The sequence below is a fragment of the Egretta garzetta genome, unplaced genomic scaffold (assembly GCF_000687185.1).
Source record: "Egretta garzetta isolate BGI_Z169 unplaced genomic scaffold, ASM68718v1 scaffold453, whole genome shotgun sequence".
Taxonomy (NCBI): domain Eukaryota; kingdom Metazoa; phylum Chordata; class Aves; order Pelecaniformes; family Ardeidae; genus Egretta; species Egretta garzetta.
Genome location: NW_009259175.1, coordinates 412 through 72,500, shown reverse-complemented (window position 1 = coordinate 72,500; position 72,089 = coordinate 412).

The following is a 72,089-nucleotide window of genomic DNA, read 5'->3' as shown; positions in this document are numbered from 1 at the left end:
GCTTGTGCTACTTCCATTAACTTCTCCACTACCTAATGAGGAGTAGGAACAGGAAGACAATGAAACAGGCAAGTTAATCTAGTTCAGTACTTAGAAATAAAGGAAACAGAGTGTGATATGGCTGCTTTACCACTGACCTGGAGGTTGGAGTGGATTTCCTTACTCCAGGGTTCAGATGCATGCACTGGATATGTCCTAACTCTGCTGGTGTTAAGATCTTGCTGGGTATGTTTCCCTTTGCTCATATTACTCTTATCCATTCGTGTGATTTGGTTTCCAAGAGTGGAAGTCTTGAGCCCATAGGCAGAAGGAAGCTGCAGCATGCTCTAACCAGCCTAGGTGTTTTGGGTTGGAAGGAACCCCCAGAGGTCATCTAGTCCAACCTGCCTGCAGTGAGCAGGGACACCACTAACTAGATCAGGCGGCTCAGAGCCCCATCCAACCTGGTCTTGAACGTTTCCAGGGATGGGGCCTCCACTACCTCTCTGGGCAACCTGTTCCAGTGTTTCACCACCCTCATTGTAATTTCTTCCTTATATCCAGTCTAAACCTACCCTGTTTTAGTTTAAAACCATTACCCCTTGTCCTGTCACAGCTGGCCCTACTAAAAAGATTTTTCCTTGTCTTTCTTATAAGCGCCCCTTAAGTACTGAAAGGCCGCAATCAGGTCTCCCTGCATGAGTGGAAGAGCCATGCTGTGAATGTGCCTTTGCAGTCTTGACATAACCAGCCCAACAGCCCATATATAACCTGTGAGCTCTCCTGAATTAAGACTTTAAACTAAACCTCTGCCAGTTATACAGACAACTAGAGAGACATTTTAGTCATAGTTTGGTGCCAGGCTAAGATTTTGATTGATCAAGACTTTCTCTGTAATTAATCAATAGGTAACCAGACAATGGTACCAATCCATCATGTATGGAAGGAAAATACTTATGATCTGATCCCTTGGCTGCAGAAATAGAACCTCATCCACTATCTTTTTTCTCTCTCACAGATTATATATTCAAGTCTTTCTCTGATACCAGGGCCCTGAGTGCACTAATAGGCTCCATAGCCTCTTCCCTCCCTTCTTGGGCTTTAACTGATCTGATGTGGTGAACCTGTGTAACCCTGGATCGGGCAACTGCAGAAAGACCTCTTTAAGAAAGCTGTGAGAAGTATCCTCAGGCATTTCCCCTCGACCACTCTCAAGAGTCTCATCAAAATTTAGAAATGTAACTTAATTTTCTCTACCAGAATGTGTACCTTCCTCCATAGTCTAGTGACTAGTTTTCTTAAGGAAAGACAGCGTTAGTGTCTGGCTGTTTTCTATTCAAGATGTTTTAAAGCTTTATCCAGACCTTTTCATACTAGATTTATACATTCAGACAATCTATTTCCATTATAATATATTCAAATTGTTTTATGACTATAATCTCTACATAAAACAGGTTACTAAAGAATTCTGCCAATCTGCGGTATTGATCCATCATCAAGTGACAGCTTAAGAGTTCTGAGTCACATGAAAAATCTTGTTCAGCATTTCTTTCCCTGATCAAACATCACATGCAGGAACTTCAAGTGAAGACAGAAATCTTTTTTTTTTTTTTTTCTGAAAAGGAACTAGACTATTTTGTTCAACATTTTTTTATGAGAATGTGATGATTTCACTGTACATAAAAGTGAAAACAGTATTTGAATGATTACAGCTGGACCTTTTAAAGGCTCTATCATGGAAAGTAAAGTGTTTAACTGCCTTTTGCTACATTTAAAATTGCCCACATTATTTAGGTCAAAAATATTTCCAAATATCAAGGAGTTCTCTCACTTCTCAGCTGTCTACCTGAGCATTCTTTCACTATGCTGGTTTTTATCTAGCAAATGTAAGAAAATCTCAAAGATAAGAAAAAAACCACAAACCCATAAAGAACATTCTCATGATGTTGGAAAATATATTTGATGTCATTATGAACCAAATGTGATGCTCTTCCTTAACTGTAATTTGTCTAAGTTACAAAGGAGTAACAGCAAGAACAAAGACATACAAGAGAACACATGGACTTAAAGATCCAGCTCTTCCACAGCTTCAGACATTGATATAGGTGGATTATGTCAAGGCCAGGTTGGATGGGGCTCTGAGCAACCTGATCTAGTTAGCAGTGTCCTTGCTCACTGCAGGGGGGTTGGACTAGATGACCACTAGTGGTCCCTTCCAACCCTAAACATTCTATGATTCTATGATTCTATGTTATATAACAGAGAAAAAGCAACTACATATTGAAAAAAAAAAGTCCTATTCACAACTGAACCTTCTCATATCTCAGGAACAGAGAAGAATTTAAATTCATTTAACTGTAAAGGATGCTTCATAGTATGTCTATTGAAAAGATGAGGATTACATTTAGGATAAACCACAAAAATTTGTATCTGGACAACAATTTTAGCTGTAGTATAAGAAATTACTAACCTGAATGTTCAGTGCCATGATTTCATGGGTAATATCTTAAAATAGGAACATGTTAACAGACTAGGAAAATCATGAAGAGAACTCGGGAGGCAATCCTGAAGGGCAAAGGAGCCCAAGAAGACTGGACACTCTTCAAGAAGGAAATCCTGGAGACACAAGAGCAGGCCATCCCCACATGCTGAAAGATGAGCTAGCGGGGAAGAAAACTGGCCTGGCTGAACTGACAGCTTTGGCTGGGTCTCAGAAAAAAGAGGAAAGTCTATGAGCTTTGGAAGAAAGCGCAGGCATCTCAGGAGGACTACCAGGATGTTGTGAGGTTATGCAGAAAGAAAATTAGAAGGGCTAAAGCCCAACTAGAACTCAAATTGGCCAATTCTGTGGAAGATAATAAAAAATGTTTCTGTAAATATATTAACAACAAAAGGAGAGCCAAAGAGAATCTCCATCCTTTACTGGGTGCAGGGGGAACCACAGTGACAAAGGATGACGATAAGGCTGAGGTACTTAACACCTTCTTTGCCTCCATCTTCAATACTAAGGTCAGGTATTCTCCAGGTACCCAGCCTCCTATGCCAACAGGCAGGGACAGGGAGCAGAACAAAGCTCCCATCATCCAAGAGGAAATGGTTAGTGACCTGCCCGGCCAGTTACACATACACCATTCCATGGGGCTGGACCAGGTCCACCCAAGGGTACTGAGAGAGCTGTCAGAGGTGCTCACCAAGCCACTTTCCATCATTTGTAAGGAGTCCTGGCTAACCAGGGAGGTCCCAGTTGACTGGAGGTTGGCAAATGTGATGCCCATTTACAAGAAAGGATGGAGGGAGGATCTGGGGAACTACAAGCCTGTCAGTCTGAACTTGGTGCTGGGGAACGTTCTGGAGCAGATCATCCTGAGTGCTATCACACAGCATGTCCAGGACAACCAGGTGATCAGACCCGGTGACATGGGCTTATGAAAGGCAGGTCCTGCTTGACTAACCTGATCTCTTTCTATGACAAGATGACCTGCTTAGTGGCCAAGGGAAAGGCTGTCGATGTAGTGGATGTGGTGTACCTGGACTTTAGTAAAGCCTTTGACACCATTTCCCAAGCCATTCTGCTTGAGAAACTGGCTGCCCATGGCCTGGACAGGTGTACTCTTTGCTGGGTAAAAAAAATGGGCTAGATGGCCGGACTGAAAGGTTGGTGGTAAATGGCGTTAAATCCAGTTGGAGGTCGGTTACAAGTGCTGTATCCCAGGGCTCAGTGGTGGGGCCAGTTCTGTTTAACATCAAGGACCTGGACAAGGGGTTTGAGTTCATCTTCAGTAAGTTTGGAGATGACACTAAGCTGGATGGAAGTGTTGATCTGCTTGAGGGTAGGAAGGCTCTACAGAGGGACCTGGACAGGCTGGATCGATGGGCTGAGGTCAAATGTACAAAGTTCAGCAAGGCCAAGTGCCGGGTCCTGTACTTAGATCACAACAACCCCATGCAATGCTACAGGCTTGGGGAAGAGTGGCTGGAAAGCTGCTTGGCAGAGAGGGATGTGGGGGTACTGGTCAACAGCTGACTGAATATGAGCCAGCAGCATGCCCGAGTGTCCAACAAGGCCTACAGCATCCTGGCTTGTATCAGAACGAGTGTGGCCAGCAGGGCCAGGGAAATCATCCTTCCTCTGTACTTGGCGTTGGTGAGGATGCTCCTCAAATACTGTGTTCAGTATTGGACCCCTCACTACAAGAAAGACATTGAGTCACTGGAGCGTGTCCAGAGAAGGGCAACGAAGCTGGTGAGGGGTCTGGAGCACAAATCTGTTGAGGAATGACTGAGAGAAATGGGTTGTTTGGCCTGGAAAAAAGGAGGCTGAGGGGAAACCTTATCAACCTCTACAACTACCTGAAAGGAGGGCATAGCGAGGCGGGGGTTGGTCTCTTCTGCTATTTAAAAGATGGGTGGATGAGGTGCTTAGAGACATGGTTTAGTAGTGAACAGGTACAGTTGACTTGATGATCTTAAAGGTCTTTTCCAACCAAATGATTCTATGATCATAAAGAGAAGATACAACCTTTATTAACTTTTTTTGTCCTAAAAAAAGTAGGGGGGTTTGGAGGTCTTCTCTTACTGAAATGTCACTGTAAGTCTAAAATACAGTCTTAGTCTCTAGTGCAACCTCTTACTTCAAAGCCAGGTCAGCTCTTAGGTCAGACAAGGTTGCTCAGGGCTTTAGTCAGTTGGGGCCTGAAAACCTCGAGATAAAGACAGGAAGATCACTTACCAATTATCACCACATGAAAACTGATTTGACTCGAGGAAAATTAATTTATTGCTAATTAAAGATTTGGATGGTGAGAAATAATGACAGAATTTGAAACAACACTTTCCCCTCACCCCCCCTTTTCTCCTAGGTCAACATCGCTATTTATCTTCCTATTCCCCTACCTTGTCAGCCTTGAACAACAAAGGGGTGATGGGGAATTGGTTATTATGGTCAGAACATAACAGTACCTCCTCTCACTTTCCCCCTGCTCCAGCATGGGTCCTCTCCATGGGCTGCAGTCCTTCAGGGTGAACCTGCTCCAGTATGGGCTGCTGTATGGGCTGCAGGGAAATAGCTGATCTGGTCTCTCCAAGAGACTCAGCAAGAGTGCTGTGGCACCTGAAGCACCTCCTTCCCCTCCTTATTCTCTGACCCTGGTTCTAGCAGAACTATTTCTCACTTTTTTCCACATTTCTCACTGTCTGTGCAATGGTTTTGATCTTTCTTAAATATGTTTTCCCAGAGGTGCCACCACTTTGGACACAGGTAGACGTGGGCACCCAGTACAGTGTCCTTCCATTGAACTCACTCCAGTTTCTTGGTGTTGTTGCTGTACCTTTTTGCTCCCTCCTTTCCAATAAACTTTTATTTTGCTTTTCTCTGATTTTTCTATGTGTGGTTTTGTTTTGTTTTGTTTTTTTTTTCTGTGGTAATGACCAGGTTTAATGAATATGTTGAAGACGAGGCACAGGCACATTTTGGGTAGGAAGTGGGACTTTAGCCATCTTCTTTAGCACCAGACAGCTCATATCCCTGCACCACAGGACATGGTGGCTATCAGGCTGCTCTGGAGACCTCAGTTGGGTTGACAACTGAGCAAATATTGACGAATACTTGAAATACAAGGAATCTTTTATACCTGCTGCTGAATACAAATTAACTAGCCTCTCAGATACCACGTCTCTGATGTAGTAGATATGTGAAAACCTGTTCAAAAAGTTTTGTGCCAGAGATAGAAGTATTGCCTAAGCCATTCTTCCCTTTCCATGTTTTGGTCCCCATTTTGACCAAAAAGGAATATTAATGAAATGATCTGGACTATGACTGAAAATCATTCACTTTAACACATCAGCCATGGGAAACATGCAGGAAGAAATTATCTTAAGCCTTGATTAAATACCCTGTTATGTTTACAAGAGAGGATCAGGACTGCATGAAAACAGTTCTACTAATATGAAGAACAATTCTACAGCACTTTAGCAGTATTTATTTACCTAGTAAAGTAAACTCCTTTTGACTTCAGTGGAAGTCTTTCCAGAGCGGCGATTAAGGAATGTGAAACTTCATACTACCATGGAAATATGCATACAGTGCCTTTACTGAGTCTAATGACACATCAGGGAAGCCCTCAAACATATTAATAAACTATTTCTTAAAAGGCCACATTCTCACAGTGACCAAGAACACCATTCTGAGCTGTTTTACTGCGATTGAACCTTATTTCAAAACCACAAGACAAAAGCTATCATCTTCTTTCATTTTCTAGAACTGACAAAAATGTAACATTTCAGCTGTGAGGTTGTTTTTTGCCTCACATCATTCCACTTTACAGCTCTGACAAGCAAGATGTTTATAATGCTATTAATAACAAACCTGCATATGTGAAGTGACTTGGGGGTTGTTTTGACTCAAATTCTGTGGAAACAAATATGCTGAGAGCAGGAAAAAATAAATTGGAAACAAGATGCAACTTTTTAATGTTGAGGATAACTAAGTCTTAGAATAGTATCAAAGCATGCAGTGCATCCTGCAACACTAGGAATTCTTGATTTAAGAATGGATTTCCTTTAAAAAGTAGTTTAAAGCTCAGTCATGTGTTATTTGGCTTGATAATGTTCATCTACAAACAAGGGAAGAACAGTTCTTTCCACCTCGAAAATTGCTAGGTGAAAACACACAGCTTAACTTATAGTGGCTGATAGAAATAAGAATGTTTAGTTCTTACCTTAAGGAGACAAAGCATATAAGCATATCTGAATAAAACGTCACAGATAGCTGCAATTGAAACAGCTGCAAGTGATGAACTGTAAATAACTACCAACTTTTTGGTAATCTTAACAAGGACAGCAGGAAGGATAAACTCTTTATCATATCATTAATTATTGTGCTTATTGTTATTGCTGTGCTTCACACTGCACTAGACATAGAAAAACAAATAAAGACATACTCCTCGTCCTTGGGAGTTAATGATCCAAAAATAGCCCGCTCATGGAAGTGTTTCTACCAGGTGAGAGCATTGGTAGGTGGTGGTGGAGAACTCTTCTCTGCCAGTTCTAACTGGATCAATGGATAATAAAGAGACTTCACTCTGCCAAACTCTGATGGTCTGGCACATTTCACGAGCGTTAAAATCACATGTGGATGCTGCTAATATTTAGAAAGCAGGAGATCAACCTGGTTTAAAAAAATCAGTAATGGTGTTTTCTGAAATGTTGTTCTGGAAAACTTGCAATGGGAAAAAAAAGTGAGGAATTTGAAGACCACTGTTGTGAATTTTGTTTTGTGTCGGGAACATAAAAATAGTAATTTTCCTAGTGTTCAACTTCTGCTTTGCTCTTTTGTGTGCTACATTATTAAAGAATGAAAGATTTGCTGTCTTTTGGCATTGTCTTCATTCTTCGGCTTAATTTTTCATTCAGCTTTTTTGTGAATATTCTGTGAAGCTCATTTGTGGAAATTTGTTCTGAATAGGTATAGGTATAGGGGAGATCCAGCAATACAAATGCAATGAAAAGGCTTCTATAAAAAAACCTGAAGTGTCACAAAAAACTATTGTCTCTAACTTGGCTGTGAGTCTGCATTTCTATCTCCTTTGACTTTCTAGTTCTAACTACTACTAAACTTCTGCTAGTAGTAAACAAAGCAAATATAGATTGCAATTGTTATAGGTCAGGGAGGACTTCATAAGTGTACACATTTAAATATTGAAAATACATTATATAATATGGCTCAAATGATTTGTTCTTATTCAACAATCACTTGCTAGGCACAAATTTTGGTGCCACCTTCATAGTAATAAAGAAGATGGGAAAAAACTCCAATTATAATATATCTTGATACTTTTATTTAACAAATGAACATGTACTATCAGAATTAGTCCGTCTTTGCTTTTATCCCTGTCAAACACAATTTCATAATTGTGTCATACAACAAAGACATAAAAATGTTGTTGGTTTCACATAGTAGGATTTTATATCCATCTCTTACAAGCATAAGACAAAAAAAAAAGTAACCATTCTTTTCGTTATTAATACCCAAATGACCCAAACATAGGTATTAATGATGGTGCTGAGTGAATTAATGAATTATTAGAATGCATTTTTCCTTCTTTATCTTTGATACCAGTGCCAGAATAAGTCAACAAGTTTTCAATATTCAAAAAGCAGGGGAAAAAATGAAAACTGAACAGCTTTTGTAAGTTCAATTATTCATCTTTTCACTGTAAAGAGTGGAACAGTATTTAAACAAGTATTTTTTTCCTTAGATTAATTTTATATGGAATGAAAGTGGGTTTCTTAAAGACTCATTATAGAAGAATAATGCCTTAGAAACAAGGCTATGTTGGTTTGTAATGTATCAGGTATGACATATTTAGTTTATAGCAAAAGACTGCATTCCTAGTGGTCCTATTTGATATGGTTGTCCCTTCAGTATGAATTTATCAAGGTCTTTGAGGTTAAGTTCAGGGAGATCACACAGTGAATTATGTGGTCATTTAAAGAGGTTTTCTGTTGATTTTGCCAGAAGCTGAGAAACAAAGCACAGCATCCACTGGCAGGAGAGAGGCAGTATGAATCTGAATGATGCAAGACCCAAAAATACATGACAGGAACTTTTTCAGAAGAACCTGAAATTTTATATAAAGGTGTATGAGGGAGTCAAGGAAACACTACAATGACCCACAAACATAAGCAAGGAAGAACACATCATTATTACCTGCCTCTCTGCCTTCATTAGTGAAATTAGTTCAGACAGTACTGCAGTTTGCTCATAAAAGCCTCCATCCTGAGCTTACAGCACCCTTTGCAGAAAGTGAGTACGGTCAAATCAGACTGAAATGCAATAGTATCTCTGCATGCCCAAGCCAAAGAAAATGATCAGCTGTAAAGAAATCGAATCTAAGAACTATCTCTCTCCTCCACAGATACAAGCATATTTTTATCTGTACCAAAATGTGGGCATTTCAGCATGTCCTGCGGAACAGGAAATACTAGGAAGCAATTTGCTCTTAATGGAAGTGAATACGAATCAATCCGCACAAGTAAAAGGATATTGTAGAGCTGGGGTGGGAGAGAATTTGCCTTCAACGAGAAGGCAAAAAAATGAAATGCGGAGCCTTAATTCTGTGCTTCTTTTCCTCAGACTGCTCGACTTTGCAGTTCAAAAGGGGTGGCGCTGCATCACACACTGCCTCTCCTACAATCTGTTCATGCAAGGACCATCCATCTGCTAGGTTTAAACAGACCTCCAGTTGCTTATGTGTTTGTTCGCAGATGTAGGTAGGAGGTTTGACTGCAGGTTTCTGAAACGCGAATCCAAGATTATGAGACACATTTGCAAACATACTTGCACATAGCAGAGTCTTATCTATTTGCTGGGAAATGCTTTATTGTTTGACTTGTAAATCAGTTCCATTTAAATTGAAACGTGGTAGTGATATGCACATAAAATTGAATTTGCACAAAATTGTTTCAATTTAGTCAAGAACTGTACAATGACAGAAAACATTAAAGACAGCATCCATGAAATTATTGTTTATGAAATAGAATTTATTTGAGAGGAGAAAGATCTGCATGGGGAGTTTGTTTCAAATAAAACTGTTTCTTAAACTGTTGAAAGTGCAGCACTTGAAAATAATATTATAATTTCAGTTAATTCCCAAGGGTCCTCTACAAGCAAATCAACTGCTATATTTTTAACAATGGACTGAACTTGCCTCTTTATAAGAAAATTACAGATTACTGCAACAGTTGGAATGCAACTGGAAGTCCTTTCTAATTGTTTCAGTCTTTCCTCAGGATTTTCCCTTTCTCCTGAAAACAAGTTCTTGGTATTGGAAAGTAAGTGTAGAAAACAACATAGATGGTACGGAACAAAATGCACCAACACTTCACTATCCTGTTTTGGCAGGAAGATACTTTGTAGGAAGATGTTACTATGATATTTAACAAAATATAAAGTGGGACTTTCTTCCTACTCTACCAGCTGCAACAGATCATTAGATTATATCCACAGTCAAGATTTGAGTTTACTTGCAGGTGAAACTTTGTGGCACAAGGCTAATATTTTTATTATTGCTAGATTTCATGGTTCACTATTTTGACACCCTCTATGAACACAATTTGGTTTGGAAAAAAATACTTGATCAGTGGATCACAAGTGATGTATATACATATGGATGATTTCACTTTTATCCTAAACATATGTTTTGATATGTCTCAGGAAAAATTCCTCATTATATACTGAAAGAGCAGGTTCTCAGTTCTCTGTGTAGTTTTTTATCACATCCAAAATGATTCAGCTGCTGAGCTGCAGAACAAGCCCAACCTGCCCAACATCCCTAGAGCACAGTTATGTTCTCAGACACTGTTTTGCAGGATAATGGAAAAACAACTGAGAAAGACTTCCATCATCTCCCAAGGAAACCTGGACTACTTTTGTCAATCCATTTTAAGTATATGGGTTACAGGACAAATGTTAGCTTTTGTTATCAGTTTTATATGATTTCATGTAGCATTGATTCTACTTTATCTCTTCAATTTTTTACTGATGTAATTTTCTTGATGTGAGTGAAGTTCAACCAGGATTTAGAACCCGACCTTTCTAGGTATTGAGCATACCCAAGAAGCTATTAATTTCAGATCTTACAAACATAGTAGCATCTGGCCCATATGCAGGCGGAAGGAGGAGCAGGATACATGAAAGATTTCTTTATAGCTAAATAATGTTGTCCATTGATAGCTATCTCTGGGAAAATCCTGTAAGTTTGGCTACTGACATTTCATGGAATCATGGAATGGTTTGGGTTGGAAGGGGCTTTTAAAGGTCATCTAGTTCCAACGCCATTTCCATGGTGAGGGACATCTTCAACTAGATTGGGTTGCTCAGAGCCCCATCCAACCTGGCCTTGAATGTTTCCAGGGATGGGGCATCTACCACTTCTCTGGGCAACCTCTTCCAGTGTGTCAGCATCCTCACCATAAAAAATTCCTTCCTTATATGTAGTCTAAATCTACCTTCTTTTGGTTTAAAACCGTTACCCCTTGTCCTATTGCAACAGGCTCTGTTAAAAAGTCTTTTTATAAGCCCCCTTTAAGTATTGAAAGGCTACAATAAGGTCACCCTGGAGCCTTCTCTTCTCCAGGCTGAACAACTTCAACTTTCTCATCTTTTCCTCGTACGACAGATGTTCCATCCCCCTGATCACTTTTGTGGCACTCCTCTGGACCTGCTCCAACAGGTCCATCCCTTTCCTATACTGAGGGCTCCAGAGCTTGATGCAGTACTCCAGGTGAGGCCTCACCAGAGCAGAGTAGAGGAGCAGAATCACCTCCCTCGACCTGCTGGCCACACTTCTGATGCAGCCCAGAGTACGGTTGGCCTTCTGGGCTGCAAGCGCACATTATCAGCTCATGTCCAGCTTTTCATCCAGAAGTACCCCCAAGTGCTTCTCTGTAGGGCTGCTCTCAATCCCTCCATCCCTCAGCCTGTATTGATACTGGGAGTTGCCCTGATCTAGGTGCATGACCTTGCACTTGGCCTTGTTGAACCTCATGAAGTTCACACAGGGCCATCTCTTGAGCTTGTCCAGGTCTCTCTGAAAGGCATCCTGTCCCTCAGGCATGTCAATCGCACCACTCAGCTTAGTGTCATCTGCAAACTTGCTGAGGGTGCACTCAATCCCACTGTCTATGTAACTGGTGAATACATTAAACAGCACTGGTCCCAGTACAGACCCCTGAGGGACACCACTCACCATAGATGTCCATCCAGACATTGAGCCATTGACCACTACCCTCTTGGTGTGACCATCCAGCCAAATTCTTATCCACTGAACCATCCATCAAATCTATCTCTCTCTGATTTAGAGAGAAGGATGTTGGGGGGGACCATGTCAAAAGTCCAGATAGATGACATCCATTGCTCTTCCATTTTCCACTGATGTAGTCACTCCATCATAGAACGCCACTAGGCTGTGTAAGCAAGACTTGCCCTTGGAGAAGCTTTGCTGGCTGTATCAAATCACCTTCCTGTCCTCCATGTGCCTTAACAGAGCTTCTAGGAGGATCTGTTCCATGATGTTGCCAGGCACAGAGGTGAGGCCGACAGGTCAGTAGTTCCCAGGGCCCTCCTTTCTACCCTTTTTAAAAATGGTGCAATGCTTCACTTTTTCCAGTCTCCAGAGACTTCACCTGACTGCTATGACTTTTAAAATATCATGGAGTGTGGCAGCTACATCAGCCAATTCCCTCAGGACTCTGGGATGCATCTTGACAGCTCCCATAGGCTCATATAAGTTCAGGTTCCTCAGGTGGCCTTGAATCTGTTCTTCTCTTACAGTGGGAGTGACTTGACTCCCTTAGTCACTGCTTTGAAGTTCATCCACTTGAGAGGTGTGGAAAGAGACGTTGCCAGTAAAGACTGGGGAAAAAAATTTGTTGAGTATCTCAGCCTTCTCCTTGTCTGTTGTTACCAGTTTGCCAGTCATGTTCATCAGGGGTACACTTTCTTTGACCTTCCTTTTCTGACTGACATACCTATAGAAGCCCTTATTATTCTTTGCACACCTTGCCAAGTTCAGCTCCAGCTGCACCTTGACCTTCCTGACCCCATCCCTAACCAAGCTGACAATGTCCCTATACTCTTCCCAGGATATCTGTTCTTGCTTCCACTACCTGTGCATTTCCTTTTTGCACTTTAGACTGGCCACCAGGTCTCAACTCAGTCGTGCCGGTCTCTTGCCTTCCTTGCCTCACCTCTGACATCTGGGCATCGAGAGCTCTTGCATTCTACGGAAAGTGTCCTTAAAGATCTGCCAGCTGTTCTGCTTTTTTGTCCCTGAGGGCAGTTTCGCAGGGGAGTGTATTGATTAACTCCTTGAACAACTGGAAGTTTGCTTTCCTAAAATTCAGGGTCCTGACTTTATTCTTTGACTGTCTCATATTCCTCAGGACTGCAAACTCCACCAGTGCATGACCGCTGCAGCCCAGGCTGCCTCTAATCTTAACACCTCTGATTAAGGTTGTGTGGGTGACCAACATGTCCAGTAACACATCCCCTCAGGTAGGATGGTCTACCATCTGGCCAAAGAAGTTATTCTCAATGTGCTCTAGGAGTCTCCTGGATTGCCTTACAGCTTTTGTGCTACTTTTCCAGCAGATATCAGGGTGGTTGAAGTCCCCCAGCAAGATGAAAGCCTGCGAGTGTGATGCCTCCTGTAGCTGGAGTAAGGAGGTTTCATCAATAGGCTCTCCTTGATTGGGTGGCCTCTAGTAAACACCAACCACAATGTTCCCTTTGTTGCCTTGGTCTCTCTTACCTGTAAGCTTTCAACCTGCTTGTGGTTATTCTTCAGAGACAGCTTTTCACAATCTATCCATTTCTTGTTGTAGAGGGTGACCCCTCCTCCCCCTCTTCCTCGCCTGTCTCTTCGGAACAGCTTGTAGCCATAGATAGGCACAGATCTGACTTTAGCTACAAAAGGCTGCTGAGTATCACTTCTAGGTGGCTGAGTACCTGTGTTAGAAACAGACAGGTGTTGTAATCAAGTTTTTATATTTTTCTTAAGTTCACAAAACTTACCTATTCTCCTAAACCATTACTTATGTTTCAATGTGTGTACAGAACAATGAGAAGAAAAAAAAAAAGCCCAAGCAAATTATGGATTTCAGCAAAAGGGAAGCTTGTACTTTATGTGCCACCAATGAAATACTATGCCCTAAAGTAGTCTGATGGATGGATGCTAATGACTGCCTATATTTTTGAATATAGACTTAGAAATGGAAAGGTACACCCTTCAAGTGATATGTAGCTTCCCAGGCTAATTAATCTTCACCTTCCACTATTGTGGTCAGCATAAAATTAGCAGTGGTGGTGGCATAAATCATAAATCATAAAATGCCCAGAATCACCCAGATATATTTCTATAGATTGTTGGAATTGGGTTAGGGATGAATGCACATTAAAGACTTCTGTACCTCCTCATAAGGAGCAGGATGAGCTTCCTGGATTTGTGTCACGTGCCTGGCTGCTGTCATTAAGGATGATGATCTGAATTTTAGTAGTAGGCTGTAGACTTCCAGTTAACTGTGTATGCCATTGAATTACCAAACTGAAACTTCTGCTCTTTTTAGGTGACATGAAGTACTGGATATTGCAGATCCTACTGAAAAGTCATCCAAATAAAATGAATTGCTTTTTTATTTTTTTTGTTCCAAACACTAGCTGAACAAGTCTGAATGATGGGTACGACAAACTTGAGCAATGATGGCTTTAATAAATAGCTCAGCCTTCCATATGCTATCTTTTAGGCAGTTTAGAGTCTAGTGAGCAAACACTCCATGGTGGTGCCTTATCCTAAGGAGTGGTGTGAAACAGTAATGTTATTTTACGGTTGGAGGAAAAGAAGTAGCAAAAGACTGTATCAGTCACTGTGGTTGAAGTGGGAGAGTGACAGAAAGATAGATGGTTAAAATAGGTGAGAATCTGTTCCTAGGAGGACTTCAGCGTAAATTTGACTGCAATCTATCTCCTAATCCTGTCTCTGTTTGGCAATGAAAGAATCTACCCAGTATGCACATTTTCAACTCCTCAATTGTCCTGTAGAGACATACAAATATGATTTTAGAGAAGCTGTGCTACATTCAAATCAGGTCGCCACCACTTATTAATCAACAATCAAACATCACCTATTTTTGGGACATTCAGGACATACTTTAAGTAGGATTCTTCCCTTTTCTCCTCTTCTGTTCTCCTCCTTCTCCAACTCCCCATTCCTGTCTACAGCATGTTGTCATGTATTTTGGGATATATTTGTTTTTACCATATTTTAAACATCTGGATGATGAAGACAACATATCTGTGGAACAGGTTGCTATGTGTTCACAAGTGCTGATGAATGAAGCTGTGTTACTTCAGTTGTTCTGTGCTTTCTATGTCAAAATGCACAGGGATGTTCTTTCTTATCATTCTAACTGACTTAATTTCACAAGTACAAAACACAAGAATATTGTCCTTAACAAACTGGTAGAAGATGAATCCGAACACATTCATGACTTAAATTGTTGTATGTTACCAATTTAATTTTACTTGTACATGGTTTCAAAGACCTTGGTTTGCTTTTACAAGAAAAACTGACTCAATCAGAACAAAGCAGCTACAGAAATAAAAATTACATTCTTCAAAAAATAAAATCCTTCAGTAAAACCAACATGCCTGAGTTAAAGTCAACAGAATTATGTGTTTACCTTCAGTAGTCAGAGTCCCTTCACAGAAATGCTTGCAAGTGCGGAACTGATCTGTAGTGATGAAGTCAAAACATGAGTATGTTTGAAGCATTTTTGACTCTGAAGTTGGCTGGATGCAAGAACATCCCTTGAGGCACTGACTGTGCATGAGCACTGGGCAATTTCTGCACCCTCTAAAGATACCCTTTGTAAAAATGCTGATGAATATTTTCCTAACTTCCATCTAGCTACCACATAATGTAGAGTATTTTGTATTGCTGTAAGTAAAAAAATTGAAACTGGGGGAGGGGAATAATTTCCACTATTTTAATGATTTAATAAGTAGTTTTGTTGTTGACCAACTTGAAGAACAATTAGCATTTTTCAGGCAGCATTGAATTGAGTTGGATAGCTCTGGATCACTAGAGGAAAAAAACACAACACAGAAAATCCTGCTTAAGATGCAGCTAGGATGTTTGCTTCAGAGAAGAACAGCTGTGTCGAGCAGCAACTGTGCAGTAAATTCCCAGCCTGGCACTCTAACTTCGCTGCGTAGATAACCCCCAAACCATTCAGGCAGGTCAGTGAAGTGCCTGCTTTTATTGCCATTAACGTGAGTTACAGCTGTTTACAATTTCTACAAGACAGTCTAAATGGAGAAAGCAAACATTAACATTAAAGGATGTTCCCACTATGAAATGTGTCTCTGAAAAAATGATACTTGAAGTTCAATGTATGTCATGTTTTCTAAGTTCCCAGTTCAAATATGTTTAGCTTAAAGATTAAAAAGTTTATTCCATCTGCTAGCCCCACATACTCAATTTTAAATTTGTTAGTGAGGCTGAAACTTCACTCATGGTAAAGATTCCACAAAAGAAATTCTCCTCACATTCCTGTTCATGACATGTCAATCAGAATACTACCTCTGTGTGTGTGTTCTCCTATGTGACAAGGAGTAAAAAAGTTGCTTATGTAAACAGACATAGATTTTGCCTCTCACAAAAGCTAAGTATTTGTCAGTGATAGCCACTATTTAAGAACAAAGCTTCTTAGATTCTTAGCTTGTTATAAATTGCTGTGATGAATCCTATTTCAACTCATCTGTGTCAACATCAAACTCTGGATCCTACCCATACACAATCTGTTGAAACAAAAAACTCGGCTTATTTGAGTTCATTGAGAGACATTTCCTCAAAGTGCAACAATCCAACTTTTCAGTTTAGAACTCAGTCAGTCAATATTAGGGCTAAGTGTTGCAGCTTCTCTTGCAGAAGAGATAGGACCATTTATAGTTGTTTTTGAAAGTCAGAAAAATTAGACTCTTTGATAAAATTCTGGGTTTTTTTAAGAAAAAAAATGCTGTTTCTCACAGTAGAGAAAGAGATAAAACACTGATGAAGAATACTGATTTTTTTTAAATTACGTTGTTAGTCAGCATGAATCTTAATGGCATGAACAACAGAGATCATCCTGCCACGAGGAAGGTTCGGAGAAGATGAATGTTGACTTAGTAAGATAACGGAAAAAGAAGCAGAACATAGACATCAAATTCCTGAGTGTAGCCCTACTATCTTCTTTGTTTTCCTTTTGGTTTCAGAGCAATGAAATAGGGCAACACTTCATAGGGTTTCATTTCCCCCCCCTCTAATTGACAACAACAGAAGAGTCTGAAGAAGTGACTGGCAAACAGTATATGATTCTGATGAAAAGAAATGAGAAGACAAAATTGACAAAAAGAAAGTACCTTTCACCAGATAAGTCTTCAAGAAGACATATTTTCAATTTCATGGCCACAGAGTGAAAGTCAAGCTATAGTAGTGTCTAGATGTAATAAGCACAAGTAAGTAAAAGCAGCATTTACAGTGGTGACACCAGCTTTACTTTTTAACTGAACAATATATGCTGACATAGGCATTGCCTTTCTCCTGTACATACTCAGGAATAAGTGCTGATAACATCAGAGAGAGACAGTGTGAGCAGATTATAAAGAGAAGCAATGGTAAAAGGTGCTGCAGGCTCATATTAGGTGTAAAGGGTAGTGCCCTCTGCTGACTGACAAGCAGAGACGCTATCAGGCCTGCTAAATTACCAGAGCTGTTTGTGGATTTTTTGTATAAATTTGCATGTCTGGTTGACAAGAATGTGTTACACTTGACTCAGCAGTAGAAGGAATGGGAAACTGTTTGTCTGCATATTGGAGATGTAAAACAGAGGTCATTTCCCCCTTTAATTTTTTTTTTAATCTTGCCATGAATCCTTTTGGAGGGATTCATGTGGAAGTTGAAGAGAACAGGACAACAAATCACACTTCTGCTAGCATGCCTAGAAAAATGTATCAGGACATTCAGTGTGAATATTTGTTGAAATGAAAAAGAACAATTCAAACCTGATCTTTCTGTCTCTTGCTACACAGACTTTTTGCAAATATTGTGATGACTTTGTTAGCTAGGAAGCTTGAAAAAAAATAATTTTAATTGTTTGGGTTTTTTTTTTTTTTTATAGCATTTGCTGGAAGTGAATTTGAAACTTTTGAGACTGAGTAAACAAACCAAACATCTGAGGGTTATAGTCCTGCATCCTAAAAACCAGATAACATATGAGCTGCATGAATGTGTCTTAGTTAGAGTTGCCAATCTCTGTTTGCATTTGAGTATTAAATATTTTAAGTGCTACAATCTGCAGCCCAGGAACTCTTTGTTGGCACCATTTTCAGGGTAACTTAAAATAAATAGTATTTGAGAAAAGACATTTTAGGAAAAGATAATGCATATAATTGTAATAAGGATGACATGATTCAATATGAATTATTAAATCAGAAGTGCTAGTCGTTGATAATATAAAGGCTCCATTATTTGCAGCTAAGAAAAGTTTGAAACTAGGATTTCAGTGACTGGAGAGGTTTCTTGCTTCTTGACCCACAGTTTGTTAGCTCTTGTCTGAAACACACTATTATCATCTAATAGACATGCAGAATTTGGGAATGGGAGGGGACATGGCATGGGCTTTGACAGTTTCTAATTGCTTTACTGCAGTTTACTGGAAGTTTGTTAGGGAACATTGCTAGTAGTATTACTGAGGTAAAGTTTTCCCCCAAAAGATGATTATATATTTATGAGGCTGCATTTAGAAAGGGACAGTAAGAAAAATATTCATATTTCTGTACCAACTTTTGAATTTTTTTCTTCCTTTGATGTTTCTGTAGGAATTGAGTTACTTCACAGGGTGAGAAGGGACAGATGATAAGTTCCTCATTTTCATATTTGTTTTGTTACAGTTAATCAGATCTGTAATGACTTCAGGCAACAGTTCAGTTACTAAATTTACTACTACTTTAATTTTAAAATGAATATTTATTATTCTTTCATTTTTAAGTGATTACTTATCTGGGGATATGTATGATTTATACATATTTATACATCGTAATTTGTTATATATGTCTCTGGTGTGATAAAGCACATCAAACAAACAATAGAAATTCTGAGATAATAAATAGATGAGAGAATTAGTTATTAAATGCTGGTATCATAAATGGGTAAGTTTATTAGCATTTGAAGTGTGGTAGTAGACTATGCAGGTAATGTTTGGTAGACAGCTATTCTTGTCTGGAAGCCCTCAAGGGAAAATAAAGTTCTTTTCTATAAATTGTACATTTATAAAATACTTCAATTTCAAAATGTTAAAGGAGAAATAAAAAACCACAGAGGAGGGTCTAAAGAAAATTTTTGAAATATTTTGGTAGCTGATTGAAAACTACTTAATTGTGACAAAGGAAGCAGTGGATCTAGTGGTTATTAATTTTATTTTAAAATTTTTAGTAAAGACTGTTTTCAAATGTCTTTGCCTACTAAAATCCCTCCTGTATTCAGTAGAATTGGTGAGATTTCATAGATAGCAATAAGAAATCTGAATTTGCCCTTTTAACTGTGATGGGTTCTTAAATTACGGAGGTTAAATGCAGACTAAGAGGAGGAATTACAAGTGAACTATTCAGGCTGCTGACACCTCCCTCTCTTACACTTCACTCTTACAAGGAGCCTGCAACAAATACTGGAGCACAAAGCTGATGGTAGACCAGCTGTTGTTAAACAAAATTAAAACAAAACAAAACAAAAAAACTTTTGTTCTTTATTTCTTGTCTCTAATAGTCTCATAGATATTTTACATAAGTAGAGAGCACAAATAATAATTTTAAAGATGTGTGACATTAGTTCTGGGTTGACCAGTCTTTGATACTTAAAACTTCTTGGGTTACTTTGAAAAAGAGAGTCTCTCCTTTTTCTTTGGTTGAGCCCAATGTACACTGACTCCAAGAGATGCACAGCCTGGAGGCAGGAGTACACCTAAGATACCCAGCTTGCTCAGAATCCAGATGATAGAGAAAAGGTCATCTGCATGGGTTTAGTTTCTATCTTCCAGTGTTCATGAAGATGTCAATTTGGAGATTTAAAAAATGTGACATCATAGTTTATTCCACAGGCCTTGGTGATAGACAAGCTCTAAAATTCAGAGGATGTCTCACTACTGTTCAGTGGAAAAAACTGAAAGCAAACATGTCACCATTTATTCCCGTGTTAGTCTTCCTGCCACAATTACTCCATCATTACTAGCAAATGCCTTGTGAAGGTGGCAGAAATCTGCCCTGGAAAAGGGCCAGACATAAGCAGGCATAGAAATTGTAAGAATTAAGTGAGTTCCAAAAGTGGTTTTGAAAGTCCTCCTCGATGGGGATCTCAGGATCACAATAACCTTCATTGCAAAATTGGATTAAAGACAGTTGGCTTCACAGCTTGCGATCAGATTAAGCCTTTCCTCAGAGAGGTACAAACATAACTGTTGCAGAAGTACTTGCTGCAAATTGTCTTTCCTGATAGAAGCCTTCTCACTGCATCAGGCTCTCCCCAGTGGCTGAGGTGATGGAGGCAGGAGAGCCCACCTACAGCCCCAGCAAGGACGTCTGACCTGTGCTCACTGTGTCAGCACGCGAGGGGAGGAAGGGATTCACAGCGGCAGATGGGCATCACGCTGTGTATGGTGAAAGGAAAGAAAATCAGGCCTGGGAATGATTTAAAGGTGTAGATGGGCATTGACCACCACAGTATGTGGAACTGAGGCCATGAAGTAGCAACCAGGGACACGGCAGCTTCATGCTTTTTTTTTGTTTCTGGTCAGAATCTTTGCCTGAAAACTTGGCAAAGTACTTGGCGAAGTTCTTCCTGTGAATAACGGCAAGTGAGAAAGAAATCCATTATGCTGAGTTGTTTCTAACTCTTGAGCTAGACAGCTGACTCATTCTGTTCTCATATGTACTGTACATACGCCCACCATATATTGGCTGAGCACAGCCGTAACCTCGCAGTCATGACAGTCTTGTCTTTAACCCATTTTTACTATGCTTGCTGCCTTGATATTGAAATGTCAAAAGAACTTAATATGGACTATTAAACAACAACTTCAGTATAAATTAGACACAGTCTACTCTATAATCACATATACCAGATCAGACTATAGCTATTTATGTATGTAGTATGTAGACTGACTCTGCACCTCCCAGTGTTTTTTTCAATTCATCTTTGGGGACTGGTTATGATTACAGTTTCAAGTAATATCTTCCAGGATAAAATATAACTTTAGACCTGTGGAAATGTGACTGGTCATGTTCAACATTATTGGTTAATGATAAATCTCATTTTCATGGCATCTTTTAGCGCCGTGTAAACTTAGGAATAACTTCATATTTAAATTGTATAGTAAAAATTGTGTAATTTTAGAATGCTCTATTACTAAGACCGCAGAGCTATATATATGCATTTATACACAGGTTATATCTATATAACAATTTTTTATTTTATCTATGTGCTGTATATGTGTCTTATAAATGCATATGCATATGTGTGGGGTGTGTAAAATTATATAAATATTTATATACATATTTAATTTTATGTATGTATAAATATGCATGGTTGGTTTGTTCCCCATTATAAAAAGGACACTTTATGGGTCCTCAGATATTTAACTTAACAGAATGGAAGTCAACAATATATTCATCAGAAGAATTAAAGTACATGTGATAAAAATGATTTGTTGGATTTTAAAAGACATTATTTGTCAGTCTTAAGAGTTTAAACGGTCTGTTTATAATTTACTTTTAAGTTGGGAAATTCTGTTAAAACATCTGGTAAGGGTATAATTGAACTTTCCTCCCTAAAATCATTCCATCTGTGAAGTACTTGGAAGGACTATATTAGGTGACCTCAGACCATACAATAATTACAGTTACTAGGTTCAGTGTTTCAGCCTTCATTGTAAGATTTCACTAATAGTACTGTTTTGGTGCTATCGCTAGTGAGTAAAAATTATGTGAAATTCAAAAGGGATTTATTTTGTTTCAGATGGCATTTTGGACTTGTATGGTATAAACTAAATGGTATTTTATTTATAAATAAATACTTATGATCCAAATATTCTCTTGTTACAAGCCAGATGCTACTAACTGCTCAAGCCAAATAATCCTTTACTCTACAAGTAACTCAGGTGACCTGAGCAAGATATTCATGAAGTTGGACACTATTTCATTGGTACAGAGATCACAGGGTTTTGTGTAACTTGTAGAAGGATGACTGATGATGAAAGGTCCCTGTATCTTCCTAATCTTCCTTGCAATCCAATTTCTCCGTCAGTGTGGAAAGCATTATCTGGCTTTCTGTAGGCCTGTTATCTACTTCTCATGTCCAGGTTATGTCCAAGTCTTGCAGACTTTTTCTGCATAATTTGTCTGACAGTCCCATCCTCTCTTCCACCTAAAACTTTCCCAAAGAGTCCACTTATCTTGTATTTAAACGACTGAAAGATCTTTTTTATTCATTGCCCCTCATAGCATATTTTTTACTGATTTTTCCAGAATGATGTGCAGATATTTTTGCTGACCTATTATTGTGAGCACATGACCCCTCCCCTCAAAGTTCCCACTTCTTTATTACATCAGAAGTTATTTTCCTTTGTTTTCAAGGTTTTTACAGTCTTTCTTCACCTTGAGCCTTACATCTTCTTCCAGCCTGAGCACCTGAGAGGCTGATTCCTCTGCCTGTGTGACCCAGAGTAACATCTGCTGTCACTCATTTCTTTGATTTTCAAACCATGCCTTTATGCTTTCTCCCACAGTGCCCTTCGTGTTTTAAAAGCTCATGCAGGAACCATGTAACCTTCTTCTTATCCTCGTGTAGAACTTACAACAGCTGAGAGGTTTCCAGAAACTCTTGACAACAAAGACATTTCAGAGTGCTCTACCCTACTGCTTATCCTGTTTAATACTATTGTTTAATGGCTTCTTTGTCTTCCCATGTCAGTCTCCTTGAGTTTCTTCTCATAAACCAGAAGTATGCACTGTCTTTCTGTTCCGTGTACAGCATCTGGCACAGAGATCCCTCATCTTTAACTAGAATTCCTGGGGTCTGTGGTGGTAGAAATAATAAATGACTAAAAAAACAAAATGGTTTCTTCAAAGTGACAGGAAAATTAAGTCTTGACGTATGCATACCAAACAACAGTTTGCTGAGATGCATTATGAATCACACAGCTACTGAGTTTGCCTGTGCATCCTGAGCTGCTTTATTCTTTTTAAATTTGTTCCTGAAGCTAATTGGGCAGATGCTGGTTTTTGAGCTACAAATAAAAAAATGTCTTTTATGTGCCTGATTTTCCCAATTCATTGTAAGAGCCTTACAATGGTCTATTTGTCAAATTTACAATTCACAAACTAATTTGTTTGTTAGTTAAAAGAGAATCTTACAAATTTACCGCATATAGTAGTTTGTCAGTTTATTCTAAACATTCTGGAGCACCACATGCACCCCTGCAACTCTAAAAGCTAATGGTTAGAAATCACAGTCTCAAATTATATAGTATTGTCATATTTATGTCATTTTTTATTTTATGCAAATTTGTATCAGCCTAAAAGCTATAAACCTTTCATTTTACATTGTACTACTGAGTAAACAAACTAAAGTGTTTCTCATTTAATTGCATTTTTTCCTTACTTTGTTTTGGGTTTTCTTTGCTTATTAGAGCAGCCTTTGAATGGTGTGTGGTCATGTATATTGCAGCTACAGAATATGCTACAAAAAAGTTAAGCCAGGCACCTCAGTCTTTGCTCTTCTCAGCCCTTCCTTCAGCTTTAACACTTCTGAAATTATGATTCCTCTTTTTTATTAACAGTGTTTAGCTCTGGACCTTAGTGTGTGCTCACTGCTCTTCTGCATACCTGAAAGAGACCCTCGTGGGGTCTCTGTTGCCCCCCACACCATTACAGTAAATGTGTTTTACCCAGAGATGAAGTGTACTTGCACTTCCAAGAAGTGAGACTGGATAAACTGCACCTAAATGAGAGCTACTACACCACTAGATTGGTCCACTGGTCCTTCAGTGCACTGGTTTGTAGTTAATAATTTCAAAATCTGTTTTTCTTCTGAGGTCCAACAGTTACAGTGATTGTATAACTTTCAACTAACTGTACTGTGACAGTCTGAAATAGCAAAACAAAAAAGGCATGAGATAAGGACAGAGGCAAGGTTTGTAGAGAGAAGCAAAATTACTGTGGTTGTAGCTGGGAATATAAACAAGCTTTCAAGCATCATCTGAAAGAGAAGCAGCAAACTGCAAGCTAGTAATGAAAGGATGGGTTCCAAAGTACTTTGGCTTTATCAGTGGGTTCAGCACACATTATGTATTTAAAATAAATCTTTATCCTTTGTTTCTGTCATTAGGCTGTTTCAGAGACCTGCTTGAAATCTGGTGTGGAAAGAGATCTGTTAGGCAGGAAGCAATGTTTTTCACTGCAGTTTCTTCACCCATCTACAATGGTGTTCAGTGGCTGCTGTGCTGAACAGGATTCATCTTCCTCTCATTACTCCTCATCAGATCTGGTTTGTATTCTCAGTGCCTCTCACTCCATCACAGCTAGGGACAGATAAGGAAAGTCAAGACAACATGAAAGAAATGGTGACGGCAGTTGCCTGATCCGACAATTTCTCAGACCACAATGGTAAGACTAGTATAGATAACAGAGGCTTTTTTAGGTACAGGGAGAAATGAGGAGACAAAGGATAAGACCTGAATCAGGAAGGGGCATTCTTCAAGGAAATTTGAAACAAAAGAGAATGAGCAAAAAGGAGCTGGAAGAAAAAATAATTTCACTGGAGAGAAGAGGGGAGAAGAAAATCACAACAGTAAAGGATTTTGAGATGACTCAGACTGAAGAGGAGATAATTTAAGTGAAGGAAAAAAATCTGGAAAGAAAAGAAGTTGAATCAATGAGTGAAAGGAAATAAAAGTGTCTTCCTTTCCATCTTTTTTTTTTTTCTCTAACATTTTAAAACAAAAATATCTTGTTTCTGTTCGATATTTATACCCTATATCTCTTTTGAATGAAAGCAAAAATAAGATCACTGGTCTGGACAGGCTTTCAGCATTTATTGATGTTTCAAACCAAATATCGACATTGTAAACCTGATGAGAGTAATTATTAATTTTAGTGGTACACATTTGGGAAGTTCAGTAGATTTTGTTTATTTTAAGGTACATGATAAATTAACATTTTCTCAAGTCTCCCAAAATATTGACAATATCCAAGTAGAACCCCTTTATAATCAAAACTTTTCTGTCTTTTCTCAGCCAGATGTGGGGTAGTTGATAAATATGGGATCCTATAAGATGCAATACCAGCAAGGATTACTCTGATAGAAACATATCTGCATTCCCACATATGCAGGGGATCTGATATACCAGAACAAATGGAACAGATGTACCTTGAGTAGGTAGCCTGGAAACGGTCAGTATAGCACACATGTCCCAGGTTGCTGAACACACAGTATGCATGCTTTAGAACTAATCTGTGCATAAACTGAGGTCATTTGTTAGGGAAATACGGACATCAAGCAGCCTTCACAGAGATAAAGCCCAGGCTGCCATATGTTTGGAAATCCAAACAAAGTCCCAGTGACTTTTTTTTTTTTTTTTCCTGGACAGAATTGGCAGACTGAACATATGTAAGGAAACCTGTAGGTATATGCCCATGTAGAAATGTATTTAGTCCTACCTGTGGGGACCTGGAATTACAAAGCAACTTATAACTGAATGATAGAACTTAGTTTATAGCATTCATCCACATAATAGCATTTACATACATTTGTAAGAGGCTCTTTGATCCTGCATTTAACATGGAAACTGTTGATACAAGAAGAAAAGAGAACTGTGACTTAAAAATATTCTGACCTAACACATCTCCCTTTCCTGCTTCCTGCTTTGTTTCTGTCCTGCCTCCTATAAAACGCCCCCTGTATCCAGCTTAAATCCAGAAAGTGGAAAATGGTTATCAAGGTAACTGGATTGTTGTGCTGAAGTGGAGCTGTGATTTTACACTACACATCTGAGAACTGTCTGAGGGTTTTTTAATGTTTGTTCTGTATGTGGTTTTGGGTTTCTTTAAAGGCATTTAAATAGAAAGATAACTTTCCATGCCACCATGCTGTACTTGGCATGTACAACAATATATTCTCAGCTCAAGACCAGACACTTTTCTATGGCTGAAAAAAGACCAGCATTTAACATTTTACTTCAACTAGTAGCAATTCTGTGATTCTTCTGCTGTTAAATTCCTCAGATAAGTTTATCACTGTGTAGACTATAGGTTCAGAAGATGTGGCCTAATTTTCATCTTTCTGTTTGACTAAGCATTATGGCAAGAAATCATGTCAAGGAGTTGAACATCTTGACACACGAACAGTTTGGTGTAAATGATCTTCTTGATAAAACATCTGCAAAGCACAGGATTTGCAGATCAAGAGCTCTCCCTGTTTTGTGCACTTAAAGATTTTGCGTGTCTTCATCCATTCACTGTTGCAGATGTGGATGCCAGTTTTTTCACTTGCATGGATGTAAAGGCAATTTTTTCCTTCCTATTCCTTTTTGGTATGAACTAAGCTGACATTTATTTCCATATAACCTTGTGCACCCTGCTCTTTGTGTTGTAGCAACTGAAAACTGTGGTAAGGAAAAACAGCCATCAGAAAACACAGCTTTTTTTCTTTCTGTCTTTAATCTGCTTTGTACCTACAAAGTCTGTGAATTCTTTTGCTGTAAAGCAAAGCAGTATGCTGCTGACAGCTCAGTCCCCCAACAATGTCAATCAATAAGGCTTCAGGCTAAAAAAAAATCTGTGTACTAAAGATTTTGGGGTTCAATTTCATTTCTACTCCCACCCATCAGTTTTGAAATAACCCATCTTTTTACCTGGTTAATATTTCTTTCTCTGATGCATAGACTATTTCTCTTATACTTCAAAGTCCTACCATGCTCTGTAACAAGGCCTTCTTAGCAAGACCCTCAGGAAAAATACCAGGCAGATAAAATTGCAGAGTTTTAGTTGTTCTTTTTGCTGTTCATAAGTCTTCTGATAGAATTGATTGTCATGGGGAAAATGCTGATTTAACAGAATGAAATTATTAATATTAACTGTATGGAAATCTACTTCCTTAGGAGAAAACTTACCTCTCTGAACTCCTAGGTTGCAGTTTTGTGCAGAAACAGTAAGTTCTAAGGGTTTGTCTACATTTATATGCAGAACATTGAGAAGATAGTGATATAGGTATAGTGATGCTCATAATCTTTATAAAACTTGACTTAGTTAAGCTTCTGCCTTATCTCCTTTACATATGATTTTGGTTTATAAAATAACCACTAGATTTGCCATCTGAGCACATGACTATTTCAGATTCAGCAGTCTGACATGATTTCTCTATATTTGCTTTAGCTTAAAGATTGTTATGCTACTTTACCAAAACTCTTAAGAATACTGTAACACATACATACTCAGCTAATGTGAGACCCAAGCAATGTGGTAACTCTCCAGCATGTCTTTGAGAATCAGTTACATGTTATTTCTTTACTATTCACTGAAACTCTTGTCTTCTTTGTCTTACCTCAGTTCTATCTATATCTCTGTGCTTCATACTGAATTCTTCACCCCTTAGTGTTCAGTTCTTAAATTCTTAGATTGCTCTGTCCTTGGTGAGTACTTAACCTAGCTATATGTACTTAATTATTTTCATATTCTTTCTTCCAACTTTTCCCACACAAAGGTCAGGGTGCTGCTCAGGGGACCCTCAGGGAAGCAGAACAGAACCTCTCAGCAGGGCACATCCCACCACCCCAGCAAGGGAGCAGGGCAGCCAGGTGGCAGCTGCCCCAGTCCTGGTCATCAGGCACCTCCTTGAGGATCGGGCTGGGTTAAGGCTGGGCAGAGTTGTTGGCCCACAGGTTGGGGTCAGGATAAGGCCTGGTGAGGGGAACCATAGTCATACACAGTCCCAGAATGGCCAGGCAGGGCCATGGTGATGTTAGTGCCCTCAGGGCCCTGACAATTAATTTGTTATTGAGACCAGCCCTTTCATTTGCCCATATCTTTATGATAATGCAGGTGATCCTAAATCCTTCACAAAAATGTGGCAGGTCTATGTTTCATGCGAGTGGAAAATAGTGATATTTAATGCTGAATTTGAAACTAATTAGGATCTTTTGGTCTTTTTGGGTGTTACATTTTCAGAGTGTTCTTTTAAGTACATTTGGGGTTACTCTTCTCCAGAGATTAGGTTTTGACAAAGCTCATTTTTGCCTCCCTTCACCCTTTCTCTCAAATTGAGTTTCTTAAGGAAATTTACTCAGGAGAGCTTGAGGATATGCAGAAAGAAAAACATAAAAATTATACTTAGTTTGAGATATGTTTTGCTTGTTAGCTGATGACACTGAAACATTAGTCTGGAAAAAGTTGCTGGAGAAAGATATTTAAATAAAGAGCAATTCAACTGAAAGTTGGCTAGTATAGACAGGTATCACATCCAGCTCAGCTGAGAGCAAATGCAGAAATACACAGACTATGCCTTGTGGTACTACATTTCTTAGGCTTGAATCTCTGAGGACAGTAGAAAAGCCTTGATGGCTGTAGCAGAGAACTATGCCTGTCCTCAGAGTCTGACCACAGAGAACTGGCCAGTGCATTTCCATCACCCTATTTGTAAACTTTTTTCTCATCTTTGTAAAACATGGTGAAGCATTTGTAAAGGATGTAAAGCATTCCTAGATCCCCAAATGAAAGATGAAAAAAATGCAAGGCGTTAGTGGTATCTTATCCAAGTACAAGCCAAATATTCACAAATGTGCAGCAAGAAAGTTTTGAAGAGTGGGCATATTTAAGAATGTGCAGGAAGGAAGCTGCTTAACAAGACATTGAGAGGCTAAGGTGATAAATGAAACATAAAGCTGTAGATAACTGAAAGTGATATACGTACAAAATCTGTTTTGCATAAGGGAGAGGAGTTACATGTGAGAAGAAGAAACGTTGCATTGTTTTACAATTAAAGGATTTAGAAAATAATTTATAAAATGCAAATTCTGTGCAGGCTCAAGTCACATTGCTTCTGTGCAAGGTCATCTCCTCTCTGGTAATCCAAACCTTCCTTATTATGCAGTCATGAATCCTAATTGGTTAATACCCCATAAGAAGCAATAAAATGTCTCTTGACAACTATATGATGAAAATTATTTCTCTGTCTGTCTGGCTTTCAGTGAGATTCCATTGGGTTTGTGTATCAGCTCCTCACTGAATTTTCAGAAGGCTTATATTAAATCTGTCACCATCACTTAAGAAAACTTGTATGTTTAAAACCCATGGTCTGAAGTCCTAAAAATTTAAGGAATACGCTTTTCACACCTGTTTGTTAAAAGTGAGAAGAGTTGCCGGAGACCCAGGTGGAAACAAGTCCAAAGGGGCAGGAGGTTCTGCCAACATCTCCTGGCAACTAAAGGCAAATGAAGAGAGCCGGTCTTTGCATGCACTTCAGTTAATGAGGTAGTATGCAGCTTTCCTTAAAATTCAGTCTAAGTCGGGGTTATTAAATGCTGCAATATCTAACTGAATTCTCCTGGATAGCTGGGTGACGATGCCTGAAGAAGCAAAAGGAAAGGCACAGGTTAATAGAAGCAGTCTCTTCATGGCTGATTTAGGAACAAAAATTTTTGGGGATGCTGCAGGCCAATAATTTCTCCATTAATGTTGTGTATGTCGTTTGGATAGGGATAAACAGCAATGAACTTTCATAGATAAAGTAATAAGACTGTGAGCTGAAACTAGACAAGCTGGAACAGTAGAAAGTGGTAGTCTCCCCAAGGAGGTGTTCTCATCTAGGCTCATGTTGATCAGACATAGTCTGAAGTCAGAGTTTAAATCCATAACTTGCATGCCATTCAGATGATCAGATCTTCTTGTGGTTATTTTGGTCTCGCCTCAAGATGAGAACGAGATGTGCAACCTCTTCTAGTCTAGAAAACAGGGTGCAAAGAACACTCAGAAACACCTGAGATGTAATGCTAGTAACAGGCACTGCTCAGTCAAATCCATTTGTTGGCTACGTCAACATGCATCCTCTGATCTAGGGAAAAAGAAAGCATGTTGCCTCAAATCACTTGTGATTTAAATACACCATTTGCTGGTTTGTAAACAGTGCTTCACACCTACTTCAATGTAAATCAAAATATATCACTTCCCTCACCTATTTCCCCCACTTCATAGACTGAAACACTCTGAGCAGAGATTCAACAATTCATAGACCGCTACTGATCTAGTCTAGGGTCCATGGTTTGAGAAGTATTTCATGTCCCCACTTGTGGTTTGTTGGGAGACCTGTCTAGGCAAATGTAACCTGAGATACTCCAGAGGAAACTGAGACCCTAGAAACAGGAGCTCAGTTAAATAACGGTGTTGAACAGACATCCATATGTTTCAGGGATAGATGGAAACTCTGAAAATAGGCCTAGTTAAAGGAAACAATAGATCATGACCTGGTAGCTGAACATAGCCATTTTTAAAGTTAAAACTGCTTGAGGAAAATCAAAATTTCAGGGAACTGGTTTTTTTTCTTTGAATGCTCAAGTTTGAAAAGCTAGTCAGGGTTTGTCAACAAAATGAGACCACAATGCCATAGAAATAGTCCCTTGACTTCAAAGATCACTTTCTCAAGCATATCACTGACTTTCTATAGGATGTTTAGCCCCATATTTCTACTTGCAAGGCCCAGTTAGAATCTCGAATCCATTTTTTCCCTGCTAGAATGAATATTTATTGATAACTTTATTTCTAGCTTTACTGCTGAAACAACAAAATATTTTAATGGGATTTTTAAATAACTGCCTCTCATGACACAAATTTTAAATTTGTATATATCAAAATTACCTAAGTATGAAAACAATGTGCTAAGCAAAAGCAAGCAACTTATTCAATGATTGTAAAGCAGCTCTGCAATGCAATGCAGATCCCCCGAACTACTTCCAAGACTTTTACACTAAGGTGCCTTTGCTGTGCAGGAAGGATGCAGCTCCTATGTATTTTAGATCATTTAAGGAACTTCAGATTTTCTATGTGAAATTAAACCTAGTCTTTAGAAGTATTAATAGCAAGGTGTTAATTTTGCAGTTTCAAGAGTAACTTGGAATATGTATATTACTATGGGGTTCTGAATGGAAAAAGAACTAAGACACATGCCTGTGGGACTCAAACAACATGATTTCAGGAACTGTCAGTATGAGCAACCAAGATATTGGCTTAGTTAATGACAAGAAAAGGTCTAATTGCAAAATTTCAGAAATAAATTATCTGCTTAAGGTTAGATTTGCAGTGACCTGGGTAAATCCTGAATTTTCCACAGAAATACTGAAAAAACACTCTTCCACTAAATATAAAAACAGTTTAATCACAGTAGCATGCTGCTGCCTTTGGATTTTCAATATTCTCAGCTTTGTCACAGTTTTCCAAACTCAGATCTGGTTATATAAGAATAATCTTTTTCTGAAATGTTTTTGCTCTTCTGTGATGTCATTAAGGATTTGATTCGGATCTTGAAACCACACCACTTTAATGGAGGAATAATGAATTTTCTATTTTACCTTCTTAGAATTTAGCAAGCTTCAGGTATTTCAAAGTGACCTGCTTTCCTAAAATTTTTTAAACTTTTGTTTAGTAATTTCCCTCTTAAAATCAGACATTTCAGCACTAAGCCACTGAATTTTTAATTACATTCCAATAATTTGGAATACTCCTCTCTGTTTTCTGGGTCTCCTGTCTTCAGGAATGAAAAGACAGCAACTGCATTTGATCTCTCTTCTATTTTGTCTTTCACTTTACTAGTGGCCTATTATCCACCCCCCCCCCATTAGTTTATTAAATTTTAAAACTATTTAATGTATTTTGTACTTCCATTTTCCACTGTTATATAGGATTTACTTACATCTCTTTTTATTCTCTCTCAAAATTATAACAACTGTGAAACCAACAGCATCTCCCCCTAAAAAAGCAAATGACTTGAGTTTTATTAATGAAAAACAGGCTTTTTGGTTAGAAAGACCCATTGATCAACAGTATGAGATTATTTTTATTTTTCTTGTTGCATTCTTTGTAGACTTAATTATGAGACTGATTTCTTAAAGTTAGTTCAGAGAAAGGATCTTTCTTTAAAAAAAATGTAGATGGAACCTGAGCTTTGAGAGAAGTGGTAAAAGAAGAAATAACACGATTACACTGAGGACATGAGGAAGCATGAGGAGGAAAATAATGATAAGGTTAAGAGGTAGATGGCAGCCAGAGGGTATAAGGTTCTTTGGCTGGGTTTTTTTCCAAATTTTAGCTAAATCTGGAAATCACTAGTGATACCTAAAGTAGTAAGGAAAGGGGAGAGAGAGTTCTTCTGTATTATATTCTCCTGTATGAAGAGTTGAACCCAGTTCAAAAAGCACAGCATCCGTTAAATCCACATTTATTGCTGTGGTTGTCCCCAGATTCTTAGGGCTAGTATGCTTGCAATAGTAGGCTAATTCATTCTACCTGAACAAGTACTTTTTTCTCACCAGAAGGATGCCCTTTTTGAACACAGGCATGTCAAAACAGCTTCCTTTTTCTACATGATAAACTCATTTCTACATCTATCCTGCTGTTTTCAGACATCCGTAGGGCATTTGAACTGCATACTGATGAAACAAATCTAGGCAGTTGAGGAATCACTCACAGACAATTTCAGTGAAGGTACTGAACATGTGGATGGATGCCTTCTCTTAACTGTACCAGTACACACAAACTAAGACATTTCTCAATGGCCAAAGACAATGTTTCTGTAAATTATTCATATGATGCACTCTTACTGGGTTGTGAATACCCCACAAAAAAACCACTAATGCCCATCAGTGGCTCCCATTTCATAAGGTTTTATCTCTCAGCTTTTGTGTAAAGGCATTAATATGTTTTTCTCTCTTCATCAATAGAAAATATCAGAATTTTCTGACTGAACTCTGAAACACAATTGAAAACTAGAACTAAGGATTACCTAATTGAGGCATTGTATCATGGCTTTCAAATCTGAATTTTTCATACATTCATTTGTTCCATCAGAAAAAAAAATCTCTGTGAAAACCATTTACTTCATGAAAAAAACAGTTTAGCCAAAAAAACAATTATACACAGAGAATCGGCTGTGATAGAAAATATCGATCACTCCCATTTATCCATCATTCATACTGAATGTTAATTGGACATGTCTGGGAAAAATATTATATCTGAGTTTGGTACCTTTATTAATAACATGTAACATTTTTTTACAACCCTCTGCATATGCATTGTAGTTCTTTATCACATAATCACATAGTAATCTCTCACAGGAGTCATGCCTCATTCAGGAAGAATGGAGACTGCAGTATGGAATGAATCACAGATTTATAATAGCTGAGGTTATTAGATGAAGGACTGTTGCTTTGTTTGTTAGAAAATGGGAACGTATAATCCATAAAACAGGAAGTTTTGTGGTTACAGTAGTATTGTGGGATCTGAATGCTAAAATCCAGCATTTTCTTGAGTAACCAATGGGTGTTCCTTATTTTCCTGCAAGTCAGCCTCTGAAATACATGTAATCCATTGATAGGGTCTTATAAAAAATGAATTGATTGATCTTTGTGGAATATTCCTTTGTATTAATATACAATGGAGAAGCCCAGGTGGAAGTGAATTGTTCTGTATTTAGTGCAGAAACTTGAACGGTAAGCTGTAAATAATACATGGAAACACACCCTGACTGAGGATAAAAACCATTTTTTAATTCTGTAATTGCTCATTCAGTGCCACTATTCATTGTGTGCCCTGAATGTAACAGGAGTTCTGTGGAAAGAGCAATATGCAGTCAGAAACTTGAAATCTGTGTTAGTAAACACAGGGGGAATTAAAGTTGACCAGATCATCTGACTGAAGTTGATTCACATCCACCCACTGTGCTTTACAGGGAAAGAAAACATATGCTTATTTGAACTCATGCATATATAAATATCTTTAGTGTTCTGTTATATAATTGGCTCCACAATCTGCCAACCAGTGTAGCAAAATTTTTTGCCCCTTTAGCAGGTTTAATGAATGAAGCAGCAAAGATTATTTTCATGGAAGTCTAAGGTTTATATTCAGAATCTTGTATTATCTCAGTATCCTCTCAAATGGTATCACTCTATCTACTACAAATACCTTACATGTAAGTTTCTAGAATCAGGCTTGGGGGTTTTTTGCAGACATATGATTTTGAAAAATATGATAGGGTTTCCTCTTTTGCCCCTTCCAATGGATGGATTCCACTTTTAACAAAAATTCTTAATTCCCAAATGCATGCTTTTGCAAATTTAATTATCATGTTTCTTTCTATCTCTATTACTTCAGTCTTGAATCCTCTTTCCTTCTTCTATGACATCCTTATTCTCTCTCATATTATGTTACTCCTGTAGCACTTCCTACTCCTTTGCGTACAGGTAATTCCTGAAGACCAGTAAATAGGTTATTTCATACTATTCAGTTCTTAAGCAAAACCTCATCTTATCTTTAGGAACCAATAATTTCTCTTATGGAGAAGCATCTTCATAAAATCCAAATATATCATATCTATTTAAATTCCTGATCTAGAAAAAAATCGAATAATTTTATAAAAAAAAAAATACTGGATAAGTCTTGCAAAATCTATCTTCCATAAATTCAGATTTTATCTTATTGTTTAGCTTTCTTATGCAGGAAAAAAAAAAACAAACCCAACATGAAAACCACGAAAACAACATCCTCACTGTTTTAAACACCTGCTAACAATCTTGTATGAGTCATAATGCAATTTTGTCACTTTCTCCTACTACTTTATTAAATGAAGTCAAGAATTGTTTTCAGAAATCCTTTTTATTTAGCCTTCCATTTACACTGATTCTCTTCCTAAAATTAAAATCCATCCTTTGCCTATATATACTGTATGTAGCATATATAGTTTTATTTCCTTGAAAGTAACCTTGACAAAAAGAAAACAACAGAAAAAAAACAATCATAGGCATGGTTCTGGTGGGTTCTATGATGGGCTTCTTTGCTGGGTCTAATGTTGGCTTGATTTTATCAACTGTAATACTTTAGTTGCAGTTGTCTAAGGGTCAATTTGCTGTAGGGCTGTCCTGTCCTTTTAGATGGCATTTAATTTTCAGTTGTATAAAAATGTTCTGCCTCTTATATGGTGTTCTACAAATGTCTTTTGACATCCATCCTCAACATCTTTTAAGGTGAAGCAACGCTTGGCTCCCCTATGTCTTTATTTATTATACTGTGAAATATATGCAGTGCATTCTATCCTCTACATGTGTTTTGCATGTTAATAAATATAGATCAGTTCATTTCATATTTCTGTGCAAGTCAAAATTTAAATCTCATTCTGTCCTTGATATTCTGATAAACTTACTTGTAGATACAGTCGTGGCACCTTCCCTCACGCTCTTTTCACTTATTACAAGAATTCACAGTACTTGATTTCTTGTTTAAAAATATATTTGTTAGGATATATTCATTATACTACCTTGACTTATTTAATCTCTCTCTAATGTTTTTTTTTATATCATCTATAAGCTGTGGTGGCAAATTGTGAAAATTCTGTATGGATAGGCCCATAGGCTGGAGAGGCTACAATATAAAAATGCATTTTGATGAAAATTCCGTAAAGCAAAATGTCACTCTCTTTTTTTCATGTAACAAATCACTATGTATACAGATGACCAAACTCGTATCTTTGTTGTCATTTCCAGAAATAAACCTGTACCAGCCTTTTAAAATAACTTTACAGTAGCTGTGTAAATTATAAAATAATTTCATGGGGAGGATTTATTTCCCTCTCCACAGGAAAAATTGGTATAGAAGAAAGCTCAGTTATACTTATTGAAGTGTTTACTCATTTACTGGAAGACACTAGAAACTGTGCACTTTGTCTCTTTATAAAGTCCTGAATCATATTGAATAAACTTGAAGATGTATTTGCAATGAAATATTAAATTCAAACTGTTTAGAACTGATTCTGTCTTTAGTAATAATTAATTTTATGGTATTGGGAAAAGCTGGATCACTTGGTGTCACTAGAAGTCAAGGCTCAAATTGCTGCAGTGTCTTAAGACACTACAAACCTACAGAATTTTGCTGGCATCTCTCTTCAGTGCTTACTTGCAGCAAAATTGACAGGAAGTATGCAGGTATTCAGAAGTTTCAGTGCAAAGTCCAGCAGTTTAGGTTAGGCTTTTCCCAGCAGTGAGTTGAGCCAAATGGGTGGATACTGCCGTTGCTGAAAACTGTTTACATACTTCATTCTGCGAATAATCACGTATGGGATGACATAATGATAGCTGAATCCCTGCAATTGCATGCAGGTACTGTACTTTTAGCTTATGCCATATCTAAAGTAACAGTGCCTTGATTTAGATCTTTTTTACTGAGTTTTAAATAATTATAAGAGGGGTTCAATGGGGTTCACATTATTACCAGAGATCAGCCTATGGGCAATAATTTACTGAGCCACTGCAGCTTGACTGGTGTGTGCATGAAAGCCCTGGTTCCCTATCTGAAAAACAGAGATAACATTTCTCTCAGTTCTCATGAGGACACTGGGAGGATTAAAGTTTGCACACTGCTTCAAAATGTAAACTGCTACATAAAATGAATCAAGCATTAAAATGATGCCACCCTTTGGAAAAGATAAGTGAACACGTTCAGCCTGCCAGAGAAAGCAAAGCAGTCATGCACAACATGAATATTTCCTCTCTGAGATGTGAAAATGTGGTGTGGATCTCTGAATGCTGGAAAGTTGACAAAAGGGTCAAGTCTCTAAAGCATGAGAAAATAAACAAGTGACACATTGCAGTAATAGCTTTTGTCTAATTAGGTGTATGTGTCTCTGATGCACTGGTGTGTGCGTATGTATGCAGTTGTATAAAATTTCTTATGAATTTGTTGTTGATAAATTATCTGACAGTTTGATATTGCTGTGGAAGTGAACTTAACTCTACAATCATTCTGTGAACAGCAAGATTTATTTGTCATTGATCAAAGTTTAATATATGTAGTCTGTCTCGCAAAGAGCAATGGTGAGGAAAAAAAAGGGAATAGTGTAGCAGACCACAGTTTGTGCTTTTGAAAGTGTCCCAGCTTTACTCTTCTTGCTCTGTTTAAAAAAAAAAATGATCAAAAGAGTGGAAGTGCGACATCCTTTGAGAGTTGCCTGGCAAGTGCTACGTGATGACTTGCTTTTGTGCTGCTCGAGCAGCAGTCTGTTCTCTGCACTATCTGGACTCTCATTATCGCTCATCTGTCAAACCTGCTGCTGTGAAAAGAGCTGGGGTGGAGGTCAACTTGTAAAGTAGCAGCGCAGAAGCAAAGACATGTGCTCTCCTCTTTGGTGAGGTAGTTGTCAGTTCTCCCTCTCTAATGCCATTAATCCACCCTCCAGGACTAAATAAGTGCTGAATGTTGTTTCCTTCCTTTGCACTCTGACCTGTCCACAAGAGGTGCTAACGGAAACCTTTTATTTTGGCCGTGTTCCCAAGGACTCCAGGAACTTGTTGGGATCCTGTGACTGAGGGATGACAGATGGATGTTGTTGGTCGTTTTGGGAAATTCAGAAGAGTCAGGTTGCACAGCAACTTTCTTTTTTCAAGGTTCAAGGAAAAACAAAGATCCGACAAAGATGTATCTGGTACTTATCACAGTCTGCCAAGGTAGCTTCATATATTGGCATTACAATCATATTGTCAAATTACATAAAGAAAGGGCTCAGTATATCAACTAATCAGTTCCCATGTGCAAGATTAAAATACTTTCTTTTCCACAGAGCTTATGACACTATCTGCTGATCAAAATGCTGCTCTGTCCCAGTGGAGGACACCTAGGAGTAAATCTGCTTTAAGATGACAAGTGTCACCTAAATTTTGTCATTAAAGCCCTATTCTTGCCCTCCCAGTGAAATCCACAAGGGTTAATACATATCTATTTGAAGCCTCCTGCAAATTCTGAGCCAAAGACTGAAATATCACCAGTAGTCTGGGGCTTGTTTTTTTCAGAATCAATATTTATAGGTTTGGAGGTTTTTGTATTTGGGCTTTTTTTGCATGTAAATTATTGAAGTTTAAATATCCATGGGACATTGGCTTTAAATGATATACTCAGACTGAGAATTCCTTTTAAAAGTTTTACGTGTATTATGGTTTGTGGGGAAAAATGTATAATACCTATTGACAACTGGGTATTTTTGATGAAAAAAAAATTAATCACTTGAAAACTGAAACACATTTTAAATTTTTGGAGAAACCCAGAATAAGTTTGATTCTCAAATGCTCCCTTGGGACACTGTAAAATAAGCTGAGAGCTCCCTGCTAGTATTTTCTGTTACAGAAAGCATGTTGCCAAGCTTCTCAAATAATTTTTGTCTGAAACTATTGTCACAGATGTAATACTGATTCAGTGAAACAAAATCACTTATCAAGTTTCTTTTGATTTCACAAAATTGTTCATGGTATGGAAATAAAATAAGGGTCTTATTTTATAATGGACCTTGATTTGGCCTAGATTGAAGGTGGGGTCTTCAGGGACTGGGCAGAGGCTGGGGCTGTACTACTGTTAGGGCTCATAACTGGTGGTTGAGGTGAAAAATCTTTTATTTAAAACTTGTCAAAACCCAGATTCCTTCATACTAACACATTTCACAAAGTTTTCCTGATGTCAACTAAAATTTGTCTGAAAAGATTTCTTGGACACAGGATAGATTTTATGAGCAAAGGTGCACAGACAAAGTGCCCAGGTAAAGTTGTTGCTAAGTGTTTTCACTTAGGATATAGAAAATAAGGCATTAATCCCCTTCTCCCCCAGGCACGAATTAGAATCTAAAATTTTCATGCATGCTATGAGTATCGGCTCCTCTGAAATTGGCCCTCTCTCCCTTTTTTTCCTCAAAACTCTTGAAAGCCTGTTTTGTTCACATCAGGAACTGAAAACAAATGCCAGAACTCTGACATTTATCATAAGATGGAAATCTTGTTTTCCATCCAGCTGTATTCAATACTTCAGGGAAAAGAGAAAACAGGCATTCATCTTTATTTTTTGCGTGTAAATTGAGAATGAGATACATTAAAGAACTATTTTTCCAGAGACTTCTATGGGCTTTGGAGTGGTCAAGAGATATAGTTAATATTGTCTGGAAGAATCATTCTCCACAGAAAAACTGAGACAGGTAATAAACTGATTTTATCATTTATTTTATATAACCAAAGACTTCCGTTATCACAGCTAGCTCTTTCTGAAGAACTGAAATATATAGTACATTCTGGCAAATTATTGAGATAGAGTAAGAGAATGTGGCTCCTTCAGAATCAATGAAGCTGTGCTGTTTTGTACCAAGTCAGCAGCTGTCTCCTGTGCCTGATAGCTCTTGCTCCTTTAGTTTGGGTATTTGGTATATCACTAAATTCAGGTGTGATGGGCTACTATAAAGCTTGTGCTCTTTGCAGAGGATGATGGCAGCAAAGTTAGTCTAAGAAATAGCCTAGTGTTAGAGCTTCAGGGGACAGCTCCACAAATTCCCTGGGGCAGCCTGAAAAGTAGAGTCCTTATACAGGTGTACAGACTTGAGTGTTTGAGAAACATAAATATAACGCATTCAGAATCAAAGATATTTGGTCTTTTTATTGTTCTTCTAAATCAGCTGGGTCTTTTTTATTTCAATATTTTCTTCTCAAGATTTCTCTTGCTCAAAAAGATAATAAGAATTATGGGTGTGGTATTTTGAAGACTAGCACTAACCCTAGCTACTGTCAGAGACACCTTCCTCAGCAAATATCTCAAGGACTGATGGTTAAAATATTCTAAGATACCTGAAAATTAGACTTCTGCAGTTGTATATGGTGGCTACTTAACTGAATAACAATAGCCATCTTTGTAAAGGTAGTCCAAGTACGCAATAATTCTGCCTATGCAAAGACCAATTAATGAATGCTAGGAAGAATTAGAGATATTTCACTCTAAAGCAGTAATCGACAACTGGCATCATTATTTTTCTGACTGAGAGGTCTTCTGATGTTCCTTTCTGTTTTCCTCTATAATAAAGTCATGGTAGGAGGAATGTTAATTAAAGAGCATAAATCATACTCTAGTGAAAACGAAAAATCTATTTAAATTCCTATAGCCCTGATTTTAGAAATATTGAATAAATCTGCATTGCTTCTAAGTATTAGCTTTCTTTTAAGTATTTGCATTTAGTTTTCTTTAATAGAGTTAATTTCTGCAGCATTTTGTGGGAAATAGTGTGCCATTAAAGGGTGTATCTGATTGATAGAAATTTAATAAAACATGATATTAAAAATAACTTTATTTGTCTCCTTTATTGAAAATAAAGACACGTTAAAAGTGATGTCATAACAATGAAAGCCTAGAATATATAATAAGATGCAGCTGAACTTCATCAAGGTACCGTATCTCCATGTTTTTTACCTACAGGAATATCTCATATCTCTAGAAAAAGAAAGCTGCAGCTGTGAATCCAGTGATCTATCCTACTATGTCAGTGCAATAGCATCATGGGTATGCAAAGCCTTAGGAATCCAATGGGAGTTGTTTCCTGATATCAGCTGTTCAAATTTTATTCCAAAGTTCAGTATGACAGCGTTAAAGGATATAAATAGGTGGTTTTCATCGTAACCAACTCTCCCCAGTGCTAAAACATCAGGTAACAGTCAAGTATTCTTACATGTGAAATATGTTCCTTTTGTCTTCCATACAAAGTAGCTGCAGAAGAAGGGATGGCACAGTAGGTTTTTGCAAAATCTTATGTAGCGTGGTTTCAAATGGCTAGACTCTTTTCGGAACAGTCCTCGCTGCTGAAACTGTGTCTGGTGCCTTAAACATCTGGGTGTTGAACCTTTATTTGGGCCTCTGAACAATAACACATGCTTCATATACATTTCAGCAAGCGTTTCTGCCTCTAAAAGTTGAAGCAATGGGAATAATATTTCAGTTCTTTAAGTGTTTTGTTCCCTTTTTCACTATATGTCAGAGACAAAATGGTCACAATAAACATACAAATGTAATTTAGTGGTGTTTCCAGTTAAAGACAGTTTTCAACAAGTTTGTGCGCAGCGGTCACTGAGATGCCAGTAACTGGGTGATGTGATTCAGCACAGAACCCTTTATTGACAATATAAAATATTAAAATTGAAGATTATATTGAAATGATAGACTCTAACGTAGTAACTGTAGGTAAGCAATTATTTTTAAGGGTGGAGCCTGAATTTATGGATTTACCTCATCTCACTCATATAAATCAGGTGAACTCTATTGCTCTCTCCCATCTGAAAGTTCTTAGAGTAAAAGAAATGATATTTCTTACTCTAATGGTATTGCAAATTTCTCCAGTAATGTTCTTCTGCATATTCCGATTCACCCATAAGAAAAGCATAAATGAGCCTACAGGCTGTTACTATTTCGATTTTTGTTGAGATTATTAACAAAACTACCTGTTTATGGACAAATTTCACCTTGTTTCTTGTGTCTGCTAAATTGGTACCACAGTAAGGTAAAAATTATCTAGATCAAATATGAATGAGTCCTCAAACTTTTGAGATTTTGGAGTACAGTTTTGAGCACAAAATAAAGAAATTAATAGAATTAAATTTAAATATTATTTTTAAACAAAAATCCAATTTCAGGTTTTTTGTGGGTTTTTTATCAGCTTGCAAATAAAATGTATATGGTACTTGAAAAAAGACTAATGTGGTATTTTCTTGATAGTTATTTTGTAACTGTTATACCTTTAAATTGTGAAAAGTTTGCATGAACTCCTGCAGTTCTAAATCACTGCTTTAGTTCTGAGAGAAGAGCCAGTTCTCTAAGGAGTGAAAGTACTTTTAAAAAGCCTTGGTCTTACAAAACTGAGACTGGAATCCTCCATCTCTACCCAGCCACAGATTGTCATGAAACTCTTAGGAAACTCTTTTTCTGTTTGTTGCCACCAATGCTAGTGCTCTGGGTATCTCCTAATGATCTCAGAGTTTTTCTTTGGGTGTAGTTGATTGCTTTTGTACAACCATGTGGGCACAAAAAGCATGAAACACACTGACTTCAGGTGATCATTTGCCAAATGGAGCTAGACTTTGCCAGGAATTGTTGATTGGTACTTGGAGTTATTGCTGCATGAAAAAACCTGGGTTACTCATAGGCTGACTGACTAATGGGAATGTGCACTGTCCAATAAAGGATATTTGATGACGGCTGCACATAGAGTTGTGTGAATAATGATTTCTTTTTGGTTCTGAAGCCAAGCAAAATTGCTGAAGTGAAACAGTAAAAGGGAAAAAAAAAAGTCTTTTTCCTGACCAGAAGTGTTTTCCATGTGAAACACAGGCCTGTGATTTGTCTGTATCCTATTCCTCCTCCCTCTCAAATTTATATTTTTCAGAAAATTGATTTTCTGAAAGATAAAACCAGAGCTCTGGCTAGTAATGTTCAATGCTCTTCCAGCTAGGACAGTCTTTATTTATTCAGAACATTAGCTAACCACACAGAGTAATAATAGATACTGCTAGATACAGTTCTTTTAAAGTTAGTCAAGATTTCAGATTTTACAGCCAAGTTGCTGAAGGTCTTTTTTTTCCTAACTCGATCTTTATACTATAATTTATTCTTTTACAGCACTCCCTGGAAGATATCTAATGAAACGTGCATTCACTTAGATGTGTTTGATACGCAAAAGCTGGTTTTGCTTGCTCAGTACATCTGTTTAGGCACCACATGAACAAAACATTTGATAAAGCCCCTCTTAGGTTTGCAATAAATTGGCTGAAAATAATTTACACATCTATCTTTCATAGTCTCCTGCAAGGCAACTATGAAGCCTGGAGAGGACACCTACGATGAACGACTGCTTGGACAGTACAGCTGGCCTGTCCTCAGGAAGGCTCTGATAAGGCTTTGGTTTATGTATACTGTTCTATTAGTTATCTTGATGATGTCTTCTTGACACATTAATTGTATGAATCTTCTTTTATTCATACATTCATTCTCTTCAGAACAATTTCAGTTTTCTCATCCCCAGTTTTAACATTTTGCTGCCTTAACCAAAACAGCCAACAATTTTTGTAGTTAGTCCCTGTTCTTAAACTTACTTCCCTCTCCAAAGCCATCTCCAGGCTTCCCTTCTACTTCTACTCATGTCTCCAATTCTTTTATCCCCATTTTCAGTCAGGGAATTGAATTTTTCTCTCTTTCTCCAAAATACTGAGTTGTTTCCTCCTTTCAGATTTTTCCTTTAAGGCATCTTTTTTTTCTAGTTTATGACCCATTATGGATAGAATATTGTTATATTTCATTTCAATTATGCTACATAAAAATAAATGGCACTGCAGAAATATAATTTGCAAGGGGATGAAAATATTGATGTCCTTTTTAGCTCTTAGTCAGAATGTATCTAAAGTCAATTAAATTATATTTTTTTGAAAGTGCTCTGAATATTTAGGAAATATTGATATTAGAATACTAATGGCAGTGTGTTCATATTAATAACTTTTACCAACCTTTGGTTATTTAATTCTCTTTGAGAATATGAAGTCATAAATGTAAATAAACATAAAGCAGGCTTCCTGAAATTGTTTTCAGATAATTTTTGGCATTTCATGAAGCATAAACAGCATATGACCATCGGTCAGCAATTTAGAACTGTGTGGAAGGTCAAGTATGCTAATTTTTATGTTATAAGTGGACCTACTTAACATTTAAAATTTTCTCTTTAAAAATATCTTCTTTTTTCAGCTATCACATTAACAATGTGATCTAAAATAAAGCTCTCTCTTCAGGTGCCACTTACCACAATTTATGAAATAGATGTTTTATAGATAAAATTTTCTAAAGACAGAAGCAAATTTTTCTGATATGTGTTAAGAGGATTTTTACACTGGCTGCAGTTCACACAGAAGCTGCTGTGGAAGTGCTGGCACATGATGACTTGACTTGCCCGAATAGTTCCATCATGTCAGACAGCTCTCCATTCCTTCATGGCTAATCTGATGTCACTACAGCACTTAAGGTGAACTCCGGATGTTTTCCAAACTGATGTTTACTCTTATTTACAATCAGACAGCTAAACATCTTGCACATCACGATGTGCTTGGGAGTCTCATGCAGCCTGGCTTCTCTCAACAAATTGGTGTGCCATTTTCAAGTCCTAGAATCACTTTAGCTGCTACAATAAACCTCCAGGTATGCATAGCCCTGGACAGCAAATGAAGTAGCAATTAATGCTGGTACCAGTGCTATGAAAGCAAACTGTTCTGGCTGAGCTCCAGCTGACCAGGGGCTGAGTTCTGTAGTGATGGAAACAATCGCTTCTTTGCCTGCAGATGGTGAACTACGGGAAGCGATGCTCATTTCCAGTTCTCCACAGGACTCACCAATGAGCAACAACAAAACAAATTTTAAGGATTTTGGTTCTAATGTGATGTTAATGCATGCATACTGGGTATGCATATTTAACTGAGATCTAATGCACAAGTGTCCCTGCTAGTCCTCTGTCAGACCTAGATGGGAACATAGAGGAGCAAAACTTAATTTTGAGTTTAGCAAGACAATTGTCTTTAACTGCTGATAAAAAATGTACTCAGGAAAATATAAATTGGTGATGAAACTTGAGAGAGACTGGCTCTGAATTTCCTCAGCTCAGGAAGTAGGAAAGAACAATAGTTTGTAACAGTATACTACAATCTCAAAAACAAATAGGTTTACAGAAAAGACAACGTATTTCTCCCTAAATCTTCCTTTTCTTCTACGCCCCCTCCCCCTTCCTCACCTTGGTCAATTTGAGGTCCTATTTTGTTTGTTACCACCCTTTGTAGTTACCACTTTTACCTGAATTATTTTTGCAGATCGTGAGAGTGCTATTTCCATAAGCACAGTATATTGTGTTCTATCAGGCTGAATGGCCTTCCATTTAGATTAAGGAAAACAAGGAAATAAGAGAGAAATAAGTAAGCTCCACAGGACAGAGAAAGCACGGTGTTTGTCACTCACTTTGACAGCAGCTGTCTTGAGCCAAACAGTCTGCCCTAAATAGGAGGAAGAATAATGCCCCTCCCATTTAAAGACACAGAAAATGAGCAGAGAATAGCATGAGCAGCTCAGTTCCAAATTCCATCATTATAATATAAAAAAAATGGTGGAAAGTTAAGTCTGTAAAGGTGCCCTTTCTCAGAGAAATATCCAACAGAATATAACGGGATATTCAGTGTGTAAGCTGTATCTCCTGAATAGCTTCAAATAGGAAACCACTGAGTGCTGTGGGGTGGAAGAAAAGAGAAATGAGTACAGGTTATTCTAAAGAATGCAAAATCATCATGGAAATGTGAAAAATGCAACAATATATGTATATATGACCTTCTCATCAGAGCTATCTTGGGGTAAAAAAGGAGTTTGATTTATACTTCTTGATCTATAATGCTGAGAATAGAGAAATCCCGGATTTTTGTCACAACTAACTTTCTAAACCATGGGAAGCATGTGCAGGAGCTGACAAAGTGTTACTGTGGACCGTGGGACTAGAATTTAGGAGACTGAGGTCCAGTTCTTAACCTGATAAGTTAAAAAACCTAGTCTGTGAAATTGGAAGGACTAAAGACAAAAAATGTGTATAAGGCTCATCAGTCATTCAATTCCAAGGTTTAAATCATACAGAATTTCAATCCTAGCCTTCTAGGAATGGTTTTCACAGCAAACTAAACAGGCAGCTTGGAAAGAACTGAAGTCGAAATTGATCAGCAAAGAAAGATTTTGGAGTTAAAAAATACAGGGCTAAAGCAGAATTACCAAAACTCAAGATGAGTCTGACTTTGAAAAGGAAATGAAAACACATAAAAACAGAACAAGAAAAGATGCTATGGAGAACTTGTACATTGCCAATGGGATAGGAAATAAAGACAGTTAAGAATCATCTAAATCTAGGCCCAAAGCTAAATGAATACTTTCCCTTAGCTCTCTGTGAGACCACTTTAGTGCACACTAAGCAAAACTGATCACAACAGAAATTGCTCTGAGGCAGGTAGTTGCTTTTCTGGAATTGTGAGAGAATTGCCAGTCCACACAGATGTCTAACTTGTCAAATCCACATCAACACTATGTGACCGGACAAAAGGAAATGTGATGCTTATGTTTAAAAAAGAGGAAAAAAAGGAAAATGCAGGCTCATTTCTCTGATCCCAGTAATAAATAGGGCTTTAAAACATGTTTTGGAAATGATAATAAAGGTATAGAATTAGAAGAACAAAGGGTTATGGTGAAAAAGAAGTTTTTTGAAAGTTGTTTGATGACCTTTGCTAGATCTCTGCTTTTGTGTACTACTGGACAGTCCTGTTTTTAGAGAATAATGACGTAGCAGAACTAATCTACTTCAGGGAAGTCTTTGATGTGATACTGCATCAGAATTTACTTATTATGCTAGAGCAGACAGATAAGGTGGACAAGAAACTGGTTAATGTGGAGAAAAGACATTTATTTACATTGAAAGAGGAATTACCAGGCTGGAGAAAGATTACTAAGGGAGTACCTCAAAGATCAACCTTGAGACTGGTCCTATTTAATATTTTCATTTATTATCTTGGCACACACAAACATTCTAACACAATTTTCTGATGACACAAAGTTATTAGACTCTGTCAATGCAAAGGTGAGTTGGAAGAATTTAGGAGACACAAAGGACTTGGATGACCTTGAAAACTGGAGCAATTAAAGTACAGTAGTGCAAAGTGCAAAGTCATGCACTTCTAGACTAATGATAAAAGACTCCTCTATGAATTAGAGGATTATCAGTTGAGAATAACAGAGAAATAAAAAACATAACTGGGTTATTCCAGAACAGAAAGAATATAAGCCACTATACAATATATTTATGAAAAAAAATAACATCTTAACGTTAGGAAAAAGAGTGGGGGGGGGGTTCTGAGAGAGATAAGGAGAACCCTGCCTAGAATATCATGTGTTACTAAGTCACCTATATTCAAGAAAGCTCAATTTAAACTAGTCTAAAGGAGGGAAGATCTGTAGGTAGGTGGTAAACCTGTCTTAGAGTAGAAGACCAAAAGAATTTAAGTTCACTTTAGTAAGTGAAAGCTAAGAAGCAATGCAACTCATCTCCAGGAACAGGAAATATATGCGTATAAGCTAGTCAACACTTGATGGAAGCCCAAAATTAGAACCATCAAAGGAATGACTTTCTAAAATATTCTTACAGTATAAGAAACTTTACTGGTTTAAAGATGCAGCTAAATAAGTGGCTGAAAAAACTTTATAACATATAGATCTTATAATAGCAGGGGACTAGATGCAGTGAGCAGACCTTTGGGTTTGTGTTTGTTGTATATTAAGGAAAGGTTGGGAAATCAGCCTATGAAGCTGGAACTGACTTTGAAAGAAATGAGCTGCTGAAAACCAGCACTGACAATCCGTTTGCAAAATTATCTTAATGGAATGCCTCTTAACATTCATAATATGCTTTCAGAATAAAATGAATAGGTCTTGATTACTTTAATTTCCTGTTTAAGGCTGTCTTAAGTTTCTGAGAGCATGATATCATAGAATCATAGGATCATGGAATCATAGAATGTTTTGGGTTAGAAGGGACCTTTAAAGATCATCTAGTCCAACACCCCTGCAATGGCAGACTGTCCTTGTTTATTTAAATTGGTGATCTCATGTGATCTCACCATCTCCTATCCTTCCTTCTGTTCATAACATTATTGTTAACATTTTTCACAAGTATCTTTAACTATAAATATGTATATGAGAGGTGCAAACATTGAAGAGGTATTTATATGAGTTTCAAATTATTTAAACGGACACTAATACAGCAATTATTACCGTAATAATAGTAATTCCATATATTCCCTTTCGAGTGTCTCAGGATAAACACTGAATACATTGATCATTTTGTATCAAGAGATAACTTTTGACTTGCTTAAGAAGTAAAAAATATTTTTTTATGTTCTACTTAATCTTATTTACCACTATGTTACAATTTTCCAAGCTTTTTAAAAAAGGAAATATACTTCAGTATATTAAAGGAAGCAATTATCAACCTACATGACATTTAATAGATGTCAGGCATGGATTATTTTGTCTCTGAAAGTATTCCCAGAAAAACAAAACATTCAGTAAGTCAATCAATGCAGTTACTCAATTGTCCCTGAGTCTCACCAGAAAAATGAAATGCAGTCATGGAGGTTACAGCATGTGTCTGATGTTCTCAGCCTAGAATAAATCATTGTCTCTTATTATTTCCTATGATGCTTCATATCTGAAATATATAACTTGTCATCTTCGGTTCATTTTTCTTTATTATCCTACTCCTCTGACTTCAGAGAGTAACATCCATTCATGTATCTATGAGACGCTAATCTGTCCATGTGTGCTTTTTGGCAAAACACTCCTAAACAGATGAACGGGTTTTTGCAAGTGAGTTGTTAATCGACACTTTATAATGGCAGACATTACTTATGGGGCAAAAAGTCTGAAACGGCTTGTCTATCTGATGTGCTAAGAGCAAATAGTATCAAAAGTGCTTATAGCTAATTAAAGAAGTGCTCTTCCCATTACAGAGATTTCTCTACTTCTCACATGTTTTTTATGTCCGTTGCACTGAAATGAATAGAAAGGCTCCCACTATTGGGAGGGAGATTGTTCAGGGCCTTGTCAACTGATACAGTTTTTTAAATGTATTTTTTTCTTTCTGTTTCATCTTTGAAGTGTCAGTCCATACAGACTACTTAGCTTGAGTATTTCACTTTTCAACATTTAATCTTTCTGTCCAGATACTTCTTTTTTTTATCATCCTTTGAATTTTTCTTTCATATCTTGGATTCATAGCTCCATTCACTTTAAGAGAAGCCCAAAGCAGCCTTGGACTGGACCATAGCTATTGTTTGACTTCCAATCCAGTTTTTGAAATATATTTGTTTTATTTGGCTCTCAGTTCCAAGTCTTCTACCTATCTCCATGCCAATTTTTTGCACTTTTCTTTTTCCTTAAGTTTCTCTAACAGTCCAAATTAGACTGCAAGTTCCTTGGAGTTAAAATTCTATTAAAACTTATTTTAAACATATTGTGCTTACCTGAAGGCTGGTGCTGTGGGAGGATTTGAGGAGTTAGCATTTTGTGTTACAGTGTAAGAAACACTAAATGGAAAGCTTATTTTCTATGAATTAAGCTCATGACAGGGGTGAGCATCTCCAGAGCAATCTATGAGCAACACAAGACTCTTTGAAGCCCTCAACAAAGCAGCCAACAGGATGGATAAACACTTACACAGCTGTTTTTCTTTGGCATAAATCTCATTTTTACTTGCACAAAATTCTACAAATTGTGTTTTTACTTTATCCTCTGCATAGATATATTGATATAATTAGTGACAGCTACATCTATTTTGGTGTCAGTGTAAAAGACAAATAGGCACCACAGAATTCCCTAAAATGCAGCAAGGAGAATTAATTTGGTCTTAGTTTACCTGTAAGATTATTCCAATGCAGATTCTGGCTAAAGCATATAGTAACTCTTTGTGTCGCTGTAGCAGCCTGAGTCATGGTTTTACTAAACAATTTCCAGTGTAAGTGGTCCTAAATTCAACAGTTAAAATTTGTCAGTCACTAAAATACAAGGTCATAGTGCTGTTATCTTATTTTATATGTAATTCTTTGGCTTTCAGCCTCATTTCAATAAATTATCACATTTACAACCTACCTTCAAGATATCTCTTTGAGTTAAACCATCCCATGTGGCAGATGATGCATGTTGGAAACCTCTCTGGAGGTTTAGCCCAATTAATCATGGAACTAATGCAGAACACGGCTCTTTGCTTAGTAAGTTGTGTGTCACACAGCGCTCGTATGGACCAATGCTCTGTAATTTGCACTGACTAGCAGCAGGTTGCTGTGTGCAATTCAGGACATTGTTTTTAACTTCAGTAATGCTAAATCATTCCTGTGTGGAAGAGAGAGCTTATAGTGTCAGCTCTTGTTTTTCTCTGAGAAGGTGGTCTGAGTCATGAATTAATTGTGCCATGGGTTCAACCATCAGACAAGTTGGGTTCAGTCCCACTAACTCAAGTTGACATTTGTGCTAATGTTGGCCACAGTATTTCTGGTCAGCTTAGAGCAAGCTTGTGTCTGCCCTGTCTGACTGGTACGTACTATATTGCACCAACATAATATCACCTGTGGGGTGAAAGGTTTGTTGGCAGTCAGCAATTTCAGTCACCAAAAAGAAATTTGTTTGTTTTAGAAGAGACAAAGCTGAAATGTGGAAGCACTGGAACTTGAACCTTGCTGAAGGCAGGGAGTCCTACTGACCTTTCCTGTGAAAGGTAACTTGCTGGTTCTCTCTGTGAGCCCTAGTGCCTGCCACAAGGTTAATTTCTGATATTTAAAGGCTGGCAAGTTCTGTGTTTAATGTGTAAGGGCTTTCACAGTATCTTTAGGCTTGTGAAAAACAAGACTGCATTGTTAGACCAGAACTGAGAGCATGTCTTGAACTGACTGTGGCTCTGACTGTGGCTTACCTACATGAAAAATTACTGCACAGGAAGCAGTTACAGTGCGACAGGGTGGAGTTTCCAGGATGTAATTTAGAAAATCTAAATTAGGTTCCTGCTTTGCATGAAAGCCTACCAGACTCCACTAACTCTTAAGTCTTAAGGAGACTGGGCTGGGGCAGCTGCATACTGTTTTATGAATAATCTTCTAGCTCTGTCTGTGAGTACCCTCAGGGCTCCATTAGGGCTTCGGACCTACTGGAGTGGGTGATGCCAACCTATATTGAAGCTGAGGAGCTGAATTAGCACAAGAGTAAGTCCGGACCACCAGGGGCACAGTGAGAGCACAGCCCCACACTGACAAGGCTGCACAACCTAGGAGCCAGAGCTGGTTGGTGGCTTGCTGGGATGCATGCAGGTGGTTGAACCCTGTGACCGTCTGCCCCTGCCTCTGTAGCTGTGTCCTTATTGCATGTCAGGAGCATCTTCACGCACCGCACTTCACTATATTGTCAAACTCACAGCTAACAAGAGATGGGAAAAGTGGATCCCAAGCATATCCTGAAAATTGCTTTAGCTTCAGAAACTGTGTGAGGGTAAAGGGAAAGAAAGATTACTTATCTGAATGATGCTCACTTGCTTGTATCTCTGTCTAAAGGTGGGCCACTAAATGTGTGTATTCTTTAAACTGTACTAAGAAAACAATACTGCAATACTTTTGCAAGTTCAGAAGTCATGAATCTGGAAAAAAATCATTAATATTAAAAAACTATGTAAAATTTTTTTATTATTCTACTTCAAATCTCATTAAATCATATTTTACATAACACACATACTATATATAGTACTTAGATGTGCTGTGTCAACGTTAAGTATATAATATGTTGCAATATCGAGAAAGGTTGCTATACTGTTGTATCTCCTAGATGTATGGCAAAGGTATAAGGATGCAACCTGAAACTGATAAATAGTTTTGTTCTGGTGCTGACTGAATACCTGAAGCTTTGAATACCAGTGGTTGTCTGATCCAGTATCACTTTTTAATGGCTTTTTTATTTGCTGCTATATATTTGTCTTCCAGGAACCATATCAGCTTGGTGGTGACTGACCACTATTAGCTCCTTCTTTTAAAGCATGTTTACTTTTTTATAAAAATATTATAACCCATTTTACAGAGGCTGGTTATGACATGCAAAATTAATGCCAAAGGCCAACATTTAGTTATGTTGTGCTGCTAATAAATTCTCTGATGTGCTATGGGAAACTATCTTGATGTTCATGTTTTAACATTTTTTATGTTCTAGTTTCTTGTGGGTATTTTAGAATAAAGATTATTTGCTAAAAAAAATAGTTCAAGTGTTGTTGCTAATATTTTTGAACATCTGTCTATAAAATATAGTAGCTTATTTAGTGCTTTGGAAAGAATTGGATGTTGCATTCTGAGAACATGGAACATCTGTAGCTTTGAGAATTCATTATTTTATGTTGTCATATTTCCTGCTTTTTAAAAAATCTCACCTACACACAGCAGTATTCTGCAAGAGAACTTCAAGTGTTCTCACTACTTTCATTCCTCGATGCAAGTCTTACCAAACAGTGAAATAGATATGCTAAAAACTTGCTATTCATCAAAGTTTCAGAGAAAAGCTTGCAAATTTAAGATTTAAGAATGTAGAATAGCAATAAAGGTAGTACCAATGCACTCTTTTTTTTTTTTTTTTAAATCTGATGACTTTTTAATTTTAAGCTTTTCTGTTTATATTCCTTAATCTAAGACTTTTGGCAATGTGATTCACAGTAGTCCTTATTCATCTTCCAGAGGATGTTATGATAAACACTTTATGATCACAGGTGACTCCTAGGTTAATCTCTCTGATTGAATATCACACGAGAGCAGATGTAGTGTACCTGGACTAACATATCAGAAAGATCTCCCAAAACGAGTAAAATATAAATCTTGCAACATTATTTGTTACCCATTCCTAAAGTAAATCACAATTACAAAGTTTTATGATAATCACTTTTCACTGGGCTCTACTGCAGTGTAATATCTTTTAAAAGGGGTAGCAATTTCCTTTTAAAAAATATTTCTGTTCAAATGGATCTGTGCTGGCTTTAAAATCTTATCTCTTCCAGAGCTGCAGGGAAAAAGTCAGGACATTTTATATCATTAGAATCTGCACTCTCATCTTCTCACAGAGACTCAGAACATTCTGCTTCTTGAAGAGACCAAGATTTCAAAATGTTAAAGTCATGAGTTGTTTTGTTTAATGCAAAGTTATTTTAGGTCTTTTTAGACATTTAGGAGTCCCTTGACACTATGAAAAGTTAGGTTTATGGCAAGAAAAACAAATACAATGAAAATACAAAAAGAAAAGAAAGGAGAATTAAAAAAAAAGTGTCTATGTATAAAACATATAAAAGGTATGTGTTCTGCATGCACAGAAAACAAGTGAAAAGTTATAAAGCTTTTATTGACACTTTTTTTTGGAACATTTGCTTGTAGCTTAACCACTCCAAAACTTCTGTTTGTAAGGTTTTACTATATGCAGTGCTATCTTGTATTCTTTAGCCATGAATCATAAAAGGCATTGAGATTGAAGTGACAAATTGCTAAGTCACATGGAAACTATATTCCTCATTTCTCTTTGCTCACCTCATTTTCACTCTGCTAGTTTGTCTGTCTCAGGTTAAACTTCGAACATTTCACAGCTCTGAAAAGCTTCAAACAACTCCCACTTTTGCCTCTTAAAGCAGGATGTTGTAAAAACCAACATTCCTCTTGAACAAATGTGGAATTTCTCTACTTATACTTAGCCCCAAACTTGAGCTTTCCTAAAGTCCAGGACAGACAGTACTTGTTCCAGGAAAATTCCCTTTTTACAACTAATTTAAAAGTAGTCAAACTGAGGATACGTATACAGCTTCAGGTTTGTCATAGATAATATCTGTAAGTTACCCATTTTTATACTCATTCTTTTTCATGTTACTATCTATGTAAATGCAAGTTACATATGCATGGAGGTAGAACCATTAATTTAACCATGGCTTTCCATCATTTCTATGTATCTTACTTTGCTTTGTGGCACAGCTGTTAGACTTGGCGTGAAAGAGTTACATTATGATGCTGCATTGCAAGAAACCCTCCAACTACTAATTCTGTCCTCAATTTTTCAAGTCATGAATTTTATGAAGGTACTGGATCCAGAATGACTGATTTTACAACCTAAAGGTAGAAGATCAAATTCTTTTTATGGCAGGAAAACATCTAAAATGAGATATTTTACAGACCTCTTGTTCTGTTTGTGTTGGAAGCTGAGGTATTTGCTGTTTGTTCAAACTGTTTTGCTTTTTAACTAGCACAGTGTACTCATTCAAACACCAGGATTTAGATGTATCCCAGCTCATAAATGGTTCCTTGCATTTATTTCAGAGAAAGCTACCAAATTTTCAGAAAAATTACTTGTGTTCATCTTGAGAACCTTAGTATAGATAAGGTGATAAAATTTCAGTTATTATTACTGCATTGAACTTCATAAATGATGTCTAAGTACATAAACTTGTTCTAAGTCTTGTAGGTGATAAAAGTGAAATTCAGCTTGAAAAAAAGACTGACGTGAATTTTCTCCTGTGTAATCTCGTTTTCTTCATGGAAAAAGATGTTACCATATTTGGAAACTCCACATAAAACTGGTGGATTTATGTGGGCTTTAGATGATATATAGACCTGTAACTTTCTAAGCAGAGGTGAATTTCCCTCTGTGGTAAAATAATGTCTCCCATGTCAGCTTGGAATGTGCCTAGCACTGCAAGGACTTGACACTGATTAACGACTGCAATATTATTTTTTTCATTTTGTTCTTACTCCTAATCAAATTATATAAATACATTTTACTGTTCTCTTCTGAATCACAGAAGCTTATCCACATCAAATGAAATATGTGGGTTTTTCTCATAACCATTATGTCAAGTAGAATGGTAAAATCATAAGTACTGTTGGTTAACAGGTGATTTCAGAGTAATAATGTAAACAAATAATGTTTGGCTTAATTTCCAAAATGTGTTGATGCATCTGTATACTCTATCATCAAGTTTGCTGCAGCCCAAAATGTCTCTGAGCAACCAAGACCATATGCAAGGACATTCTTTCAAGGAAGAACTGTTTATAAACTTTTTATTGCTGTGCAGACATAATAATTCTTAATTTTCTCTCCTTTAAAGTTTATACTCCAATGAAACCTGCTTTTTCCAGTTTAATAGCCAACGTTACAGCTCATCTAGAGGAGCTCACGTAAAGGGCAATTTCTAGACATATCCAATTCAAAGATTTGTCCAAGTCAATGTTCCATCACATCCAACTAGATTTGAATGTTCATACATACTATGCTGTCAGAAACTGCCCAGATTTGTTAGTGTACTCCATCACTGAAGGTAATTAGAGGAACAGACTACATGGTCATGGACAGAGTTCAGTAAATCCAAGACTGTTCTCTGGAATCCAGACTAACTAACTCTGATGTGGTTGGCTTGGATGTCTCGGTGTAGTTCTTCACTATCCTCTACAGTTATAGGTTTACTAAATGGACAAGTTGTGCAAGGTATACGCTCAGAAAGGCCATACAGCAAATCAAAGCAGGCTGTGAAGTATAACATGAGAAATTACGTCCTTACTTGTAGCATTAAACTATGTATATGTTGGTAGCATTAAACTATGTATAAGTAGTTTTCCTCTATTGCCTTAAGGTCATTTAGAGGTTCCCCATCCAGACTTACTAACAGTTAAATACCTGACTTAATTTGAAAATAAAAGGATACCTGTCATTAAACAAAATCATTGGACTCAATATAAAGGTGAACCCCATGTAGTTGTGTAAGAACTTTATCCCTTTCCCTATATCTGTATCCTCTGTGTGAATGAAAGCATCTATCATCTCCTTTAGTCTGGAGCACAGCAACACCATCCTAATTCTAGCCTGAGAGAATTGAAACTCAAGGGCAAACAGAGGCCTATTGGAAACATCTGAATAAGTTCCTAATGGATGGTTGTTATCAAAGCACTCCCATTTTGCCATCCTCAGACAATTTTTATGCTTTGTAGATGGATTGCAGCCTTCTTTTTTTTTTTTTTTTTTTTTCCATTTCCCAGCTTCTATAATTAACATTTAATCTTACTGATGTTTCCAAGTACTCTCTCCAGGGTCACGGTACCAGTCATATTGGCTATACGGAAAAAATAAATTTACTTACCAGAAAAGTATTCAGGTAGACATAAGAATTCAGACCATCTGAAGAAAAGAGGGAGATAACTGAATATTGGAGTGTCTTGGATTTGGGACAGAGGCAGACACATGCATTTGTGAAAGATTTGGATGAGATTAATACTATTAGGCTGTTTCATCTTGTCTCAATACAAGAGGCATATAGAGCATCCTTCCCTCATAGAGGTGAGACAGGGAAAAGTTCTGGGACTCCATCAGGCAGGATCCATCTCGCTTGAGTCTGTTCAGGGATACAGAGGTGCCTACCACCAGGAGAGCTCCTAGGAAGTTCTGACACTCTCCCAAGAGGCTGCCAGGGCTGGTCTTGCAATTTGTGGTATTACAGATTTCCAGAAGTATTTCCAGTCTTCTCTTTCCCCTTAGCACATCATTTCTAATTCCAAGATTTAAATTTTCTGCAGTTTATATGATAGTTGACTACTATTTCTTCTTGCCTCATCCTTTATATATTTTCTAAAACATTAATAACCTGTAAGTTATTCAACAGCCTTCTGCTTGCAGATAGTTACTCAATCTAACAAACACTTTATAAAAAATAAATCAATGAGTATTTCTTTTCCTGTAATTTATTCCTTCTCCTAAAACATATGCAAAACTGTTAAAACTGATGTAAGGTATTAATTGCTAAAATTATGCTGACTTTCAATGAAATGTAAAAAACCCAAAGTCATGCATCATTTTTGAAATGGAATTTCAGCTTCAAAACCACGTGGCTATTTTTGAAAATGTTACCATGTCTCTTTCTAATAATTTTGTCTGCAATCATGTTCTTTAGTTTCTTTAAGGAGGTACATTTAATTCTGACTAAATTAGTAGAATCAAGACACTGAAGTTCTGTCTTTGCTTTCTCGAATTACACATGACAAAACCAGAAAAATTTGCTATTAAAAAAGTAAAAATAATTGAAAAATACAGATATAAATGTGCATTTAAGGATACGTTTCAAGCTTCTACTTAGAAAATTCAAAAGCGGTCTATACCAAAGGTTCTTTGGTTTAAAAGAAAAAATCCATTCTGCCTGAAGTATAATTGAAAATATATTAAAAGCAAGGTTTTTATGTGGGGTTCAGCAAGACTTGAAATGAACTAACTCATGCCTGGTAAAGCATCAAGCTCAGTACAAGTTCTTTCATGCTAAATGTCTCCCTGATAGCAGCACTGGCAAATTCTGCCTTGTATGCATTCACACTATTTTTGCAGATCAAGGTGAAAGGCATGAACAGAAATCTCAGCTACCACATTGTTTTTGAGAAATGTATCCTATACTCAAGCTTCTCCATGTAATTCACTAAATCTTAATAAATAGTGCTACTTGCTACTCCATATATTTCTGGGGAAAAAAAAATTAATCATCTAAACAATTCCACAAAGAAATCCAATTCTCAGCTCAGGAGGAGCAATTCTTGTCCTTCAAAAATTTTTCATATTTTATTATTTTTATCTTAGAACATAGGGCTAATCGTTTTTCACAGAAGGTTAGTGCTCATCCAATTTCATGGAGTTATTGGTTCATATCACAGATGTAAAAAATGCAAGTGTTGGTTATTTCATCTTTTCTAAAAATACAGACTACTGCAGGACAGAGTAATGGCATTTGGCTTATCTCTGAGGCACAAATATAACTTGGAGACCACTGGTGCATTTTAGGAAAGTAGTACCAATTTCTCATGTAAAAAGCCAATCTCATTACAACATTCTCTCAGCTGCAGTCCTACTAAATAGAGTATTAGTACCAACTGCTAATATTATTCCCTTTCAATAAATAAAATGTATATGCAACATTACTGAAGTTTTTCTAGCTATTGGTAGGTCACCTGAGGCCAGCTCTTAGTCTCTGAGCCCAGAGGAGATAAGGTTCAACACAAGAAGGATTGTTAGATTTTGGTAGATATGAACAGGTTGAGGTCAAGTTTATCATGTCCTACAGATCTTTTGTTTTGCATCAGCTACTAGGTAGGGACTGAGGGAGAGATTAACCTCTCCTTAATTTAACTGCCTAAAAATAAGGTGCTGAGTCTGAACAAGTCAGTTGCCTTGGTTTATTCTAACCATTGGAGAGGGGTGTTTGGGAATTTCAGTCTAGTTTTGCAACGAAATTAATTTTAACATGAATCCTAATTATTTTAAAGCTGAATGAAAAACTAATTTTTAGCTCCAGGTGCAAAATAACTCTTTTTTTAATGTTTAAGTTTCACTCATACTTCAGTGATTGTAGCATACAGATATAGATCCATATAGTTAAAGACATCTGGGAATGAGTGCAGACTTTGGGTTCTGCTGCTATAAAATACCAACAGAAAACCAACAGAGAGTTCCATGATCCTCAGACCAAAGAAAAATTCAATAAATCTGTACAAAATAATGCTATGATACATTTGATATGTACAAATTAGTTCATGAGTGACAGGAATAGGGTGCATGTTTCTCTGAGTACACTGGCCTCAACAAAAAAAATCTTATTTATATTAATTACAGAATAGTTCTTCCAAGTCAGACTATAGTGAGGCCACTGCATAACAGCAGCCATTACACAGAGCACTGCTTTCTGCCAGTCCTTGGCAGGCTGGCAGGCAGGCTAAAGACTTCATGGACATGAGCAATGAATATATGTCCCTGGATGCTGGTCCTGCCTAAACAAGCTCAAAGCAGCATTAGCAGGGGCTTAAAAAAAAATCTTCCAAGACTTTAGTCTGATACTTATCAGAAACTCCAAATGAATTTAAAAATCAGGCTTATTTACAGAAGTCTATGCTTTTTAAAAGTAACCCAATTAATCCTGGGCTGCAAATTCATACCCACAGGGCATGTGAATCCATTTCCATGTCATTAGTTGCTGAGGAACTGCTAATATTTCATTCAGATATTAAGAGCAAGTGTGTCAATCCTGTCTGTCACTTAGTAGGAAATGAGTAGAGATAAGTTTTTGTTTTGTGTTGTTATTTTTCCTTAGCAACTGGACTCCTTTCAGCTTTCCTGTTACACTGCAACCCTAAATATTATTGCTAAATATTTTTCCTTAACAATAACCAGGATGCTTAGCATGATTCATTACTGGGAGTAAAGCAAAACTGAGTTTTTCCAGTAGTTCATCCAACTAAAGATCACCTTTTGCTCTGGTAACATACAATGAACCAAACAGAGGAGAAATTACTACAGCACTCTGAACTCTGTAGGAAGAAGTCACAATTCAAAGGAGCAGGGTTATACAGTTATTTCTTTCAAACAAAATGCCTAGTCAAAATCTGTGGCCCTGTGAGCTATTTTGGTTAGGAGGAAAAGGTAATGATGAAGCCAGGCTACTTTGATACAATCCTATCCTTATTTACATGAAGCATGGGAAACACTGCTTCACACTGCACTTGAGGAAATCAAACAGTATAAAATGGTCAACATGAATCTCAAAATTCTTTCACATGAGTTGTCTCTCGTCCTTTCAAAACAGCTCTTTTTTGGCCCTTTATTGTCTTTTTTCCCCCTTTATCTGTTGCTGTGATTCGTCTCACTGCTTTTTGCTTTGAAATATTTAGCTACATTAAAATAATAGCCTACCCCAAAAAGGGCATCACTTGTGATTTTTTGATTAACCAGATGTTTAATGAAAGGAGCCTCACATGACACTGCAAGTCTTTAGTCATTTCACCTTGCAAATGCAATTATACTGCATTATCAGCATTTCACTGATATGCATACTGTATACGTAAACCTTATATACTATATAAAATTTAACTCAGTGATCAGTATTTGTAAATACATTGAGCTGTCATAGAAGGGTAGACTCATATTATTTTCATCTGACGCTCATATGATGTAGGTCAATCATAGCCTATATAATCAGGACATCAGCACAAAACTTTAATATATATTCCTTTTTAACACATGCATAATCACTGCTAGAATGGAGATTTCATTATTTCCAACAAAATCAGCACTCGGAATGATAATAAGTTCTTGGTAAAGAATGTAAATTTGCGGATAGAAATGCCACCATCATAGTAGCATAGCATCAGTATACAGACAAATGTAATGAGCTCAGGGTTGATCCATTCATACTAAAAAGTAAAAAACATCTGAAATTTGAAGGAGATGGTTCAGTGAATATTACAGCAGCAGGTGCATAAGCATTACTGCTGTCTGCAAAACAGATTCAGCAATGGTCATTAAGGTGTAGCCTTGATTTGATTTGATTTGATTGATCTAGTGCTCATCCTCTTAGTCATGTGTTTATTTCCATAGTACCCAGTAGGCAAGAGCAGTACAACCCAGAGAGATTTGACAGCCTAATATTAATAATAATATAATGCTTATATGGAGCATGTTCTATATTCAAAGAACTGTACAAATATTAACCAACTAATATAAACTAATGTTATTCCTTTACTATCTCATTATATTAATGAAGCATATTACTTATTCTCCATCTACTCTTTCATGTTTTAGCTCTTCGCATTTGAGCATTTTTATGGTAAACTCTAGAGATCAATTTGTACAGCTAAGAAAGATGCATACATGCATAATACAGTTTACAAACTCCTCCTTAAACAGTGTCTGCTGCAGAATGTAGGCAAAAGGTCTTAAAATGAGGCATGCCACAAAGATTCTGTTTTTGCAATATTGTGAGTTAAATATTTGTGGAAACGAAAGGATTTCAGGTAAAATTAGAACTGAACAGGATTTTCCTGAGATTAATTTACTGTCAGAGAATGGCAGTCTCTCAAAAATCTTCAAAGTTCCAGTCCAGATTTTCTGTGGAGGCAAAGCCCTGAAACAGGGCTCAAGGACATCCAGTTCTGAGTAGCCCAGTAGGTTTATGGGTCCAGTGTAGCAAATTCTCTCTGGGCCCAGGGTTGGACCTGAAAAGATGCCTTTCTAATTTTCTCAGCATGGACCTGGAAACTTCTCAATCCTTGAAACTCTGAGCTTTTTATACTTTTATTTTAGCCTCCAAGTGTGCCCATGAGCCACTGTCCCAGATTGCTCACACTTCCTGCATGCTAATTCACGATCTGGCTTCTGAATCCAGAGTAAGCCAGCTACATCTGCTGATGGAGAAATCTGGAGATAAAAGAAGTGGAAGAGAGTCACTTGTGCCCAAGTGCTATCCCATAGTCAGAGACAGATGGTGCGAGGAGTTGAAGCTGAGCTGAGTTTCAGCACAGTTACTAAGAGCACCAGTGAAATTTTTTTCTGACATCTGGACTTTGGTCTCAACTGGGACAACCAAAATGTGTCTATTCCTACATCCCAGAAATCCTGGAGAAAAGACACTGAACCAGGACTTTTGGAACTTGGGCTTTTAGACGGAATTTCAGGTCTAAAAGAAACATTCTATGTTAGAATTTTGAAAGAAGTGGGGTTTGGGTTTGGGGTTTTTTAAGTTTGTCTAAAGGTTTGAAGATTTGTTTTTTCATATTGAAGCACATGATTTGTGTCCAAAATTTCAGGCTACTGAAAGAGAAGAACTCAGTTTTCCAAGAAGATTCAAGTAAATCCTAGTAAGCTTCGTGGCAAAGATTTTCCTTCCCTTGATTCAGCCTTTAGCCAATTTTTGAGGACAGTGATGGAGGAGTAAAGAGGTTTTTTGAGGTGATGTTATAGATCAGATAATGTTTGTTAAATCATTGTGTTAACAGTTCTAGAAAAGTAATAATGACTAGTTCATTGACTTTGTGTTTTGAAGATAGAAATGTGATAGGAATCCTATGCTTTAACTTTTATGTAAGGTTTCCAGTACTCTAGCTATTGGCTGTAGTGTCCAGGACACCTTGCAGTTTGCCTAAATAATTGCATTTTACCTACTTACATCTTTGTCTACAATTTCAACTGCATATGTTATTTATCATTTCCTGTTGTGCAGTGCTACTGTGGCCTACTAATTCTTTCATTTTGATTCAATGTTTAAGTCACTCCTAGATATATGTTTGAGTGCCTAGAGCAGGAGAAAGAAAAATTGTGATTGTCTTTCAGAATTGCTTATGAACTAAATTAAGATGAGGAGTATTAAAAGAAGTAGGGACATGTGGGAGGATGGACTTTTACTGTAGTATGCTTAAACGGTTACTCAACTAGGAGCAGGATAGACTGTGTTGAACAGTTTCATGGTTTATTTTGCAAATAAAGCAAACAAATTGAGATGTTTACATATTCATCTCTTATGCAACCTACCAGATGTAGGAAGCATGTGGAAGTGTGTGGACAATAAAAGTTTTACTTGACAGGTTAGCTCAAGTATAATAATAGACAAAATGAAAAGTCAGAGGAAATCTTGACCAAAATAGTATTGCAATGTTACTGAAATGGGCAGATATGAAAGACTAGGAGTGATAGATCAATATGAGAAGGTAATAGTGTAAATACATGTGTGTTTATATGAGAAAAGATGAAAATACATCCATGTTTTCTGTCAAGACTGGAGATTATTCTATGCCAATATGTCCCATACAATACAATGACTGTGTATTGAAATGCTGTACATTTTTCAAACTACTTACCCAACAATATAATTTGGATTTAGAAATAGTTAATATTATGGTGTAATAAGAATGAGTCAATGCTGATGGAACAGGGAAAGTCAACTATGTAACTCACGGAGGTAATCTTTGTCCATACTGAGAACAGCAAGGATTTGTGGTGAACAGTCAGCAATACAGTTCTGGAGTGGAGGAGGCTCTGCCAGCAGTGTAAAAAAAAAAAAGCTGTATGTTTTGCTTCACTTTCTAGGAAGCTAAGGCTTTGGGCACTGTTATTTTACCACTGTGAATCTTTCACTGTTACTGCTTTGCCACTTCCTGCTCTAATGTAAAAAGAAAGCCCTCCCATAGAAAATCTCTCAGAAGTTTCTTCTAGAAGAGACTATGGCTTCCTGCTTAGTAGCAGCAGTGTAGGGCACGTGGTCCCCATGCACGAAGTTTTACATAGGCTACCAGAACATTTCCCAATGCAAGTGGAGGAATCAATTCTGCTTTGTAAAGCCTTTTAAGCTTTGGACCTGCCCTAGGCCATCAGTCAAGACCATCTGGAACAAGAGTGAGAATCTCCCCACTAAATTTGTACCTCGTGGTGAGGCAGGCATCTTTATTTTGAGTCTTTCTGTCCTCAGTTTAGTCCAACAGAAATCCAGATTCAATGACACAGAGAATACATTACAAAACTTTCCTCTTTATACTTGCTTTTCTTTAAACAGTGAGCTCAACAGGCTCTGATGGATGACCATTCTCTTCATGGTCTGTCTTGGAGAAAGGGCATACTATGTAAGTGACACACACAAATATTTAAACATTTTCCTCTGATTTCATTACTTTAAGAGTGGTTCTTAACTAAACTAATAGAAACTCCCTATGATAAACACACAAGTGAAAAGTAATAGCTGCATAAGTTAATTCTGGAAATCAGAAGCCTAAAAGTCATGCAGACCCTGACTTTAACCCTGTGTTTTAGTGAGTCAGTCCCTCTGAGGGTTTCGCTTTACTTTCTTTTTAAACTGTTGAAATAGCACCTTTTCTTGGGGGCTTGGAGCTTAATTAGGCAGATATTATAAAGAGCTTTTTAAAGGTTAATATAACTGCCAAGATTTATTACCTATCATTTCAGTTTTATTATCAGATCCAGTTTGCTAGTAAGTTTTTGCAAAAGCCTCACAACATACTGCTATTATTGTCACATCTTCACTGTCACATTAAGAGACCCACATGTTTGTCCAGTATCTTACACCACAAACTATGGCAAGGAGTCATTATTTCTTGTGTTTGTATAATGCTGAGCAAAACATTACCCAGCTGGCTTCTTTGCAGAATGCTTTATAAATATTAAGAACCACGGTTATCATCATAGTGGTTACTATTATGTTTGTTATTATTATTGCTATTTGTTATTATTATGTAATAATACATCTGCAAGCCATTACATGTATGTCTTGAGTTTACGTTACGCTGTAATGTAGCATCTTTAACCTGCATTATACACAAACTAAGTATTCTACTTACATTGTGTTTAAAGCAGCATTTAAAGTATACCTCTACTTTATCAGAACAAATCAGCATGCGTTCTTAAAAAAAAAACAACATACACCACCTTGATGCATCTATATGTCTACATTAATTCTCTGGCTATTGTTGACTTTCTGGGGTCACATTTGCATGCTTTCATCAAGCTGGTTGATCCCTTCAGGAAGCAGCAAGAGTGGGATGCTCTGCTGAGGGAAGGGAGCTGGGAGCTGAGGGTGACAGCAGGCTGGCAGGGAAGTGCCCTCACTGACATGGGCACAGTTCCACTGTACTCAAACTGGGAAAGCAGAGCAGGTCCAGTGAGGGTAATCAGGGTCAGTCAAGAGCCCAGGCATCCCCAGACAAATCTGCAGTGGCCAGGCAGGTTGAGGAGAAGGCAGCAAGAAAAGCCAGTGGGGTCAGGTTTGGGCCAGGAGGGCCAGGACCAGGCACAGGTGTCCCTGCAGGTGACTCAGGTGAGGAGATGGGTCAGGGCCTAAGCTGAGACAGGCTCTTGAGCCAAAGGGTTGAGGGTGCCTGGATAAGCCCCAGATGAGTGTGCTATTCCCATGTAGTGTATCCACTGAGGTTTATGGCTTCTCCTCTCACTTCCTGACCACCCTGGTATCCATCCTCTCCAGCTTCATAGCTCTGATTACGCTGTACTTGGCTCTCAGGTGCTTTGCTCCTGTCTCCTCTTTAATCATCCCCCAAACCCATAACAACAAACTAACCTCTCCATATGGAATTCTATTTCTGTCTTGCTCTTCCCTTTTTGTTGCCCTTTTCCTGCTTGACTAAGTGATCAGAAGAGAAATCCCAGTTTTTACAGTGCTTGGTGTATCTCAACGAGTATTTGGAAGACTCGGTTCTGAGCTAGGTGATAAAGTTCATCCTGGTCTGATCCCAGTTATGTTATCAACTGCCTTAGGAAAACTTACTTCATAAGGTAAAGTGGAAAGGAGAAAATTATGCAGAGGAAGGGAACAGCTGGTGCACTCCTACATGTGCAAAAGCCCAGATGCACAAGGATTTGGACTGGTAATTATAGAAGCTTGGTAGTTTTAGGTGATTGCAAGATTTAGTGTGAATGAGTGGGTGAACTGTACTGTCCTCAGAAACTGGCATTCGTTGTTTGTGCCACCTTTATAAATACTAAAGATGGGTGAACATGAGTGTAAATATTTTCATTGAAAAGAAGAACATGCATATATAGGTCAGTAAGCAGATGGTGATTCTGAACCCTTGGCTTTAGCAATAAATTCTCAGTCTGCCTTTTGATTAAAATAAGAAATTACAGAAAGCCAGGGGGACAGGGAAATCACAGCTGCTATTTCTGATGCTACATTTACTCACGTCTCATAAGTACTGCAGCATCTTGGAATGACGTACAATTTATACTGTGGTCTCTTGTATACTTTCTAAATTCTTGTAGACTTGGACCTTCATAACCTGACTTTTTAATGTCATCACATGAGATGCTGAGAAGTATATATTTGTAATGTTTTAGGTGTAAGGCTGAATAGGGATTTGTAGTGTAATATTGTGTCCTGGACCTGTGCTGGTGTATTTGAATTATGTTGTGATGGTGGGAAACAGATGAATGACTAGAGGACGAATGAATGAATTCTTCCTATTATTCCTCATCTGGACTGGACTCAGTGACTTTTCAAATGTGCAGTTAAGTTAAATTGCATACTATTCTCAATTTAAACAGTTTCTTGTGCAGTGTGTATGTAAAGGTTAAAAGTTTCTGCTTTAACAAACTTACAGAACACCTTCATGGTATGAACATCTCTCAGATCTTAAAGACTCTTTTTCCATGGTTCTTTGATAACTCTTTACTTGAAGGTTGTAGCATTTTTTAGTTCAACTGATTTTTTTTTAATCTCATATTTCAAGTTGCTATTACTTATTTTTTTCTATTTATTTTACAAGAAGTAGCGTTGATGAGAATTCCAGAAACTTCAAGTTCTTAAATAGATTTATTGATTTTCAAGTTTTAACTCTCTAGAAACTATAGCTCTTTGATAGCATATACAGGATTAATACATTAGATGCCAAAAAGTGTAATTTAAAAGCTAACAATAGAAACAGCTGTAATTTTCCACATACACTATGAAAATATCAGATAACATTTGGATACTATGCTAGAAGTTTCTTCTATTAATTAAATCTAAATGTACAGCTATTAAGGAAATTAAAAAGCCTTCTGTAATAAACTTATGTTTCGGAAGATTTTACAACATTTAAAAATAAAATTAAAATAAAAAACTTAGAAAAAAACTTAGAAACCAGTCACCACAACTGCTTTGATATTTTTATTTGTATGTGAATATTAGATTTTATTCCAAGGAATCTAAAATTTTCTGTATGGTAATGTTATACCTATAATCCTTTTTAAAGTAAGAATATTTAAAGTTTAGACATTCAACATATATCCAGGACTTACACCCTATTTAAGTTCCCTTCTAAAGCTGGATCTTAACATGCTAAAGCCCCTTTGATTTCTTGCAGCCTTGGCATTTCTTCTACATCTGTTGATATCATCAGCCTGTAACACTTAGAAGAAGGAAGCTCCATTTCCAAGTCCAGAGAAGAGTGAATATGAATTCAATATGCCAGCAGAGAAATTTAAAGACAGTTCAAGTATCCTGTATCCTATTAGTGTGTGGGATTGCTATAAGTCACCCAGGGTTTTTTTAAGTCATCTCAGTTCACCTTTAGGAGAACTTTCGGACACATCTGGTTTTAAGTTTACGTTCAAAAAAAAGACAACTTCCAAAAAACTGTGTTTTTATAAATCACACACAGTACCATCCAGCTTTGAGGGAAATCAGGCTAGCCAAACTCTGTCCACACTGAAACGAGCTGCAAATCTCCAGTTATCTTCAGAGGAGTGAAAATTTTACCAGATTAATCCAGTATCAAAAAGCTGGGTTGGAACTAGAGGAAGGAACATTCTAACCTGGCAATCACTGAGAAAGTATTCTTTCAAACCCATTGAAATCAGTTGCAAAATGAATCCATCATAGTAGAACCAAGGCATCATCTTTGCTCTCTATAATAGCCTTTGTTTTAAAGAATGAAGTTATACTGAGGCATGGAGGAACAGAGAACTGGAAATCATCTATATAGTCACCATGTCAAGTTCCCAAGGAGTCAAATGATAACCATATGCATTTTTCACATGAGCTAACCTGTTTCTTTGTATAGCCAGTCCTCTAATATGTTAGTATAACTAACCAAAGAATTGGCCTTAATCTTTAAATTCAGAATTCAAAACTGTATAAATAATTAGAAATTTAGACTAATCAATGTACTTTTTTTTTTGTGAATAAGCTGTGTACTCTACAAATTTGCTAAAAAGTTGGACTATGGTGTTTAAAAATATGTTGTCTGTAGATTTCCTAGGATTAAACACAACAGTGTTCTGTTTCTATTTAAAGCAACAGTAACATTCTTGGCATAACCTAAAACCATCACATCAGGTATAGGTCTCTCTCAGTGGATCACTACTGAAAAAGACATTTTCTGGAGAGATTTTAATGTTGAAGAAGGAGGTTCACAATTTGTTTCAAAGGCAATATTCCTTTCTGTGATTTTTAGTTACTCCTGTCATTGGACTTTGAAGATGAAGATAAAGTGAAGATTGAGTAAAATTGATTGCAGATCTTGTTCCTACTGTGTGTTGCATTTTACTTTACTGCCAACAGCCTTGAAATTCTAATAAACTAATTACCCATTGGGGTCTAGATGTGATCTTATTGAAACAAAAATACGGAGCAGGAGAGGAAGGGGGACAATAAAGGCAAGAAACAGGTGATATCTGATATGTAGATACATGACTGATCTTCTAATTGTGCTTTGGCAGATAGATAAAGATGAAAAAAGGCATTATCCCAACACAAACACATGCACAACAAGGAAGAACTCCAGAAATTGAACACAGAAAAGGTGAAGCACTGCAGAATATCTCCAAGTCCATTCAAATCAGTAAGAGTGTCCTGACTGAATTTAACAGGGTTTGGTTCAGGTTTTGATTGAAACCTCCACCCCAAATGAACATTGTATGCTTAGCTGGAAAAAAACATTATTGATAGGCTTTGCTTGATAGCTATGCTCTATATTCTTCCAGCATTTGATAAATAATAGAGAACAATTTAACCTTGAAAGGGGCCAGGAAAACTTCAGAGATAAAGCTCCATCAGTGAAGTGTCTATTAGGTAGTCTGTACAATGTAGGCAATGACTGATTCCCAGGTGAATCACCTTGAAATGTACTTTTCAAACCTATTTGCCTGATAGAAATCTTGGTGACCTCAGAAAGGTAATGTTTTTTCTCTTATATATTTACATATTAGCACTTACATCCTTGTTACTTACAGCTCAACCCACCATTTCTCTTGGAGCATGATTTTAACATTTTTACCTGTAACTGTATGTAGGGTTTATGAAATATTAATAGCATAAGCCAATATTGATATTAAAGAAAGTTTTGTGGGGGGGGGTGTAGATATGATTTGACATTATAGTCCTACAAAAAAAAAAATTGATGTAACTTTCATGAGGATATCAAATTATAACACTACTCCCAACTTAGTCTTATGTAGACCATAATGCAGAAGCCTTACTGCAGCAAATGCTGAAATAAACAAAATAATGTTCTTTATTTAAAATTCTGCTCAAACCCTCTCTCTAGACACTGATAGAGCTGTTTTATCTATGAAGTAAAATAAGACTACTGCAAAATACGTCATGCCTTCAAAGCAAGTTACCAGTAGTAACTCCCATGCTAACTGAATATTTTCTGTTTTTCCATCAACATAGACAATAAACCATGGAAAGAACTACACAAGTGAGTGTACAGCAAGAGTATAATAAACTCACTCTTTAACAATAGCAACTGGAATGAATAAGCAGGATTTTCCAAATAATTCATATTTAACATGAAACCAGTGAATTTGACATATTTGCTATGTATAAAAGATACCCTTAAATTAACTTTTGTTCAGTTATATTGCTTTTCACACAGAGAGAATGTGACTTGAGAATCACAGCAAAATTGTTCTGTAGGCACATGAACTCAAGTCATGCTCCACTTGAGTATATTATACCTGTCCAAAGTTTTCTATTTAAGTCTGTTTTCCCATAAGAAAAGAATTGCTCATATGTAATAGAAAGCACCATCTCAAATGTTGTACGCAAGTAGGATTTAATCATCTAACAGCCACACAAATAACGTGTCCAAATTTCAGATCTTGAAAAGCCTCTTTCAGTTGCTTCCAAGTCCTTGAGGAGACACTTATGGTTTTGACATTACCCCCATCCAGACTGCTACAGTTCAGCTCCAGGCCTCTCAAGAAAGAGAATCTTTACTGCTTTTACTGCACCAAGCAGGCCAGCATTTCTTTGTGATTCACTGTCTGTGCTCCACACACCTTGCCTGCAAGCTGGATTTGCTAAACTAATATTTATTAACTTGTGGAACCTGCAGACTGCTCAGTCATGACACGTGGGAGGGTGCTCTGATGAATGGTTATAATGCCTTCCCCACTAAAAGAACACTTAGGCATTGTTCTACCTGTGTAAACAAAGCAAATAAAGGTGTCTGAGTGTAAAAAAAAAAAAAAAAAAGGTAATATGACTCTCCAATGCTTAGCATTATCTTATTTGCTTTTAATGAAAGCCGTTATGGAAACAGTGTCTGAAATAATCTGCAGGTATCTTGGAGGGAAGGGTCAAAATGGTTATGAATCTGTATTTTAATATTTAAATATTTAAATTATTTAAGGGACGTTAAAAAGCATTTTTAACGATTGAAAAATTTAGTGAGTTAATGTTTCCTTGTTCTTCCGGAGCACAGTGTTAACAGCAGTAACTTTTTCTTCCCTGAGGATACAGAACCCTGCTGGGAACCAGTGCCAGGTCTGCTACATTCCTGCAGGGAGAAGTTTTGTACCTGTGCTAGATGGCAAGGAGTTCTACACAGCAGTGTACTGAACACTGCCACAGTCTCTGAACAGGCTTCAAAAGGCAGAAATCTGTCTCATTCCCATCAAGCCTTTGGATCAGAATGAGGGGAACTGCAGCCCCTCCCCATCTGGTCATAAGGTGGGTTGGGAATCCTACCTGCCAGAGCTAGATCTCTGCTAAAGACCCTTCTGTGAGAGGGCACCCTTGTACACTTTTGTAACAGCTGGGCCATCACAAGTGTGAATAAAAAATAAATAACATTCAGTGTTTAAGGTAGATGTCCATAGCCTGCAAGTTATTGGTAATGATGATCGTCCCTAGTGGCAGACCGAAGAAAACAAATCCAGGTGTGTTAATGAACTACACTTTTGGGAGGAGGGTTTACTTTTCCATAATGGGACAAAGAAAAATAAGAAGATTGAGAAAACTTGTTTTTAGAAAAGTACCTTAATTACCACAAAGTTAATTGGCACCTTTCATGTAAATTTATGTAAATGTAAATATAGGCCATAATTTTTAAAGAAAGATAAGCCATAGTCTTTCCTGTAAGCCAAATTAGCAACTCTACTGGAGTCAATAACATTGGTATTTTAATTTCACCAGAAATTCAAACTAACATCACCAAAAATTCCAATTACATGGAGAAATATATTATGTCTCCAAATGCAACTTTAGTATTAATATTGCCATCCAGTGCACTCTAACTGAAGTGTTTCAGTCTTTGTGCTGTTTTACCCTAAGATACAGTTTTTTCTGTTAGTAGATTATAGTGAATTTTAGAGATTGGCTCAGGTCTGATTTTTATGTGAGTATGGAATGAAAATTTTCAATTTTTCAGTAGACAGAGCATTACAGCATTTAAAAATTTATATTTAGTTGTAAACGCCTATTTTTGACATCCAGCAAAAATTTGTATTTGTAGGATGAAGTTTTCATCATACTCAATAAAAGTATGCACTTTTATGAAATGTTAATCAAAATGCATGACAGATCTGTCTGGAAGGCAATTAGTGGATCAAAGAACTAAGAAGAAAAGTAGATTTTTTAAATCAACTATACTTGCTTCTTGTTCTTACTATAAATAACTTTGCTCCTGTTTTGTATTTAAAACAAACTTTCACTGTTTTGACTTGTCAGTTTAATGGGCTTCAATATATAAGAACCCATACTGATTTAATAGGATAGGGATCAGTCCCAAAATATTTAATTCTTCATTAGCTTTCACTGGAGGTAGCTTAAACATATATCACCCTGTCCTAAACTATTTTTAAGTCTGGCTTTCTGCTTCAAGACACTACGGAGAAAAATCCCACACCAACGTTATTTTAAATTATTTGACAAACACATATCGGGATGAAACCTGCCACAATTAGGGATGCACAGGTTATAAAGTGAGTTGCACTGAACCATCTGAAGGTAATAAAAATTACTTATTCTCTAGGAAAATTAATCCTTCAATTACCCACCAAAACCTGGGCTTGGATGTCAGCTATCCAATAATGTATCTGTTATTTGTCAGGAAACCCTGCCAGAAGCATTTCTTTTTCTATTCAGATATAAATATGAAACACAGACATCAGACACATAGGGGTGTCATTTCTTTTCAGGTCTGCAAAATGAATTTCTGTGTCTGGAAGGTCCCTTTTGCAAATGGTTTATGCTCTGGAAAGGGGATTTCAAAAGGTTTTAAACAACTCTGAAGTTGGATAATGAGGGGGAGACACTCCTTCTCCAGAGTTATGTTATATTTTCATGGACTGTGGCCACATGCCAGAGGACTTGGTAATCATTCTTCTGAGCCCCCAAAGGATTTCTAGGGATTAAGTGCAAAATAATTGCTTTGAACAGGTCATTTCACTCTGCAGTTAATTTTCCCATGAGACTTGTGAAGCAGGACATTTGACCATCTTGCCTTCTGATTCTGGTGAAATGTGGTTGGAATAGTTCAATAAATTGTTTGATGCAGTTTTCTGAAACTACAGTGATCTCCCAAAATCCTCAGGATATTTCCTATATTTTATATTTTTATTATTGTTTAAACCCAAACTAATCCTTTCTTCTATTTCATGGTTTTGCTTCACAAAGAGATTGTTGAAATTCTCAGTTTGGGGTCAGGGTTTTGGGTGAGCTGGACACAGTCCAGCAACTATTTTGGGGATCAACTTGTCAGTCTGTATATCATCACTGAATTTAACTGCCAATAGGACTATGTGACAGATGTGGACATGACAGTCACCACTACCTCCTCATAGGTAAATGTCAAGACTTCAGGAGACCTTCTTTGTTCCCCAGGTCTGTCACAGATTTTGTGGTTATGTCCATCCTTGCAAACTATACAGGACGAGGATATGGGCTTGAGCATCACCTTTACTGTTCAAGTGTTGGCATACACATTGCTAGCCTTTTGACTCAGCCCAGCTAGTAAGGTCCCACACAACAAGGGAGGATAGTCTGGGGGACAGAACAGTCTCCGGATTGGCCTTAGTATGTCATCCTCTTTGAGAGGAAACGTTTAGCTGTGTGACACGTTCCAGTTGTTTCAGAGAACGGTTTTTTTATCTAACATAGGGGCTTTTGTTACCTGCAAATAGGCAGGGATCCAGCATGCTTTCTCTTCTTAGGGAACACTGCCCCACTCATGGGACATATACTCTTCACTCCACTTCAAAAAGTAGCTTTATAAATCTGCCGAAGTTTTGGGAA